At 44.8% G+C, this 72,089-nt stretch overlaps 1 protein-coding gene across 1 annotated transcript; it reads right to left on the bottom strand.

The window, feature by feature from the left end:
- Nucleotides 1–17,327: 17,327 nt before the first annotated feature.
- LOC142488083 (uncharacterized) lies at nucleotides 17,328–49,358 on the bottom strand. Its single transcript, XM_075588458.1, has 7 exons — nucleotides 49,295–49,358; nucleotides 23,331–23,500; nucleotides 22,784–22,846; nucleotides 20,342–20,513; nucleotides 18,869–18,946; nucleotides 17,382–18,104; nucleotides 17,328–17,335 (listed from the first exon to the last, which is right to left on the bottom strand). The coding sequence occupies exons 1-7, from the start codon at nucleotides 49,356–49,358 to the stop codon at nucleotides 17,328–17,330; spliced, it is 1,278 nt and encodes a 425-aa protein (XP_075444573.1).
- Nucleotides 49,359–72,089: the final 22,731 nt, after the last annotated feature.

A 72,089-nucleotide genomic window follows, 5' to 3' on the forward strand; every position in this document is an offset into this window, starting at 1 on the left:
CAAACCCCTAGACACACCAGGATGGGTGAGTACATATATATCATAGCGAAACATTGGTCAAGATATACAATATGGCATTGACACTACTCTCGCACAATGTTAAAGGCTTTAATAGCCAGATTAAAAGACGGATAGCCTTTTCTGACTATAAGAGGAAAAAGGCAGACATATTGTTATTACAAGAAACGCACTTTAGCAGCACAAACACACCCAAATTCCTAGATAAGGGTTTTTCCCATTTCTACACATCCTCAGCCCCAGTGAAGAAACGAGGAGTAGCCATCCTTTTCAACAATAACACACCATTTGTGGCCCAGTCAGTTAAAAAAGATAGAGACGGTAGATTCCTCATACTAGTAGGAACAATATACGAACAATGGATTACAGTGGCCACCATTTATGCCCCATGCATACAAGATGCAACGTTCTTCAGTAAATTCTTCCAAACCCTGCAGTCGATAGCAAAGGGATGCGTTATACTGGCGGGAGACTTCAACACGACATTGCATCCGGGCCTAGATAGATCAGGAGGAGGGGGGTCAGATAATAAGAAAACAAGGGCATCCCTGCTCCAGGGTTGCAAAAACAACCACTTGGCAGATATATGGCGGGAGATGCACCCATTGGACAGGGATTACACGTTCTTCTCCCACCCACACCACACATACAGCAGAATCGATTACTTCCTTATTTCATGTCGAATGGTTCCGATGGTCTCCCATACGGCGATCCATGATATTTCATGGTCGGACCATGCACCAATCGAGCTAAGGTGCAAAGATATCCGGCTCAGCCGGCCGGGGGCGAACTGGAAACTAAACGAGGCAATCCTTAAGATACCCGAAACCTGCGGGATGATCGGGAACGAAATAGAGCAGTTCTTCCGTATCAACACGGGCTCTGTTGAATCTCACGCGGTACTGTGGGAGGCTCACAAAGCTACACTACGTGGTGTCATTATTAGCATCACAGCCAAGCGGAAAAGGGAAAGAGAGGCCAAGATCACTGCTCTACAATCCAAACTACACACCCTAACATCCAAACACAAACATAACCCTGATATACAATTACTGCAGGCAATCAAAGACACCAAGATAGAATTGAATATGCTATTAACCTCCAAAGCCGATAATTCATTGAGTTGGTCCAAGAGGAAGTTTTATGAAAAAGCCAATCGACCGGATACGATGCTAGCCCGAGCACTACAAAACAGGCAATCTAAGTTTAACATCCAAGCTATACGCTTAAAATCTGATATTATTACGGCCAACCCACAGAAAATAGTAGAAGAATTTGGAGAATTCTATGGATCCCTATATGATGGGAAAAAAGTGGCACATAATCAATATACGAGCACAGCCTTAAGAGATTTCTTAGCTAACTCGAACCTGGGTAGATTGACAGAGTGCGACCGACAGGCCCTGGGAGCTGACTTCACATTGGAAGAGGTATCCCAGGCTATTAAAGAACTTAAGCCTTCAAAGGCACCTGGACCAGATGGCTTCTCAGGGCTCTACTACAAGAAATATGTGAAATATTTAGCCCCAAGGTTGCTCCACATGTTTAATGCAATCTTAGCAGGAGCTCCCATCCCCGAGGATATGCTGCGAGCGTCCATATCACTAATACATAAACCTGGCAAAGACCCGCTGGACTGCAAAAGTTACAGGCCGATCTCCCTAATTAACACAGATATTAAGTTGTATGCTAAATTACTGGCCAATAGATTGTGTCTTATCCTACCCAGACTTATACACCCAGATCAGGTCGGGTTTATCGCAGGGAGACAAGCAGCGGACAACACCCGACGTATTATTGATCTGATAGAATTGGCAAACAAAAATAACACCCAAAGCATGTTGTTAAGTCTGGACGCTGAAAAAGCATTCGATAGGATAGACTGGCCATACTTACAAAAAACGCTCGCAGCATTTGGCTTCGGGGATCAGATGAGTAGGGCGATTATGTCGTTATACTCAAACCCGACAGCTAGGGTGATACATCAGGGCTTCCCTTCACCTTCATTTCAAATCAAAAGTGGCACTCGTCAAGGATGCCCGTTATCTCCCCTTCTATTCGCCCTCTGTATCGAACCGCTAGCTGCTAGAATACGAGCTAACCCGGATATCGCAGGGTTAAACGCTTACTCGCAATCACACAAAGCGGCCCTGTATGCAGACGATATCCTATTAATCATAACAAAACCCCTTACCACATTACCCAACCTATTTGACCTCTTGAGCAGATTTTCAAAGATATCTGGCTTTAAAATTAACCAATCCAAATCGGAAGCACTCAATATTAACCTCCCTAGTCACACAGAAAAGCTGTTGAGGTTAAACTTCCAGTTCAACTGGCAACAGAAACACATAAAGTACTTAGGAATCCACATCACCAGAGAGGCCAACCTCATCTATAGCGCAAATTATCCCCAACTAATTCGGACTCTTAAAAAAGATCTAAATAGATGGTCCTCCAAGAGGATATCATGGATCGGTAGGATACATAGTGTCAAGATGAACCTACTGCCACGTATCCTATACCTCTTTCAGACACTCCCTGTGCCACTTAAAACAACAGATATACTCTCGCTCCAAACAGAAATCTATAAATTTATCTGGGGTAGGAAAAAATCGAGAGTCAATCGCTCCAATATGAAAAGACCTGTTGCGGCTGGCGGTTTGGCGGTACCCTGTCTATTAACATACTATAAAGCGGCCCAATTAAGCCAAATTGTTCAATGGCACTCTAAGCCCCAATTGAAACGATGGGTAGATTTAGAAAACGCCACTTGCTCCCCAAAGGAGCTTAGTGGCCTGATTTGGTTACCGAAAACAGCGTTTAATCGCAGAGAGATGCCGCTCACCTCAATGACCAACTCTTTATCGATTTGGGAGACGACTAAATTTAAGAATTCCCTGACATCAAAACATTCGATGATGTCCCCCATTTGGAATAACCCAGCGTTCGCACCCGGCATGGTGGGGTCTAGTATCCCGATCTGGAAACAAAAAGGCTATTCACGAATAAAAGACCTGGAAGGAGACAACCAGAAAATCAAGACCTTTGATCAATTAAGATTAGAAAAAGAAATACCTCACTCTGAATTCTTTAAATACCTCCAGGCCAGAGCATTTTACAACAAATACGCCCCATACCCCCCTTTGACAAAATTCGAAAAGCTCTGTCGGGCTAACTCTGACACAAAAGGACTTATATCGACAATATACGGGGAGGTAATCGGTTCTGCTGACCCTGAAAAACAAATCCCCACATATAGGACTAAGTGGGAAACAGACCTAGGGGAAACCCTAGAGGAGGAGGAATGGAGCGCTATCTACTTGGCCTCCGCCAAAAGCTCCATATGTACCACCCTAAAGGAGAACGCATATAAGGGCCTCATGAGGTGGTACCTCACCCCACTGAATTTATCTAAATACATACAGGGATCCTCCCCACTATGCCCCAAGCAGTGTGGCGGATCAGCAGATTTGTTACACATGCTGTGGTCTTGCCCAAAAATACTCCCGATTTGGGACGAAATCAGAAATTGGATCCAGAGGGTTTTTGACCTCACAATTCCCCCTGACCCGTGGCTGTTCTTGCTAAACAGACCGCTGCCGGGCCTATCAAAAGCAAATTCCAAGCTAATAGCACATTTTGCACTCGCAACGAGATGCGAGATCGCAGCACTGTGGAAACGCCCTGATATACCAAACATCCCAAAGATTCGAAATCGCATTTGGTTCATCTGCCAGATGGATAAGTTAACCAGTTTAGTTAACGACACTGGCGACAATTTTCTAAAAGTCTGGACGCCTTGGCTGGCACAGACAGATATCCCGGGGATTGAGAGTACCACAATTTGGCATTAATATTACCAGATGCGTTCTCCTCTGGGGGAGTCAACATAGACAAACGAACACGCAACTAACGAAGAGGGACTAGACTCCCAATATGACCTCAAGATCAACCCGAGGACTAGATCTCCGTCCCTTCCCCCCCTTTCCCCCCACAACTTCCCCCCTTCCCACACCCTCTCTCCCCCCCCTCCCCCCCCCCCCCCCCCCCCGATTTTTTTTTTTTTTTTTTTTTTTTTTTTTATTATTTACGTATTTTATTTTATATATGTATATACATATTTCCATTGTAATTTAATCCTGGTTATTATTTTTATTATTGCTCTTACTATATGATTTATTCATACATCATGTGGCCGAGTAGGGACCGAAAAACCACATGATTACACCATCTACACCAATAAGCCTGAATGATCTACATTGTTTTATGTACATCCAATGTACACAAGTTGCCATTTTAAACCCATATTCTGTACTGTACATTTTGTATGCCTTTTCCAATAAAACTCAAGTTATAAAAAAAAAAAAAAAGTGACAAAAACCCTCCACAGTAAAACATATAGCAAATGGAAATATTACTGTATGCTCATTTGTATGTCTTAGATGGGTGTGCCACCCTGCCTTTCACCATTATCACCCAGCACACAGCACACAGCAGTTTCACTGCAGCAAGGGATTCTGGGAAATGACATGCAAATGAGCACACAGTGCCACCTTTTGCTTCAAAACCATTTACCATGGTCCCTTATAAGCTTAAGCTTGCTGCATTTCACAGCTTTGAGCACAGCCTGGGTTAAGATGCATAGCCAGTAAACCCACCCAGACAGAAATAGCTGTTTCGACCTTAATGGGTCTCCTCAGTGTGGGGTTCATTATACTGGCTTTGCAAAGTGAAGCAGGGATAGGTTTCCTAGGTTGAGAGCAAATTAATCAAGGAACTCCTCAAGTTATTAAATATCCAAAAGTCTACAACTACTCCCTTCACCCCGAGGGGCATGCTCTCTTTGAAAGATTCAATAGAACATTGTTGGATATGTTAGGCACCTTAAAGGGCTCTCAAAAAGGAGAGTGGAGCAAGCACGTTGAGGCAATGGTGCACGCAAACAATTGCACTCTGCATGAATCAACGGGGTATACGCCCTATTTTATTATGTTCCGCAGAGAAGCTCGACTTCCTGTAGACATCCGCCTCAGGGTATCTACCGGTACCCAATGTGGCTCACTACCACTATGTGAAGGGACTGCAAGATAGTTTGTACCAAGCGTATCAGTTAGCAGAAAGGGCTACAGCCCAGTTAAATGCCAACAACAAGCGGAGAAATTACCATAAAGTCCGCTATCGGGAGCTTCGGCCTGGAGACGCTGTTCTCTTACATAATTTAGGGATTCCCAGAAAGCACAAGCTTGCCGATCAATGGAGGCAAGGGCACTTTGAAGTAGAGTCCCAGATGCCAGGCCTCCCTGTGTATCGCATACGTGACACCGCAGGCAGGGTAAAGGTTTGGCATCGAAACCATTTGTTGCCCATACCACAAGTGGGCGACGGAAGCTCAGAACCAGAGACCAGTAAATAACTCTGATCCTAACGAACCTACAGACACTCTCAGTCCCATGACCGAGAGAATCCAGAACCTATGGAAGATACCTCTGTTGACCAAACCAGAGACTGGTGGGCACCTCCCAAAGGAGCACCAGGTAATGGGCCTGAGCCTCGAGTACCCTCACCCGCGGCTTCAACAAGTAATCCCTTCAATCCCAACAGTAACAGATTTGTGCCCAATAGAGACTTTGTGCAGTTCAATCCACTACTCACTGGAGAAACGGGGCCTCAAGTCCCTGAGCATCTCTCGAACGATGAAGCTACTGAGACCGAGACTCGTCGGAGTCAAAGAGTGAGGTGCGCTCCCACTAGAGTGGCTTATGATCAATTAGGGGCACCCCACTATGAGTCTCAGCCGCCGGCTAAAGCTAAGCTGGCCTCCGTCACTAATATGTTTACTGAACTGTATCATATTGTTCAAAGTTGATTGTGATAAGTTGTTCATATTATGCCCTGCATTTTTATTGTGTAACTTATGCAGTGTGACGCTGTCCTCCAAGCGGGGACATTGATATTTTCACCAGGGGGAGGATTAAGTAAGCTCCCCTCAGGTCCCCCGGTTTTGTGCCTCTCCCCTCCTTACCTCCATTGCTGTAGGGGTTAGTGTGGGTGGCGACAGGTTCACCAGAGGCTCAGACGGCCTTCTCTGCAGGGTGCTGCAATCTTACGCAAGGTTGCGCAGGCGCGGGGAGCGCCAACAGTCCCTCTGGCGAAATGAGGGTTGCGCATGCGCAGTGTACCATGCGCACGTGGCATCCCATAGGCATAGGCTCTGCGGGAACTACAAGCCCCATAGTACATAGGGGCAGGATTATCACATGATGCCAGGGAGCCAATCGCGCGGCTAGGTCTCCTGCAGTAGAAGATACTATTTTGCACGCTGGAAGAGGAAGTGTCAGTCGGTGTTGGGACAGGATAGGGGTAGGAGGTATTTGAGCAGGGATCTGTGACCCTCTGCTCAAGGCCAGATTTACCCTAGGCCCCAGATAGGCCCCGACTCAACCATTTCGTTTGTGGCTGCTTCAGGGACAGGCCCTTAGGTAGGGGCCCTGCCCCATTAGCTGTTAAGTAGATCAGGGACACAGCTACAAGCTGCGCAGATCTGATAAGTTTGATCTGGGATCAGATCATCTCTGCTGATAAAGACTGTCATCACGGTGGGACACTCCAGTGGGACACCACCCCACGTGGAGGCGGACTCGTCGCGGTGGCTATCGTTGGATCGGCGGATCCTTTGTTCGTTCAATTGGCGCGCTTGGGTGCTGGAGCACCCTGCAGGTACCTTACAGAAAGTGCACCAACTATTAATACACTCAAATTAGTGGGCCGTGCCATCACACCCATTGGGTTTGGGCGGGTGACATTGTGGGACTGGGATTCTAAGGACACAGTGTGGGTTACACGGTGGTGGGATACAGCCATGTGAGGCGTGTGGGTAGTTGTACCTTTATTCATATAGAGATATTACCATTATAGAGTATAAAATATGTTACAGTAAAGGCCTTTCTATTTTACATTGTGTGTGTTCAATGTTTGGGTCCTGTGAGGGGCTCTGAGGTGGAGGCACTGCACCAAGGTTGTAAGTATATCGCCCCAGGCTCCCTGTGGCGGAGGCTTAGGCCCCTGTGAGCCAACAGGGCAGTACCAGTAGCCATCTTGTTTAGGGGGAAAAAGAGATATATATATATTTATATATATATATATATATATATATATATATATATATATATATATAAACAAAAACAAAAAGTAGCACTAACAGTGTGTGAATTAAGTGCGTTCTATAAGAGTAAATAATGTCAAAATTGTGATGTAAATGTGAAAAAGTGAAAAAATGAAAAAATAATAAAATATATATAACCACAACTAGTACAAACCAAAAGGAAAAAAATAATAATAATTAAACCTTAAGTGTTCAGTGTCCAATAAAAAGGTATAGAACAAACTGTAAGTCCAAGATGGATGCAAAAATGAAATCAAAGTCTAGATATAAATGTTCCAGTCACAGTGTGGAGTAGGCAAGCTTCTGTAATGATCTAGCCAGATCATGGAAATCTAAGAAAAAAGAGAAGAAGAAGCGCCAGCTCCATACACTACCGACACACTTTATCCTAGCAGGGCTAGTTCCGCAAGCCGGGGGATGCCCCGGCTTGCTAGCCCCACTCCCTCGGCGTGCCGCGCGTCACCGATGCGCGGTCACGCGTCATCGGGTGTCAGCGCCCCCTGCACGCACGTCCAGGGCTCCCCGAGGGAGCCCTGGTGTCCCGCGATCGCGGGACGGCGGCAGGGGGTTCCGGGGGACCCGGCGGACCCGGCAGCGGTAGGGAGAGCGCCCCGATCGGAGGGCGCTCTTCCGCTGCTTTGGCGCGCGCCCGGCACCCTCCGGCGCGTGCCAGGTTACTGCTGCGGCCGAGAACGGGCAAATGCTCCAATAAACTCGGCCGCAGCAGTAGCATAATACTGTATAAAAATTCAAATTGAATAAAAAACAACAAGAGAGGCTGCCAGGACATGCACTCACTTCAATGTGTAAAAAACAATCATGTGAGCCTTCAGGATCAGGGAGGAAAACTGCAGCCAGAATATATTGCAAATGGTGTGCAATGGAGTGGGTATAGGAGCTGATACTTATCCAATTGAGAGGAATGGGAGTTGTCTCCACAGCAGTGTTGATGGAGGCAGCCTGGAGGCAACCAGCACTCACATGAAGCTGTGATATCCAGTCCAGATGTAACTAGGAATAATGCCTTCACTCTGTGCCTCATGTATAGCAGCACAAACCGTCAGTGCTGCACAATTTCCCTCTCTCTCTCAGTGAAAACCGGCAGCATTCAACTCCAACCCTCACACAGCTGCTACAGATTCTTCCACATGAGTTCCTGATCAGACGATGACGTCAGTGTGTCATGCGTCACGACATCCCAAGCGTTTCATCACGTGAGTGACTTCTTCAAGGGATGATTGGCTGCTAGCTTCCCTGTCTCTTTATAGCTGTCTAATGATATTCTGGCTGTGACAGAGGAGCTGCAGCCAATCATGTCGTGAGTATGCTAAACCAATATAATGTACAATAAAAAACTTTAACCATGCACATAGTAAACAATAAATGGCTGAACATAGGATCATCTACAGTGTCAGATACAAATGTGATAACATACTGAGCCTACACAGAATTATAAATGACCTAATAAATAATAAATGAAATAAATGTGTTTTTAAAGATAAAATAGATGTAAGATGCAATTAGTGACCTGTAAAATAAAAAGGAGATGTTTGGGATTGAATTTACTATACATCCAGAATAAACAAACATTCCTGTTAGCAATATATAAACTAGTCTATGCAGCCTACAACATCTTCAGCTAAAAATTAGTAATAAATGTGATGCTACAATCCTGATAAGACAAAATCAGATATGTATATGTAGTCAAGAGTAAAAATTATATGGATTCATATGGGTAAAAATTATATAATAAAAATAATAATAGATAAAACAATGTATTAAATAAAAATTGTAATAATGTGTATTTATAAGTAAATGATGCAAATGTAGGAAAACCAATTATAAGAGATATAGGGCCTCATGCAGTAAGCGTTGATAAGGGAATTATCACCATTTTATAGCCAAAATTGGGTTTGAGATTCAGTAAGCGCCGATAAGTGCTTGATATCGCCAGGTTTCGGAGCCGATTATTTTGTTATGGCCAGTCGGCTGCCGATAAGCCTGTTTTCGCCACTGATCGCCACTTTTTTAAATCGGCTGGATTCAACAAAAAAAATCAGCTTATCGGGGCTGATCGGCACTACGAAATTGAGATGTTATGGCCGATTTCTCCCGCCAACTAAAGTTGGCAGTTTGGACGGGAGAACGATCGCTAAGGCTGCCGGAACGGCACTTAGAAAAAAAAAATCTTCTGTACATCAATGGAGTCAATGGAGCGGGGACGTATAACAGTATAGTACTGTTTACGTTTCATTGCTCACAATACAAAGGGGATTTGCATTACAGTGTGGGGGGCATTCCCTGCATTGTGTCACAGCTGACGTGTATTATTTGCATAACATTATACTTTTACATGTTTTCAGCATTTGCGTGTCACATTACTCATCATGTGATGATGTGTCAAGGGAAAATACTATACTCAACTCTTAAAGGAGAACCTCACATCATATCACACATTTTACTGAATTGAGCGACAATTGTTTACATGATGTCACACATGTCACACATGTCACACATACACAGTATATTCATGTTCCTTTACATTACACAATGCTTGTAATGTGTCACGCATCTTTAAACGTTCATGTACATCTAAATTCTCATGTTTACATCTACGTTTGGTCCTCCCTATTTTCATGACGTCACTTATTGGACGCGCAATCACATTGCATGTTTACATTATAACCGTTGCATTACAAGCACTTCAACCTAACTTATACACACATGTACAGTAATTCATCATTGGGACACCTTGTAAACTCATTCTATAACAACTATCCTCATTACAGAAATGTATGCATATGCACACGACTATTCATTGTTGGCAACATGTCACAATAACATGGCTAATTACACATGTTACACAAAACTTTTCCCACATCAATCTCAGCCTTTTTGTCTCATTACATGACTGACTCTTGCGTTCACAAGTTTTACATGCATTGCACATGCAACTATTTATTTGCAAGCAATGTTTGTACAAAGCTTCACCTCACATCATTGGCAAATATCATCATTCCCTGCAGAATACACACAACAACTGCACACAGCTTGCCACACAAGTACTTTATTATGTTAATGTAAAACCTTGCATTTTACTATGTCACCTGACATCATCACATACCTATTTAAAGGACGCCCATTACCTGCTCATTCACAGCTACTCATTTCAAAATGTTGAGATTGTTTAGGAGACGGAGGAACATTCTTTTCTATGACATGCTTGATGATGAAGAGAATGACTTAGGGCAAGGGAGGGACACACCGAGGGACAGTGACAGGGACAGTGACGCGGATACGACAGGGACAGGGAGAGGGACAGGCCGAGGGACAGGGAGAGGGACAGGAGATCAGAGGAGAAGACAGAGGAGACAAGTTGTGCCTCGTCCGCGTCTGTACAGGGAGAGAACCCTGTTAGATGGGATGAGTGAGGAGGAGATTGTAAGTCGCTATCGTTTGAGTTCAGCAGCAATCTTATCTCTTTATCAGGAGATAAGGGGAGATTTAGATTTTTTCACAGCCAGAGGTCGTGCAGTCCCTGGGCTTGTTAAAATGCTGTGCTCATTACATTATCTTGCTTCCGCGTCATACCAGACAACTGTGGGCATAGTGGGCGGGGTCTCGCAATCTACATTCTCGCGGGCCTTGACTCAGTTTCTCTATGCACTCAATAGACGCGCTAGGAATTATATTCATTTTCCTACAGAGGCGACAGAGTGGCTGGAAGTCAGGACTGGCTTTTATAATATAGCAGGGATACCATGTGTGCTGGGTGCAATCGATTGCACACATGTTGCTTTGATTGCACCTAGTCAGAGTGAGCATGTGTACCGCAATCGTAAGCACTACCATTCACTCAATGTACAGGTGGTATGTGATGCGACGATGAGGATAATGCATGTGGTACCCAAATTCCCTGGTACCAGTCACGATTCCTCTATCCTGAGGAACTCTTCAGTATTCCATGCGTTCGAAGAGGGACATTTTGAACATGGTTGGCTGCTGGGTGAGTACACATTTACATGTTATAACACAAAACACATTTTTATTTAGGAATGTTGGCATTGTACAATTTGATCACTAATGTCAGCTTATGTGTGCTCCATTCATTATAGGTGACTCAGGATACGGAATTAGGCCGTGGCTCTTGACTCCGGTGCTAAACCCTCAAACTGAAGCAGAGGAGAGGTACAATGCAGCCCATATATCTACAAGATCTGTTATAGAGAGGACATTTGGCCTACTCAAGACCAGATTTAGGTGTCTGGACAGAACTGGTGGGGCTCTTCAATACAAGCCTCAAAAAGTGTCTGATATTATCCTTGCCTGTTGCATTTTGCACAATGTTGCACTCAGGCACAATGTACAAGCAGACCTAGCTGAGCCTTTGGTAGACGAGCATCCCACCCATGTAGCTGCTGAAAATGAACAAACAGCCAGTGGTGGCCAGACACGCCAGAATCTCATCAATTCATTTTTTTCTTGTAAGTAAAAACAGATATGTTCCAAGTTCTACTTTTATACTTACATTATGTTATCTTAACAATAATGTTTTTTTATATAACCTTCTGTTAGGACACAGATGAATATGGGTTGCACACCTTTCTTCTCTCTGCTGTGTGCACAAAGGGATGTGGCACCGCTATGTTATTGTTGCACAGGTTATATAATCCCTCTTCAATTGTACTTTAGTTGTGTGTATGTGAATACAACTGGGGTAACAAAGCACTAATATTTTAGCATTGTGTTGTTCCTTATGCTAACACAATACACATATTATGCCCATACTCATTCATGCTTCTAGTATGCTTACATACAATGTTATTGGTGCAGTGTAACATGTACATCCATATGATGTGTACACCACGCACATTTACATTTTGAATGTGATTAAATATACATGGTGTTGCACATTTAACACCAAATACACACTTTGCTGTGTTGTTTACGGTACTGAAGATGGCATGTCAATGTTTGCAATTTATATATTGTTCCTTTGCATTATAGGTATATCTCCAGTATGACTGATCATGGTATGTATATTTGCTGACATGTCTCATAAGATGTGCCTACCTCAATCTTCCTATAATTATTTGAAGTAAAAACACAACATATTGGTTTAAACACAAATGTAACATACATGTACTTTCTGTATCATGTATATGCATTTAGCTACTCTTGAGCTTTCATGTGCATTGTATTAGAAAATGATTACTCACATTTTATCACATTTTATGTATGTTTCCTTATAAATTCCATTCATGTAATATAGAGGTGTTTGGAGAAAAGGGGATAACTGTACTTATTTGTTTACTTACGGGAGCTCATTCATCACGGATGAAATTGACTGATCATAACACTCCATGCATGAATGCCTGTAATCACAACAATGCGTACTACATCTTATATTTAGCAATGTAGGTGTTTTTTAATGCTAGGAATTAATAGTCAACATGAATTAAAAATTTGTGACATGTGTATGTATAAGTCACACGTGTGTGGATGTGTCCTACATGTACCAAGTGTAAAACTGTGAACAGAAAACACTATTTTGTTGCAAATGTTACTGTCATTTAGCATTTCTAATTTACCTATATGACAATGTTGGTAATATTTTTGCAATATAATTCACGTCACTTCATCATTATCATGATGATAATTATCAAGTATTCTCACAATTGTAACGTCAATCACGTGCACATTAGCATAGACACACTTTTTAAGACAACTGTTTGTGTCTGTATCAATTTGTGTAGGATCCATGTATAACACCGACAAATGATAACACCAGCTTTATTATGGTAGCTTATATCATCATATTGACTATATGATGTATTTTTAGAAAGTTTAATAAACACAGTAAGCTATAGTTAGTTAGGTTAATGAAATATACACAGAAACGTACTTCATTACATGATGTTGATGTCATATTCAGAACATCATGCATTGTAGGGGACCACAACATCTGGCCAATAACATTAATTGCTACAGTCCCAAACCATTTTATCAACATACCCATGTAACAAGAGATTTTTAACAAGAAAGGGCTAGTTGGTTGTAAGTGTCCTTTACATTGGGAGAAGGAGTGGCTCAGTGAGTAAAGACACACACTGGCACTGAGAGTTTGAAGCAGGGGAGTCTGGTTCAATTCCCGGTGTCGGCTCCTTGTGATCTTGGCCAAGTCACTTTATCTCCCTGTGCCTCAGGCGGCCAAAAATAAATTGTAAGTTCCACGGGCCAGGGACCTGAGCCTGAAAAATGTGTCTGTAAAGCGCTGTGTACAACTAGCAGCGCTATACATGAACATGCTCATATTATAATTATTCTTATTATTCTTATTATTATTGTTACATAGTTTCGACAGTCATACGTTCCATTACACAATAGAATACACAAATGTGTTAGCAGAGTGGGAATGGTTGTTATATATAAAACACACCATGCCATAAAATGATAGTAGTCATTAAAGAACACTCAATAAAAATTCATGAGGCACTATTTTGCAACATCATTATGTTAATTAAGTGCTTATGCAATATAGGCATAAGTGTATAACATTTTTAATTGTTTGTTAATAAGCGCTGCAAGCAATATAAAATTAGTTCCATATGTAGTATAGTAGTCGGTGGCTCCTCCTCACAATCATCTCATATAAAGGTAGACTCTTCTGAAATCATACATTGATCCGATTGTATCTTCCCCGACATCTCTGAAATACAGCAAACACATGATGGTCAAAGATGGCACCTTACTATATATGTATCCGTGACAACGCGTTACACAGCTCTATATGATTGTGTACATACACACGTCACTCACTTATATGTTAGAAGTACAAGTGTACATCAGTATGTAATGTTTCTTTAAATTTGTAGCAGGCATAACTATGTATATGATGTGAACGTTGCCTGTATACTGAAAAATGTGCGCGCACATCTTAGTGTGCGCACGCACTTCAGGCTTGGCTGCACTAACTGTTTGCGCATGCGCAAAACAAAGCGTACGTTGTGCGTTCAATACAGCTTGAAAATATGATTAAACATACAATCTTTATTTCAAATACAATGAATACGAAACTACATTCGTTCTAAACGAGTACATCTGTATTCTTTTTAAACAGACGTGTTTGGACAGAAAGGACGGCCGATAACACAATGCGCAAATGCAATACGTGTGACGTCATGTTAAACCAGCGTGAAACGCACGCTAACACTCCTCCCACTCAATTAACATTCGGCTAACGCCCAGTGTACGCCCCCACTGTATGACACACTGCAGTTACCGTTACTATAACAAAACATGACAGCCAATAGGCTTTGAGGCGCGCATGTCGCTTGGGGGCGGGACTTACATCCGTAATCCTTTTTAAGGACGCCTTGGGCCATGACAAGGGTCCCACGTCATACGTGGTGGACCCGCTTTTAAATGTTGTAGATGTAGCATGATAACAAAACAGGTATGTGTTAGAGTTATGGTAAAATGTTGCTAATATGTTTAAAGTGATAGGAAAGTACGTATATTTATTCCGTAAGCAATGTGTACTAGTCTTTCAGGTTCTACTATATTGTATTCGGAAACAATTTGTTTGTGATCGCTACATGTTATGCAGTCTGCTATGTTACGCTGTATCCACGCATTGAAAGGGAAAATGGTGGTTAGAAAAAGAAAAAAAAATGTAAACGCAGAGTCAACGCATAACGATTGTTATATTTACCATTCTTCTAGAATTAACTCTTCGTCTGCCTGCAACTGGTCGCTCCAGAAATGCAAGGCATTTTAATCCACGCTTGACCCAAACGCTGAATCCAGTATGACACACATCTCCTCCATGAAGCGCTCATAGGAATCGCCACTGCTTTCTTCAAACAATTGGTCGGGAGGTATGTTCATTTCTTCGGGTACCCATTCCAATGCATTTTCAGCTGAAAGGCTTGGTACAGAATCATAGTAGTTATGTTCTTGTACAATGTGGGTTTCAGGAATGGAGGGTGCAGATATTGCAGCAGCTATCGATTCACACGGAACAGTAGTAGCGGATCCATTGCTATTGGCATTAGGAATAAATATGCCTTTAACCACAATATATGTGCCTTCTTTCACGGTGAAATGTTTTTCTTTGGCAATCTTCCAGAAACCATAGTTGTGTTCTAGCTTATCCTGCACACGTTCAAAAAAGTCATTTGTTGATAAAGTGAATCTTATTGATAAATTAAAATTGCGCGCATGCCGACGGTTTTGGTAATAAGGATATTTTGCTCGAATCAAATCATAGATTTGGCGTGTGCTTGCTTGATATTCGCAAGTTGATAAAATAGCTTCTGATATCATGTATTTATAACCTAAATTCGGATTCATAATTGTCACCAATTCATCAGCCATTGCAGAGTAGCACAAAAGATGTGTGCAGGTATCTGTTCTTTGCTCATCAAAATGAAACTGCTCAGTGGCTAACAAATTGCTGTGTTTCCTTTTCAAGGTCAACAAAAGTATAAACTGTAACTCCTTATTTCAAACGCCAATTGGATTTCTAGTTATAATTGCTTGAACATTTGTGGTTTGTGATAGCCGCATGTGGGACAAACATGTATCCTTTTTTTATCTCGTTTTTGAAAACATTAGTACACTTTTCATTCAGTAACATTGAGTTTTCTTCCAAAATAACAAAGAGCACTGTGTGAAAATACTGCTTAGACAGCCATATCAGTAAATACACACACCTGCAAAATGAAATGTTTTTTTCCCACATACATTTCTGTGTGTATTTGAAAGTCTGGTTAAGTCCCTGTCTGCATGAGTTTAAATACGTGTGTATCTATATATATATATAAATATATCTATCTCATAAATATATATATATATATATATATATATATAAAGTGTATATTGTACTATATGTATATTGTGTGTATGTGTATGTGTATGTGTATGTGTATGTGTATGTGTATATGTATATATATATATAATATATAAAAAAATAATATATATTTTTTTTTTTTATATATATATATTATATATATATATATATATAAAAAAGTAATTTTTTTTTTTTTTTTAAATATTGCTGGAGTACACACAACATATTGATGGCAGTAAGTAGGCCTTGTATGAAACCTATTTAAATGGTGATAAACATGAGTGAATTAAGTAATAAACATTTGTTTGCGCCCAATAATGTTAGAGGCTCACACTTAGTATAGTTGTCAAACATTAGGCCTGTATTATTAAAATACTGTGTTTTCACAAGGAAGCATGAAGTGTATGTTTTTTGTAAATACATCTATACCAGTTTAGATAGCACTATATATACACACACACACACACACACACACACACACACTGTGTGTGTGTGTGTGTGCATATATCAATACATACTACATATATATTAGTATCAATTCAGAGATGTTCTTGAAACAAGAACACATAAATGATTAAAGGACAACATTACAATGGGCAGCAAAGGTAAGTAATATTTAACACAAAATCCTGCTGTACACGTACAAGAAAGATGTTTGCAGTTAAATAGGTGCTTTTATAATTGCATGAAAATAATATGCACATGCAATGATTACATCAATTAACACACCCAAATGCAATGTTTTGCTGCAAAGTCAATAGCAGCTTCTCTAAACTTAGCAACTGGCTCCTGGTGGACCATTACTGAACAGACGATTAAAACATAAATATTTATAACACTATTCATTAATTAGCAGTGTAAACATTTCCAAAACTTCACGTGTACAAGAACATACTTGAAAGTTTGGAAACAACACAGTCTTCAGCATACATACAATAGTAATTAGATAATCTGAAGTCAACAAAACAAGGCCAAAGACATATTTTCTGAATTATAACATTTATTTTTTTTGTTCCTTTTGCGAGCGAGTAACAGGCCTGCTTGTTGTCTCTTGAATTTTCCTTTTTATTTTGCCACCAACTTTAGGCACAACAGAGCCACATTGAGTGGCCTCTGGCACTTCACGGGCAGGGCTTGTGGCCAGTGACTCACCTACAGGGCTTTTGGGCAGTGACTGTTCACCTACGGGGCTTGTGGCCAGTGACTCACCTACAGGGCTTGTGGCCAGTGACTCACCTACAGGGCTTTTGGGCAGTGATTCACCTACAGGGCTTTTGGGCAGTGATTCACCTACAGGGCTTTTGGGCAGTGATTCACCTACAGGGCTTTTGGCCAGTGACTCACCTACAGGGCTTTTGGGTAGTGACTGTTCACGGACAGGGCTTGTGCCCACTGACACATGTGAGCTAGTTGGTAGACACTGCACAAGTGATGGTTGGTCTGTTTCATGTGTGTCTTTTGTTGTTTTTGACCAAAAACTGGTCAGTAGTAACTGCTTGTGTTTTGTTTTTGTGGGCTCCTTTGTAGGTGTCTGCTGCTGAATTTGTACAGATGGCAGCGGTAGTATGTCATCAGGAACCTGCACAGCAATGTCTGCTACTTGACCGGTAACATTTGGGCCTGGTGAATGAATATCAGATGAATGTGGTGAAAACTGACCTGCATGAACAGATCCTGGCTGGGAGGTGTTGAATTGTGGTACATTAGTCATTCTCCAGTAATTAGCTTGTGTTTGCTGAACAACTAATGCTTCGAATGAGGTGTTGATTTTTTGCAACTGTTTCGGCACTTCAATGAAGACTCTGTGGAGATGTGCCAATTGTGAAACTGTTTCTTCCTGCAGTGCAATCATCCTTTCCAGCACTGTCATGAAGTCAGAATGGCGACGATTTTCTGCTTCCACAATTTTTCCCTCAGAAGCTACAATTGCATCGTATGTCGTATTTGCTGGACGATTTGGCGGTAAAACAGTTTCAATTGGAACGTCTTCATGGTCACTTGCTTCTATTTGTGTGTCTATGGCGGTGGCGTCATCATCATCATCATCATAATCCTCTTCATCATGTTCTACAAATAAATGTACACATTATTAAATGTCATGTTAATCTCTGCTGTGTTACTACTGCACCGACACACTTTATTCGAGTAAATACCCGGTATGTACCTGGCAGATACCTGGAATGCGCCACTCCTAACCTCTGACAAGCCCCGTTGCATTTGCCTTCCCAGCCTGGGTTCATGCCTGGCTGATGGGCGGCTGATCTGTTAAATGATAATGATTAGGATTTAATAGGCTGCAATGCTTCGCGTGTCTACCAGATGGCATAAATTCATGAATTGTAATGCAGTTTATATATATATACTGTGCAGTATTGCAGCCAGCGGGAATAAAATGCTTCAATCCCTGCTTGGAAAATAACTCAATGTACTCGGGCAGAAAACAGTCACAAACCTCAATACACCCGGGTATACCCGAATTCGTGGGACTAGCCAAGCTCGAATAAAGTGTGTCGCCAGTGTATGTAATTGTACTGTGTCATAAGTAACAACTAACATGTTTCCATACGTTTTATAACCTCACATTAAAAACTACCTTGACTTAAGAATAATGTTTGGACTCAGTATGAAATATGAGTGAATGAAAACTTGCTGTAAACTCACAACTCCTACATGATAGTTAACATCACTAACACAATACAAGTTGCCTTACACTTCATTTTCACATACACTAAGTAATCCTATTTAAAGAAGATGTGCAAAACAAATAATGAACATGACAACATAACATATAGAAGAGCACATATTATATGGCCACCAACTGATACACTCACCTTCTAGGTGTGTTGAGCTGGCTGACCCAGGTGAAGACACTTGTTCAGTCTCAGGTGACACATGTCCTTCAGGGGCAACTATATATAACAATAACATAAGTTTTACATTTACATGTGTAAATATTGAACAAACAGTTATTGTATGTTCTGTATTTATGAGTACCTAACAGCATCATTTCCTTAACCCAAAATGTGTGTGTGAAAGTGAACATAAATAGTTGTAATAACAATGTACATGCCTGTGTACTTAGAAGTTTTGAGTTCCCTAACATACAACATACTATGGTTCTGCAGTAATGCGTGAGGATAAATAGATAAAATTTGTACATAAAAATCATATGTTGTGTAGTGATATCAGTATCATAATGTACATAACTATCATGAGATGACCATTCACAATGGTTATCATGAAGGTGGTCATATTGCAAAAAGTGTTGTTTTTGGTAGAGGATATGTGTGGTACATTAATATAAGATGTGGCACACATGAATGTGGCTGTGACTAAACAAGACAACACATGTAGTGTGTGATAATGTGTCGTTGATAGTAGTTCAACTATAGATATGAGTGAACTAATGTGTGACGTACGGTTTGATAAGTAATGAGTTGTTGGGGCATTTAGTAGCTAAAGTGAAGCTTTCAAATGAGTGTGATTAACTTCAGTTGTGCTAGTCAGGTTGTAAGAACGGTATTCCCTTCCCCAAAAAGCCTAATCAGCCACACCTTTCAATTACTTGAAACAGGTGAAAATGGTGTGAACTAAGTTGCCTCTAAAATGAGGCTGTAATTAGTGTGTGTGCTGAACCCCACCCCCTCTGTTGAAGTGTATGCTGTGATGAGATATTAATTGCAGCTGCTTTAACACAATGGTAGATGAGCTAAATAGTCGTGTGCAGTTTTTAAGTTATGAAAACAATGACATAAAATATGATACGTGTGCCTCATTATGCTGTCTGTATATGACTTAAAGCAAAAATGGACCTTTTCATAAACAACTATAGATGTGTTAGTGCAAGTGATGTTTGTAGGCCGTTGCATGCAATATATTTGATGCATGCTTAAAATAGGCAGTAATGTCATGTTTGTCGGAGTAAAATAAATAAAATACACAATAATATTCTACATATTTCTGTTCTGTACCTGTAGCTAGTAATAATTTCTGATTAACATGTGTTACACATGTGTACTACCCTGTTGTTCCCCATCTTCGCCCACCATCAATTGCTTCCACTGCAGCAATGCATTTTGGGAATTCACATGTAAATGAGCACGCAATGGCACGTGCTATATTAGTTACTGCTTTTAGTAGGACTACAACATATATGTCTATTTTGAGATATATATATATACAGAATCAGACATATACATATATAGATGCAGGTATGCTTATATTGTGAAGACAGTATAAAAAGCAGTGTAACTATGCAAAATAACTGTAAGCAACGACACGCCTAGTACAGTAATATTTCTCACCTGGTGGAAATTGTGAGGGGTAAATTCCTATATCACGGTCACCAGGTAAGCCTTCCACGACGACGGGAAGTAATTTTGCCCGAAGCAGCTCCTCCAATGGACTTAATATGAGACGTTGTGGTGTGGGCCCACCTCCAGTGCCAGTAGCATGCACGCGTTGGTGTTGTATTTTCTTTTTCAATTTGGACCTAATATCATCAAATCTCTTGTGACAACTCCGCTTGTCCCTCACATGATTCCCACACGCATTGACACCAATGACTATTGTGTCCCACATCTCTTTTCTGCTTGCTGAACTTGTCCGCCCTTGAAAAACATAAAATATATGAGGTAAATTAATAATAATATAAGCACCAGTTTCCTACACTGCTAGCTGTTCCAAGAGATAGCAAACATGCTGTTTTATGTGTAATATGTGAAGCACATGAGCATTCACTACTAAACCTATACATGTAAGCAAGCTTGCATTCATATTGTATGCAGTTATGGCAAATTGACCGCCTGTGTTTAGTTGTCCTTGTAAGGCATGATAAAAAGCTGTGTTTCCAGACTAATTAACATAGAAAGATATTGTGAACCCATATTTGCATATGAACAAAACTCAGATGACCTAGGATCACATGTATTTGAATAATAAATGTAAAGGTACACTTACCTAGTAAATGTCCATAGATACTGTCATAGTGCTCCAGAATGCCAGTGACAAGAGCTGTATTTTCCTGGTCATTGAAGCGAGGATTACGTGGCTTCTCCACACGTTTCTTCCGAGCAGGGTTAGGGTCAGAGCTTGGCTGGTGCTGACTGGACTCTCCTTCTTCCAATGGAAGAGCCTCCAAAAGCTGCCCACCAGCAAGCACGCCACCACCATCCACCCCATCAGCAACTGCGCCACCAGCAGCACTCCCAGCACCAGCACTCCCACTCCTAGCACCAGCACTCACACTCCTAGCACCAGCACTCACACTCCTAGCAACAGCACTCACACTCCTAGCACCAGCACTCCCAGCACCAGCACTCCCACTCCCAGCACCAGCACTCCCACTCCCAGCAACAGCAGTCCCACTCCCAGCAACAGCACTCCCACTCCCAGCACCAGCACTCCCACTCCCAGCAACAGCACTCCCACTCCCAGCAACACCACTCGCAGCACCAGCACTCCCACTCCCTGCAACACCACTCTCACTCTCAGCAACATCACTCCCCTGAACAGTACGTTCACTCCGACGCGTACTCGCACGAGTAGCACTCCCACTCCCACCAGCATCACTCTTCCCACGCTTTGCGGGCATACTTCCAGCACTCACAAAAAACAGACAAGAAATGTACAGCCAATCACATGAAACACTTCCACATATAAAACAAGACAAAGATGTAAACAAAACAACAATGGACAAAGCTCACCCAATACACAACAAGTCTCTCAGTCAATATGCAAATGTTCAAACAGCCAGCTCTGTGCGTCTCTCTCTCTCTCACTCCCAACAACACAGAGAATGAATAGCAGTACACGTTGCCTTTAAATATGGCGCGCAATCCAAAACATGCTTGTTTCGCCTGATTCAGCAAGATTTGTGATTGGGCAACCTATCAGCACCCCGCCACGCACGCCGATACACCTGTGTGTGATCGGCTAATCATCGTGAGAGTGGGCGGATTTGTTTTCGGGTTGATTTTGAATGTATTCGGCACTTACTGCATACGGAGAGGAAAAAACGCCAATAACATGACTAATCGGTAAGATTGCCGATTTCACATAATCGACGCTTACTGCATGAGGCCCATAGAGTGATGTACTATATGGATACTGTCGTGGCCGAGTTTATTCTTACCTTTGCCCGGTCTCGGCCGAGACAGATACCGGGCGCGCGCCGGAGCCTCGGAGGATCGGTCCTCCGATCGGGCTTCCCCCTCCCCTCTCCGGGTCCGCCGGGTCCCCCGGAGCCCCCCACCGCCATCCCCCACATTACAGCAACCCAGGGCTCCCTCGGGGAGCCCTGGGCAAGCGCGCCATGCGCGCACGCTCCCAATGAAGCGTGACCGCGCATCGATGATGCGCGGCACACCGAGGGAAACAAACAACGAAACCGGAACACCACGCGGCTTGCGGCTCCAGCCAACGGAGGATTAAGTGTGCCGCCACTGTATATCTTTAATGAAGATGATAGCAAACTGAAATATATGATCAGAGCAGTTGAGACACCCTGATCACACAGGACTGGAAATCTAGATTTCAAGAATACTAGTATCAATGCATTCATTTAATCCTTGAGGTACCAACGTACCTAACTGGTAGATCCAGTGGGATTCACGAATGCATAGGCTCTTAATTCTGTCTCCTCCCAGTTTGGAGCTGGAGATATTCTATCCCTATGATCTTAAGACATGCAGGGCCCTTAGAGTGTACACTAGAAAAGTGACGTGGGACACTAGGATTTAAATTACCTTTAATAATGGCTCGTCTGTGTTCCAAAAATCTAAGACAGAGGGATCGTTTGGTACGTCCAACTATTGGAAATTGCAAGAACAAGATAAGACATAAACCACATGGGTGGTTTGGCAGTGAATGGAACTTTTAATGGGATAAACAGACCCATTGGAGGACGACTGAAAGGATGGTGACACAGTGAGGTGTCCACATGTGATAAACCTGGATCTGCCGCATTTGAAGCTACCAACATGATTACTCCCCGGGTCATGGATAGGAACTAATTCCCGTAATTTACTGGGGGCCAGTTTGTTTTTGATGTTGGTAGCTTTTCGGAAGATAACAGGTACCCTAGGTGTCAATAGTTTGTTTAAGTGTGGGTCACACATGACTATGTTCCAATGTTTATTGAGCACCTCAGTGATTTGTCTAGTTTATCCCCTTAATTTTGTAATAAATTTAACAATGTGCTGAAAACTGACTATTCTTCCTTGTGCATGTGTCTTTATTTAATGATCTAGTTTTTAATTTGTTCAGGAGGAGAGTTCTATCCATATTCCTCACCTTATTATAGGAATCCTGGATGGTATCTGCGACATACCCTTTAGAGATGAACTGGGATATCAGTCGATGTGACTGATCATCAAACGCAGACAGAGTAGAACAATTACGTATGAGTCTATTAAATTGACTCAGAGGGATGTTTTGTATCCATTTTGGATGATGGTTACTGCCTGCGTGAAGATATCCATTTACAGCAACGTCCTTAAAATATCCATGCAGCACATATCCAAGTGGCACATTATAAGTGGCAGGACTACTGCAGCACAACTGAAGTTTAAATGGAAGGACCCCTACCCTAACAAAAATCATCTTCTCTCCTCAGGTAATATCCCATATCTGAATCCTGTCTGCTTCAACTCTTTGCTGTGTGTATGTCAGTATATGCAACTGGAACAATCTTAGGTAATATCCCATATCTGAATCCTGTCTGCTTCAACTCTTTGCTGTGTGTACTGTATGTCAGTATATGCAACTGAAACAATCTTAGGTAATATCCCATATCTGAATCCTGTCTGCTTCAACTCTTTGCTGTGTGTATGTCAGTATATGCAACTGAAACAATCTTAGGTAATATCCCATATCTGAATCCTGTCTGCTTCAACTGTTAATTGAATTAAGCATTGACACCTAGGCAGGTAACACTCTGTGTAGAAAAGCATCTGTTTGAATGTGCCTCAGATGTGCTAATTAAGCAGACAGAACCACACTGTCAGGTGACTTTTTAGGCCCATATAAACTGTGTCAGAACAGCTAGTCTACGTGCAGCACATATCCAAGTGGCACATTATAAGTGGCAGGACTACTGAACAACTCAAGTTAAAAAGGAAGTTCAAAAGAAGTGAAGAAGAAGTGAACACCCCAACTGGCTCTGATTCCTGCATTTGAACTAATCTGGAAAGGAGGATATCATCTATACCAGACTGCATCATTACTGCTGTGATTCTGCCTTTACCATTTATATTTGCTGTGACTTCACTTCTTCTCAAATTATGCACTTCTTTTTACCAGCCTCAGTATGTCTCTAACTCTATTCATATATCTCCATCTCTCCTTTCTTCACCACTTCTCAGTTCACATGAACTCCTTTCTTACCTGCGTCCTCTGACACCACACAACTATATCCCCTGCACTAAAAAACACCCCTACAAATCCTCCTCACACATCCTCTTTCTATCCATGCTTCTCCTCCTTGCTTCTGGGGATATCTCTCCCAATCCTGGTCCCTGTCTTATTTCTACTTGCTCTCGTCCTCGCCTCCCACATGCAACTTCTACTCCTTCTGGTGTCAACCCCTCCAACCTCATACCCATCCCCTGCCACCCTCCCTCCTCTCTCCCTTTCTCCTTTGCCCTTTGGAATGCTCGCTCCCTCTCTAACAAGTTCCTCTCTGTACATGACTTCTTTCTCTCTCACTTCCTGATTCTCTTTGCTATAACTGAGACCTGGCTCACTCAGTCTGACTCTGCTCTGGAAGCTGCCCTCTCCTATGGTGGCCTTTCCTTCTCCCACACTCCGCGCCCTGATGGCAGGGGTGGAGGCATGGGGCTCCTGCTCTCCTCTCTCTGCTGTTACCGAACCCTTCCTATTCCCCCCTCTCTTGCTTTTCCCTCCTTTGAGGCTCACACTGTCCAGATCTTCTCTCCTCTCCCTGCCCATGTGGCGGTCATCTATCGCCCAACTATCTCTACTCATCCCCCTTCTGCCTTTCTCTCTCACTTTGATTCCTGGCTCTCTTTCTTTCTCTCCTCAGACTCCCCTGTTCTTCTCCTTGGGGACTTCAATTGCCACATTGATGACCCCTCTCTCTCTTGGGCTTCCCGCTTTCTTTCTCTAACCTCTTCTTTTGGCCTTCAACAGTGGACTGCAGCCAGCACCCACAAGGATGGCCACTACTTAGACCTGGTTTTCACTAAAAACTTCTCTCTCTCTGATTTCTCCATTTCCCCTTTTCCTCTCTCTGACCATAACCTCATCTCATTCTCTCTATCTCGCTTCTCCCCTTCTCCACCTCCATCTACCCCCCGGTTCTGCAGAAACCTGCGCTCTATTCACTTACCTGACTTTGAGTCTACTGTAAGCTCCTCCCTCTCCTCTCTCAGCTCTGCTACAGACCCTGACAACCTGGTCAGGAACTACAACTCTGTCTTGTCCTCGTCTCTTGATCTACATGCCCCGCTTTCTCTCTGCCGCACTCGCCCTTCTAACCCTAGACCCTGGCTAAATTCCCACTCGCGCATGCTGCGTTCCTCCACTCATTCCTCTGAACGCCTCTGGAGGAAGTCTCACACTCTCGCAGACTTCCTTCACTACAAATTTATGCTATCCTGTTTCAACTCTGCCCTCTCGCAAGCTAAACAAGCCTACTTTTCTGCACTAATCAACATGCACAAGTCTAACCCACGCCGACTGTTCTCTGTCTTTGATACTCTACTCAAACCACCCTCAGCTGCCTCTCCTTCCTCCATCTCCGCTCAGGACTTTGCTGACTATTTAAAGGAAAAGGTGGAATCCATACGGCAGAACATCCCCTCTGTTTCTTCCTCCCATCCTACACCTCTTCCTAACTCTCCTCCTGCCTTCCTTGACTCTTTTTCCACTGTCTCAGAGGAGGATGTGTCGCTGTTGATCGCCTCTTCTTCCTCTACTACTTGCACTCTTGATCCCATTCCCTTCCATCTTCTAAAACCTCTAGCTCCTACTATAATCCCTACGCTCACACACATTTTTAACTCCTCCCTCTGCTCTAGAACCTTTCCATCCTCCTTCAAACATGCAACAGTCATACCATTACTCATATACAGCAAGCTTGACCCTACCTGTCTTTCTACCTATCGACCTGTCTCTCTCCTGCCTTTTGCCTCAAAACTCCTTGAACATCTTGTATTCTCTCGCTTGCTCCATTTTCTCAACACCTCTTCTCTCCTAGACCCTTTACAATCTGGCTTCCGCACTGCTCACTCCACCGAAACAGCCCTCACTAAAATAACTGACGACCTCCATACTGCCAAAGACAGAGGTCATTACACTCTGCTCATATTACTCGACCTCTCTGCAGCATTTGACACCGTGGACCACCCTCTTCTCCTCCACATTCTCCATACTCTAGGTATTCGGATAAAGATCTATCCTGGATCTCATCCTACCTCTCCCATCGTACTTTTAGTGTCTCTTCTGCTAACACCTCCTCCTCCTCTATTGATCTCTCTGTGGAGGTACCCCAGGGCTCTGTCCTGGGACCTCTTCTCTTTTCTCTGTACACACTCTCTCTAGGTGACCTAATAACATCTTTTGGGTTTAATTATCACCTCTATGCCGACAAAACACAAATATACTTTTCAACACCCGACCTTACACCTGCTGTACAAACCAAAGTTTCTGAATGTCTCTCTGCTATATCATCCTGGATGGCCCTCTGACGCCTTAAACTCAACATGGCTAAAAAAGAGCTCCTCATACTTCTTCCCAAACCTGGCCCTACTACCTCCTTCCACATTACTGTTGGAACTTCAATCATTCACCCAGTAGCCCAAGCACGCTGCCTAGGGGTCACACTCGACTCCTCTCTCACATTCGCCCCTTACATTTAAAACATTTCTAAAACTTGTCGCTTTTTCCTCCGCAATATAACAAAGATACGCCCTTTCCTCTGTTGCTCGACTGCTAAAACTCTGACTCAGGCCCTCATTCTCTCCCATCTTGATTACTGTAACCTCCTGCTGTCCGGCCTTCCTGCCTCTCACCTGTATCCCCTACAATCTATCCTAAATGCTGCTGCCAGAATCTCTCTACTCTTTACTAGATCTGTCTCAGCATCTCCCCTCATGAAATCTCTCTCCTGGCTTCCGATAAAATCCCGCATCTCACACTCCATTCTTCTCCTCACTTTTAAAGCTTTACATTCTTCTGCCCCTCCTTACATCTCATCCCTAATTTCTCGTTATGCACCATCCAGACTCTTGCGTTCTTCTCAAGGATGTCTTCTTTCTACCCCCTTTGTATCTAAAGCCCTCTCCCGCCTTAAACCTTTTTCACTGACTGACCCACACCTCTGGAATGCCCTTCCCCTCAGTACCCGACTAGCACCCTCTCTATCCACCTTTAAGACCCACCTTAATACACATTTGCTTAAAGAAGCATATGAATAGCACTGTGGATATTCTGAACACGATACATAAAGCTTGGCCCCCTGCAGACGCACTTAACAGAACTCCCTCCTACTGTCTCTGTACATTCTACCTACCTACCAATTAGACTGTAAGCTCCTCGGGGCAGGGACTCCTCTTCTGAAATGTTAATTTTATGTCTAAAGCACTTATTCCCATGATCTGTTATTTATATTATCTGATATTTATTTGATTACCACATGTATTACTACTGTGAAGCGCTATGTACATTAATGGCGCTATATAAATAAAGACATACAATAAAATACAATTCAAAATAGACTTTAGTCTGAATGATATTATTTTCGTCGACCGATAGTAACAGGTCTAGAATTAAAATTTCACTAGGGTGACTCTGCCAGGTGAATTTTAATCCAAGATCATTATCTTTGAAAACGTCCATTGCCTGTGTGAGACTAGCCTCATCTCCATCCCAGACGATCAAGAGATCATATATGTAGCGGCCATAGAATACCAGATGTGCCCCAAGCCACGCATTAGTCCAGATGTACTTGGATTCCCAGAACCCCATAAAGAGGTTCGCATAGCTGGGGGCAAATCTGGTACCCATGGCCGTACCACAGGTTTGGAGATAAAAGGTATCCTCAAACAGGAAATAGTTGTTATTCAATATAAATTGAATAAGAGTTAGAACAAACCGGAACTGATCAGGTAGAAGAGTTGTATCAGCTGTTAGAAAGTGCTCAATAGCCCCAAGACCTTTTCATGCTCTATACAGCAGCTCTATATAGAAGCAACTGTACAATGAATGGGTGAAGGGTGGGTATCGGGGCAGGGTGGCTTAACCCCTTAATTACCTTTGTGGTTATAACCGATAAGGTGATTAAGGGGTTAAATGATATCAGAATGTATTTGCTATGTATTTTTTTGGCAACGGAGGACAGAGGGCCCTTGCAGACGGAGGGGATTCATATTGCTGAGGTTAGTAGAGCTGTATTTATTTTATTATGCTATTTAATGTGTTTAATAATGGACACATAATCTATTATCCATATCTGGATAATAGTTATTTTGCCCATTACTATACTGTATGTGTGTTTGGTGGGGGGTGGAGGGGAAGTATTTATTTCTTTAAATGTATAGGACAGGTTTATTTTTTTGACATATAGGGTTGGTTCCTTAGGTCTGCGGGGACCTCTGGAGACCACCTGAGGACTCCCCGGACAACCACGGGTATAATGCTGCGGACCCACGGGGGACCCGCAAACACATAAGGACCACCCGAGGGTCCTTAGACCCCCCATGGGAACCACCCGAAGACCCACAGACACCTATGGGGCTGACTCGGGACCCCCAGACACCCGTGGGAACACCCGTGTAGACCCCATTTGGGGCCCACAGTGACCCGCGGAGACCATCTGGAGGCCCACGGCACCTGACGGGGACCACCCGTAGGCCACCAGACCCTGTAGGCACCCCTCTCTGGGCCACTGTAGGGCCCGAGGACACCCGCCAGGACCACCGGGGACTCCCGTGGGCCTGGGGTATTAACCCTGTAAGTCAAAGAATAAATCATGTTGAATGGGGGGGGGGCACCGGGGTTCGGTGTGTTATGTATAGTTTATTAAATACAGTAATGTTTTTTGTGGGGCTGTGTATTATTTTGATTGTGGGTAGTGGTGGTGGGGGAAGGGGTTATTGTCTCCGTGTATTGGGTAGGTCTCCCGGGTAGGTAGTTGTTGAGGGTGGTTAGGCCTCACGGGTGCAGGTAGGGGGGATATTTAGGCATCCCGAGTGGGTGGTGGGTAAGGGTGGGTTAACCCCTTAATGACTGTCGCGGTTAATGACCGCTAAGGTGATTAAGGGGTTAGGGGACATTAGATTGGCTCTTTTTATTCTTGTGTATGTTTTTCAGAAGCAGGAAAGTCAATCCGCGCTCATGCTTCCTAGAAGGGATCTTGAAGTAGATCAACTCTCCCCTCTTGCTGCTACTGTGATGTGGAGGCACCCCTCCTCCACTGGTAACTTCCGTAGGAAGACTCCGACGTCAGAAGATATTGAAAAAAAACACAGAAGCGCACCAAGGGTTAAGGAAGATGTATTAAACAATTGGTATAATAAAAAGTAGAAACTTACACATCATAATAAAAATGTCCAGTAGCGGTCAGTGCATGCATGGTGGATCCAGGGGGATGGCTAGGCGCAGGAGGTATTGCCTGATGTTTGCAGTTCAGTCCCGCGCGCTGGGGCTGGCTTGCCCAGCAAGGCTCAGATCTTTCTTCCGGGTTGCGGCTGTCGCAGGACCCGTATGGAGCTGCCCTCCGATCGCCTGTATACTTCACGTCCCACTCGAGCAGGTAAAACCAGCTCAAAGCTTCGTAAGAAGCTGGGACTGGTACAACCAAACGTCTGGACACCAACAAGTACTGTATAAACTCTGCAACGCGTTTCACACTATTCAGTGCTTCATCAGGCATATAGAGACACCTATGGGGGGGCCTTTTATGCAGACACTCCGATCCAATTACCCAATTAATTAGTTAAATTAAATAACTAGATGTAAGCAAGCTGGAAGTGTATGTAAACACTTACCTAAGGAAATGGGATGATTACTGGTGTGTGTATAAATCCACAACACAAAGGTACCGTATATAAATCAATTGAGAGGAGTGTTAAAATCCCATACTGCTGAAGGCTGTCCCTGTAGGTGTTAAAAACATGCTTAATCATACATAAATAGTATCACTAAGCCACAATTAATACCATAGTTATCACCTGAGATCTGACTCCAAAAGACTATTCATGGTCCCAAGGCTCAACAAAGTATCCGGACGTTCCTCCTTCTCCTTCCGTGCACCCCAAAACTGGAACAACCTACCAGAGACTCTCATATCCACCACCAGCTTAAGTTCTTTCAAATCTAAGGGTGTCTCACACTTTAATCTGGTCTGTAACTGTTTCATACGCTCATAATATATATTTTCTTTAACTGTGCACGTAATGCCTTGTATATAATGTATACCTTGTTCATTTATGTAACTGTACTTGTAACCATGTATTATTTGTTTTACTCTGTGCCCAGGACATACTTGAAAACGAGAGGTAACTCTCAATGTATTACTTCCTGGTAAAATATTTTATAAATAAATAAAATAAATAGTTAACATAAAAGGTAAAAAATAAAAAATATAAAAAATAGGGGATTGAATATGGGAAAACGAAGAATAAGTGGAGTGGTGAAATCCCAGGGAAGAAGGGAAAGGGGGGGATAGGGGGCAGAAAGGGCGGGGGGGTAAACAGGGGGGGGAGCAGGGGGGGAGAGGGGGGAAACAGAAAGGGATAGGAGAAAGGAGGAGGGGTAAGGGAAAAAAGGTGGGGAGAGGAGGGAGGTGGGTGAGGGGGGGGTGAAAGAGAAGGGGAGGGGGAAGATAGGGGGGAGAAAGAGAGAGAGGGGGGGGATGAGAGAGAGGGGGAGGAGAGGGGAAAGAATATAAGAAAGGAAGAGGGGGGGAGAGAATAGAGGAAGGGGTGGGGGTGGGGGGGGAGAGAAATAGGGGGGGGAGGGATAAGAAGAAATAAAAAGGAAAACCCAGAAGTGAGAGGGAAAAGGGGGGGAAGGAGGGGAGGGGAATTAGGAGGGGGAGGAGGGAAGGGAGAATGGGCGGGGAAAAGAAACCTTTATTTGGGGGAGGGAAGAACCTTGAGGAAATAATACAAAGAATGACGCAACCAAAATCCCAATTATCTTAAAAAAGGTGTCAGTTCAACATAGTCATTAAGACCCCCTGGGTGTTTCGACTGTAGTGTAAAGATCCCAAACTGCTCTCTTTTGGCACTTTGTAGGTCCTTATCTCCTGCCCTCACGTCACCCATAATAATCTCAATCCCCATATATTGTACACCCACTGTACTACAATTGTGTACATCTTTAAAATGAGCTAATAAGTGAGTAAGAGGTTTGGAGGTTGCTTCTAATTTAGGGATATTGGAAATGTTGCGTAAGTGCTCCATAATGCATATTTTTAAATTACGCTTGGTTCTGCCCACGTATTGCAGTCCACAGCTGCATTGCAGAATGTACACTACATACGTGGACAGACAATCAACGTAGTTGGAGATTTTGTATTCAAGCCCTGTGACAAATGATTTAAAAGTTTTGTTAGTTAACATTTTTGGGCAGATCTTGCATTTGGTGCATCTATAATTATCAATCAATATGTTTTTCAGAACCCAAGGGCATGGGCGGTGATGAAGATGAGGATGGCCTTCTTTCTGGGTGCCGGACAAGGGTGAGTGAAAAATGTATTTATTTTATTGTGATTAATGTATTTTTAATGGGCAAATGCATTATTATCCATATGTGGATAATAGTAATTTTGCCCATTACTGTATTGTATGTGTTAGGGATTGGGGTGGGGAGGGAGGGTGATGTGTGTTGTATATTGCAATGTTTATTGGGGCAATTGTCCCCAATAAACATGCCTTAGCGCCTTAGCTAAACACCCCTTCATTGCCTTAGCGCATAGCCGCTAAGGTAATGAAGCTGCTTTAATGTATTTTTATAAATAGTGTGCGGGTGCAGGGGGTCTCCTGAGCTGAACCGCATTGATTTGTGGCTCAGGGACCCCCTGCTTCCGAGTTACATGCCCCGGTATGGGGCATTGGATGCCAGTGTCGCCGCCATCTTTATAGAGCCCACGTCGCGTCTTGGACACTATAAAGATGATGGCAACACTGGCATCCCATGCCCCATACCGGGGCCTGTAACTCAGGAAGCAGGGGGTCCCTGAGCCAGAAATCAATGTGATTCAGCTCAGGGGACCCCCTGCTCCCGCACAATATTAATACAATTTACATGAAAGCAGCTTCATTATCATAGCAGCTGTCCGCTACGAATGATTTATTTATATAAAAATGAATTAATGTTTACTGGTATTGGTGTTTTGATAATAGTGTACATGTGCAGGGGGTATCCTGAGCTGAACCGCATTGGTTTCAGCCTCAGAGACCCCTACTTCAGGAGATACAGGCCCCGTTATGGGGTGCCGGTATCCCCTGAACTTGTAAAGCTCCCGCGTCACTTGACCGGGACCTTTAAATTCTGCAGGGGATAACGGCACTCCATAAAGGGGCCTGTATCTCCTGATGTAGGGAGTCCCCGAGGCTGAAACCAATGCGGTTCATATTATATTTGTGCAGCACGATCGCCTGTAAGAGCCGTGCAATGACTCTCCATGCAGTTCTTACAGGCTACTTTATTTATATCAGTTATCGTGCTATATAACTTTAAGCGCGATAGCAGGGGGGAAAAAAGGTGCTTGCGCGATATGGCACTTTTTGGCAAGGCAGGCCGAAAACGCGCCGAGCAGCCTTAGTGAATAGCGCATTTGGCTTCACCCTTTTGCGCCCGAGCAACTTTTTCCCATTTCAGCGCAAATAATCGGAGCTTAGTGAATCACCCACATTGTGTGTACGCGGGGTTACCTGAATAAACTCCATTTATTCCACCACTGTGTTTTGCCTAGTTAATGATCCCGGTATAAAAGTGTTAAAAGTCCTGGTCTCCCGTGACAGTTACGTTATGCATGCTGCACATAAAAGGGTGCTATGGACCTTCTTTTCATGACATTTATTTTTAAATAAAGGGTCTGTTCATTAAACTTTGCTAAGGCATTTATACTGGATGATGGCTATTTTTGCCCTGAATTGTATCTCAACATATTTATTAAGCAGTTATTACATCATTAAAACCATGTTAAAATAAATCTTTGCATGTGATGAGTTTCCTTTTCAATTTTTGGCAACATGCAAAGTTTGTATGAAAATAAAGCAAACTTGCGAAGTTACATATTTCATGTCTATTCATTAAGCTGCAAAATTGCATATTGCTGGGAGAAAGAGAGGAAGAGAAAAACCCACATAAATTGAGAGCGACAAAGGGGCAGATTCACTAATGATTCACTAATGCACCTGGTCCAGTGTTAATCAATGGCAGTTTACACCAGATTCGGTGCGATACCCTATATCGGAAATTAGAGAATCCTGGCAAAAGAGACACCAATTTAGATATTGCCCTCTTTGCTTATAAACCTCAAAATAGATTAATCTGCAGCATACTTCACATGGTGGGATACAGTAAAGTACACCTGGGAAACTAAATCTAAATTTCTTTCTGGATACAGTACTTTTTATATGCACATCAAAAGTCTCTGCCAAATCTGACTAACGATCAGATGTATAATACTTGTTTAACAAGTTCATGAACCGTGCTACATCTGGCCATGACACAGCCAATAAAATGTATATTTTTCCCTAGATGTACTGTAATATATTTATACATAGCCCCTTATTGAGTGTAAAATCCTGAATGATTCTCTCACTTATAAACACAAACATATTATATTAAGTAACAAAATTACCAAATCTCTCTCTACAGTACCTCACAGAATGACAGTAAGAGCACTTAAGAGCACATGCAAATGTCCCCAAGCATGCCTTACCCAATAATTACACAGCACACATTATTATTAGTAGATCCTGTTAAGTTTCTGCCTACTTTCTACACAGTTTTAAGATCACAATCAGGATCAAATAAGTGCACGACTAGCAAACCTACATACAGGAATCTGTTTTAGCTTTAGAGTTTCACCAGTATGAGGGTGTTTGTGGGCAGTGCATTGTGAAGCCAATTATGGTTACGTAACTAGTTGAAAAAAGATAAGGCAAACAAAAAAATGATTAAAACCCCTCCACAAAGATAAAGCACATGCTGTATATATATATATATATATATATATATATATATATATATATATATATATATATGTAACGGGTATTCCACCCCACCCAATCTCATATGTAGTGTGGGTGAGTAGAATATGTAGTGTTACCGGTGTGGTGCGTATACCTGCAGGCTCACAGGAGGTCTGAGCCTCCGCTAATGAGAGCCTGGGGTGAATCCTCTGGAACGGATCTTCTTCAGCGCCTCCACCTATGTAGGATTCTAGGGAAGTGTAGAATGACCCTACATAGGAACCCAATAAGAAACTACACACACATTGATTATAATAACTAAGGCTTTACTACGAACATAGAGAATATCATAATCATTACCTCATAACCTGTGTCCCTCTCACGAGGAGACACTACCCGTGACGTCTCGCAGGACGTTTCCCCCACACTAGGTGATCCCACCCAGTGTCCAGTGAAACCCCCACACCCAGAAACCTCCACACCCAATGTCCCGTACTCCTACGGAGATCGTGGGTGACTGCGCAGTCACTAAAACCTCTAGGCCTGTTGGTGCACTTATATATTGAGATACCTTCCGAGCACTCCGATGCTCGGGACTGCAACTCTCTTCTCAAAGGGTCAGACGTCCGTCTGATCCTTTCCAGGTACTTCTGCCGGTGGACCCCAACGAGGGTCCCACCGCTCCACGGGAACTGCAACCGGATCACGGCAACACCAACCGCATGGGAACAGCAACCGCCGCTATCCCTTCCTATCACTAACTACTCCTAGAGTGACAGCAACCCTAACCTAGGGCTTGTCCCTGATGAACCGTAACCTGGGATGGCTTGGGGAAAACTCCTAGGGCCTGTGGAACAATAACCTGCCCCCCTTCCCCTAGCTACCCAGTCCTATCTGTAACTAACAACTAGCTATTAACTAGCTACTCCTAAAGCACCTGCAGCTGACACACCGCTCACACTGTCAGCCTGCAGGGATCCACACAAGCTTCCTACACACTGCACGCACTGCGCCCAGCACATGCAGCAACAACACACGCAGACAACACAGCAACCTGGAACCCGCAGCAAACACACTGCACACACTGTGCCTATTTGCCAGTGCGCACAGCACTACCCGCTGTGGCACTGCCAAACCTGCACCTTACATACACTAAGGGCGACCTCCCTATCTAGGGCCGTCCCTTATCAGTTACCCACTAACCTGGTGGGGAGTTGGGGCCTACCTGGAGGGTGAGGGTACCTATCTGGATGCAGGAGCTGCACTCACTCCCTGCATCCTTCCTTCCCCTTCTGCTCCGCTGCTCCAACTGACGTGACTCATGCAAAAGCCCGGGAAATGTATCTCTTTCCTGCAGGGCAGTCCTACAGCCCTATTGGCTCCTATCAAGCACCTGGTGCCTGCCTCGCTATGCCTCATGGGAATTGTAGTCCCGAGGCCCCTACAATAACATTGGGGCCGCGTGCGCTCCTCCCCTCTGCCTACACTAACTCCTAATGGCCGCCTCAAGCTCTCCCTATGCTTCCCTACTCTCGCGCGACCTCCTAAGAGCTGCCTTAGCTCCCTACCCCTATCTGCGCATGCGTGACCTATCTGAGGCTCTCCTGCCCTCGCGCGATCACTGCGCATGCGCGACTTGAAGCGCAATGGTGGCGCCCTGCTCTGCGGCCGCCGGGACCTTAGAGACGCGATCGCGGCCTTAGCAACGGCACGATCGCGTCCCCGGCAACCGGCCGCAGGCAGGAGAAGCCGCGCTGCTCCCTGCTCCAGCCCCCACCCTTGGAAGCAGCCGTCGGGTTGTTCAGTACCCGCGATCGAGCTGCGCCAGGGGAGGGGGGTCTCCAGGAGCTGCTGGGGACCAGGGTTACACTCTCCCCCTGGTGAAACACCCAACGCCCTCGCTTGGGGAACGACATAGCATGGTACACAGTTATACAATGAAAAGGCAGTGCATATGTACAACTTATCAATGGTGACTTTAAACCCCAGGTTACAATGCATTTCACACCCATTAATACCCGAGACTAGCTGAGACCGTTTGTGGGGTGCCCCTACCAGATCAGATGGGGTACCTCACTTTTGCGTCCGTGAGCCTCCCCCAGAAAAATTTCTTGGAGAGCACACTCTAAGGCGACAGTTTCTGGCTCTTCGCTACTTCCTCCCCCTGGTGGAAGGAGTAGCCCAGTGTCTCTGAAGCAGACCTTTACCCGGTCATCCGCGGCAGGGATGCGGTAGACCAGGAGGCCAGGACCTTTCCCGCGGTCCACCACCTGGCGAATGGCACGCTCCGTTTTGGGCGTAAAGGAGGCCAGTCTCCCTGGATCTTCCTTTACACAGTCCTTGTCCCTACAGACTTGTGAGGCTTCCACTGAGAAGCGAGCACTGGGAAATGTCTCGGTTTCACCTGGCAGGGGGGAAAAAGTAGACACCTTACCCCTGCGGTGATTCACGGGGGCCAACAGGTCCTCGGGGACGCTGTCAGTTCCCACCTTGGTGGTATCGGGACCTGCCCCCAACTCTTCTGGGACAGTCCGCTCACTGACTCGAACTTCGGGAGCGTTGGGTCCCAGTCCTGGGACCACTTGTGTCGGAGCGCACGGGCTCACACTCCACTCAGGAACCGTAGCTTTGGCCTTCTTCACGGCCACCTCCATCGGAGTCTGTGGGGAACAAGGGGGTTCCTTACCACTCGGCTGGCTGACGATGGGCTTCCCTTCTTCCGGAAGGATCGGCGGTAGACACTGGTCCACTCTCTCCTCTGGACAGCTACCTTCTAGTGAGGACACCTCCGCCAGGACGCGATGCAGAGGGGAGCCCTTCGCCCGGGCGACCAGACTTAAGGAGCCATCGTGCTCCGCGGTCACCTGAAGGCTCACCCCCGACACCCCTGGGGCAGTCGACTCACCCTCGTCGTCGGTAGGTACTGGTCCCAAGCCTAGGACCGATGGTACCTCTGTATTAGATCGGACTGACCATTGTAGGGCACACGGGCCCACAGCAGGGTCCGCAACATCGGAAGACACCTCTTCCAGGGTACACGGACCCACAGCAGACTCTGTATCCTCTGCATCACCGCTGGGGTGGTTCGCCGGTAGGCGCATCGCCACCGATGGGACTTCCACCTCTTCCCCGGAAGATATCATGACAGTATCCTCCGCAAGGTAGTCACCAGATTCTCCTGAAATGCAGCCAGTGGTTGTGGGTACGAAGCTGGCGTGCTCCGGTACCTCCACTGCAGTCGCGCTCTTCTCCGCCAAGGGTTCACTTAGCTCCTTAGCTGGCTCTGTAGGCTGGGGTACAATAGGCATCAAGAAAATTGCACCGCAACAATCACATTGAGGTTCCCACGCCAGTGCTCCCCTAGAACAGTCACAGGTGGGGCTAAAGCACTGTGTACACGGCTCCCCATCTACCTCGGTGATCCTGAAGTCTAGTGGCACTTGGGATATGTCGGCTCCCCCGTCATAGGTTTCTTGCAAGCAGGGGCACAGTAGCATAAGGAGATCTATTCCTGGCGCTCGCCAGGGCACATACACATTAGGGTGTATCCCCTGACAGTCTATCTCATCCTCATCATAGAACAGAGAGTCTATCTCATCCTCATCCTTAGAGATCAGAGTGTCTATCACAGCGTCCACGTATGGTTGAAGATAACCGTGCTTGCTCCCCCTGGTGGAATCTAAAGGAAGGGCACTTTTTACAAGGGATTGGTTTTCGCTCTGCACTGAGTCACTCTCATCACAGGGGAGGGGCTCTGATTTTCGCGCCAAACCCGGACAGAATGTTGCGACATCTTTCTGTGCAGGCTTGCAGTCAGCAGCACGTGCGCTCTCCTGATTTGGCGGGAGACGCCATTTTGCTGGGTCGGCATAGACTAGGGGGTACCCTTCTGAGGGGCCCCCGGGCATGAACAGCGCGGACGGTGCCTCTGCCAGGCATATATCCTCAGTGTGAGTTACAACAAACAAAATGGTTTTCCATGTGGACGTGGGATCTTGTTCCTCCTCTAAGACACATGCCCACGGCCACCCAGGAATTTTACACATACCCTCCCGGACCTTCATTGCGGGTATACTAGCGGGTATGCCTCCTACCGCCACTACCTGGCCAGGCTCCATATACTGCCTCAACGCCCAGGCAAGGACCTCGTCTCCGGACTTCGCAAACATGGCGACAAAAATATGAACGGGACAATTTAGAAAAAATGGACAGGGCACCCCAGGTGTCTCTCCGCAGCGCCTCCAAATGTAACGGGTATTCCACCCCACCCAATCTCATATGTAGTGTGGGTGAGTAGAATATGTAGTGTTACCGGTGTGGTGCGTATACCTGCAGGCTCACAGGAGGTCTGAGCCTCCGCTAATGAGAGCCTGGGGTGAATCCTCTGGAACGGATCTTCTTCAGCGCCTCCACCTATGTAGGATTCTAGGGAAGTGTAGAATGACCCTACATAGGAACCCAATAAGAAACTACACACACAGTGATTATAATAACTAAGGCTTTACTACGAACATAGAGAATATCATAATCATTACCTCATAACCTGTGTCCCTCTCACGAGGAGACACTACCCGTGACGTCTCGCAGGACGTTTCCCCCACACTAGGTGATCCCACCCAGTGTCCAGTGAAACCCCCACACCCAATGTCCCGTACTCCTACGGAGATCGTGGGTGACTGCGCAGTCACTAAAACCTCTAGGCCTGTTGGTGCACTTATATATTGAGATACCTTCCGAGCACTCCGATGCTCGGGACTGCAACTCTCTTCTCAAAGGGTCAGACGTCCGTCTGATCCTTTCCAGGTACTTCTGCCGGTGGATCCCAACGAGGGTCCCACCGCTCCACGGGAACTGCAACCGGATCACGGCAACACCAACCGCATGGGAACAGCAACCGCCGCTATCCCTTCCTATCACTAACTACTCCTAGAGTGACAGCAACCCTAACCTAGGGCTTGTCCCTGATGAACCGTAACCTGGGATGGCTTGGGGAAAACTCCTAGGGCCTGTGGAACAATAACCTGCCCCCCTTCCCCTAGCTACCCAGTCCTATCTGTAACTAACAACTAGCTATTAACTAGCTACTCCTAAAGCACCTGCAGCTGACACACCGCTCACACTGTCAGCCTGCAGGGATCCACACAAGCTTCCTACACACTGCACGCACTGCGCCCAGCACATGCAGCGACAACACACGCAGACAACACAGCAACCTGGAACCCACAGCAAACACACTGCACACACTGTGCCTATTTGCCAGTGCGCACAGCACTACCCGCTGTGGCACTGCCAAACCTGCACCTTACATACACTAAGGGCGACCTCCCTATCTAGGGCCGTCCCTTATCAGTTACCCACTAACCTGGTGGGGAGTTGGGGCCTACCTGGAGGGTGAGGGTACCTATCTGGATGCAGGAGCTGCACTCACTCCCTGCATCCTTCCTTCCCCTTCTGCTCCGCTGCTCCAACTGACGTGACTCATGCAAAAGCCCGGGAAATGTATCTCTTTCCTCCAGGGCAGTCCTACAGCCCTATTGGCTCCTATCAAGCACCTGGTGCCTGCCTCGCTATGCCTCATGGGAATTGTAGTCCCGAGGCCCCTACAATAACATTGGGGCCGCGTGCGCTCCTCCCCTCTGCCTACACTAACTCCTAATGGCCGCCTCAAGCTCTCCCTATGCTTCCCTACTCTCGCGCGACCTCCTAAGAGCTGCCTTAGCTCCCTACCCCTATCTGCGCATGCGCGACCTATCTGAGGCTCTCCTGCCCTCGCGCGATCACTGCGCATGCGCGACTTGAAGCGCAATGGCGGCGCCCTGCTCTGCGGCCGCCGGGACCTTAGAGACGCGATCGCGGCCTTAGCAACGGCCCGATCGCGTCCCCGGCAACCGGCCGCAGGCAGGAGAAGCCGCGCTGCTCCCTGCTCCAGCCCCCACCCTTGGAAGCAGCCGTCGGGTTGTTCAGTACCCGCGATCGAGCTGCGCCAGGGGAGGGGGGTCTCCAGGAGCTGCTGGGGACCAGGGTTACATATATATATATATATATATATATATATATATATATATATATATATATGCTTTTACAGTGGCGGATGACCTGAGTCTAAATTGGCTAGATCCGCGATTTTCAGATTATCCCGGTTATGTGCGTTTTTTTGTCGTGATATTAGCATTTTATTCTCGCTGTCTGCAATACTGTCTGCAATACTGCACTGCCATGTAAAAACTCAGGGGGGTGTTTGCGAGCTGTTGTCTTGGAAGTCTAATACCTTCGCGGTTCAACCTACGTCAGTACACAGTCTGTGTGCGCGCGTAGTAATTCTAAATTTGCGTTTTTAAAGTATACATGCATTTGCAGTGCTGTTCTGCAGTACAGTATGTCTCATTTGAAAATTGTTGAAACGCATAGGCGTGTACTGTACTGTAACAGTGTCACATTTCGACATATACAGTGCTCTCCCCTCGCTCGGGATAATTAACTGCACTGCAGGGTATTTCAACTTCTTATCTTCTGTGCAATGCAGTACATCTCTCCCACACCATTCCTTTGAACGTGTGTCTGGTTTCAATCACATTCCTGCTTGACAGCAGGAATTTACTGCACATGCGCCTGCAACTTCGCCCACCACTGCTTGCTTGAGTAAGTGAAAAAAAATTTTTTTATTGTAAGTTTTTTATTTTTATTTTCTCCACAAGCCTGCAAAAACTATCTTACTGTATTACGATATTCAATCTGTGCTGTACAGTAGCTTTTGTCTGCGGCCCTGTGCGTTTGACTGCACATGGTTGATTTGTGTGCTTTTTACGTGCTATATTTGGTGGTGTATTATTATGATGAACTGCCTTTTGAAATTAAAGTACGTCTTTATCTTTGAACTTCATGCGGCTGTCTTTAATTTTTGGAATCTTGCCATTGTGTTTTTAATCCGTCCATAGCCGAGCTTCAAAGCCTCACTGCGCCTGCGTGTAATCCTTGTTCAGATGGGAGCTATTTAGCTGCTTAGCTGCTTACTGCGCATGAGTCAACCAACCCCCCCTCTCCACAGAGTCATTCAACAGACACCTCCACAGAGTCATTCATTTTTTGAAGTTAGTCATTGTGTTTTTAATCCGTCCCTAGCCGAGCGTCAATCGCCTCACTGCGCCTGCGTGTACTCTAAGCCTCTTTGAGATGGGAGCTAGCTGCTTACTGCGCATGAGTCACCCAACCAACCCCTCTCCACAGAGTCTTTAATTTTCTGAATCTTGCCACTGTGTTCTTAATCCGTCCATAGCCGAGCTTCAAAGCATCACTGCGCCTGCGTGTGTTCCTTTTTCAGATGGGAGCTATTTAGCTGCTTAGCTGCTTACTGCGCATGAGTCACCCAACCCCTCCCTCTCCACAGAGTCGTTAATTTTCTGAATCTTGCCATTGTGTTCTTAATCCGTCCATAGCCGAGCTACAGTACAAAGTGTAATTCTTTTTGAGACGGGAGCTTTGAGGCTTTGTTTACGGTAACATTTTGGAAAATCCCTACTCGAATTTGATTTGCACAGAGCATCACCTTGATATAATAATAATAATAATAATAATAATAATAATAATAATAATAATAATAATAATAATAGCATGTTTCTGTATAGCGCTGTTAGTTACAGTATACGTAGCACTTTCCAGAGATATTTTGCAGGCACAGGTCCCTCCCTGTCCCGTGGATCTCACAATCTACTGTATGTTTTTGGTGCCTGAGGCACATGGAGGTAAAGTGACTTGCTTTTTATGTACTGTATTTGGGGGTTGTATTTGGGGGTTTATTGATCAAATTATTATGATGAACTGCCTTTTGAAATTACTGTACTCTACTCTACAGTATGTAATTTCTTTGAACTGCAGCACAACTAATCCTTCATCCCTCCCCCACGCACACACAAACTCTTTTCGACAGACACCTCCACAGAGTCATTCATTTTCTGAAGTTAGTCATTGTGTTTTTAATCCGTCCCTAGCCAAGCGTCAATCGCCTCACTGCGCCTGCATGTACTGTAAGCCTCTTTGAGATGGGAGCTAGCTGATTACTGCACATGACTCACCCAACCCCCCCCCCCCAACCCTTTGAGGCTTTGTTTATGGTAACGCTTTGGAAAATCCCTTCTCGAATTTGAAATGTAAATCTGATTTGCACAGCATTGTGAGAATTGAGAATAAAAATAACCATTAACTGATTCATGTTGTTTTGTCATTCATTCTTATACTGTACGGGTGGGTGGGGGTGGGGTGGGTGGTTGTTGTTAATGATTATGATTACCAGGAATGTGAATAAATATTTATTTTATTTTATCAGGAACAAAAAAATACAAATATAAAAATAATCATGAATAATACATAATGCAGTCTTTATTAAGTTCTTCTGGCAGATTGAAATTGGATAAACATTTAGAAAACATTTGTAAAACATGGAGAAACATGAATTATGCACATTTATAAGAATATTATTTAATAATATATATACACTGTAATGTATAATATATATATATACTGTATATATATATATACAGTATACTGTACATAGTAATATTATTTTTTCCGTCGTTATCTTGTTCCTCATTCCGTGTACAGTACAGTAGTTCATTGAGAGAGGAGAGGTTTTTTGTACCTCAATACTGCTGTTTACATACTGTACATTTGACTGTACAAACAGATTAGACTGGACACAACACCCCACCTCCCCCCAGGCCACCCTTTTTTCCTGAAACGACAAGAAAACAAAAAATTACAGCAGTTACTGTATGTGCGTACTGTATTATGGCATTGTGTGATATGTAGTACTACTGGCTGATGCTGCTTTCTCTGAAAAGAAAAAAAATGACCAGTTAGTAGGCAGTTACTGTACTACTGTCAAACTAGTCTACTGTATACTGGAACTACTGTATACTCTGACTACTGTTAAATACTACTGTATGTAACCTGATGGCTGATGCTGCTCTCTCTGTAAAGAAAAACCTGTAACTACTGTACTGTATACTCTGATTATTGGGAAAGAAAACACCTTTGCCATACTTACCTGTATCATACTGTACTTACAATACTACTGCACAGTACTACTTTCCTGATGCTTGCCCATTACGCGCGATCACAATGGGCAACACAGTCGCAATGTGGTCTATATATTTATTGCAGCGTTCCACGGTGAGTACATCATTCCAAAAACTCAATATGCCTTTCAACAACTCGTCCTTTTTGGAGGGTTTCACAACTTTCTGGATATGGTCCTTCAGCTGATGCCAGACCATTTCGATCGGATTGAAGTCTGGCGATCTGTCATTGGAAAAAAAGGACAATTAGTTTAAGAGATACAGTACACAGTAAAACAGTGGGGACAAAAATGAGACACGGTCTACTGCACTTACTCCACTGGCGTCTTCACCCAGTTGATACCGCGCTCAAGTATATGTGCTGTTGACTCGGTGTGCTTCGGATCGTTGTCCTGGTAGAAGCGGTGACCATTGGGAAACTCGCGTGTGATATATTACACTATCTCAGGGACAATGTTGTCTTGGAAGAAAGCTTTATTCATTATTCCTATAGCAAGAAAAGAAAAGTGCTCAAAAAACTGCACAATAGTAGAGTAAAGTGCATACAGTAAGGCTACACTAGTAAAGTACAGTGCATAAGGCTACATTATATTTGATATATTTTACCTTCAAAGATGACAATGCATCCTGGTCCACATCTAGAGATGGCACCCCACACATGCAGCTTCACGGGGTGTTTTGGCCGTGGCTTCAAAGATATGCGGCCTTTTTTGTGGAATGCATAGCTTGCAAATCTCTCCAGCGACACAGTAGACTCATCTGTGAAGATGCAATCCTGGAAAGTCTCCCCACTGTCGATCCATGCCTGGGCCTGGACCACTCTTTTGATTTTGTTTGCGTCCCGTATCATGGGGTACGCTCTGTAATGACAAGGAATAAATAATTTTAACGGTACAGTACAGTTTCCTAAACAACACTTTTACCTCTGTACTGTCCAGTACTAATGACAAAAGAAACAGCGCAGAAAACCTCATAGTGTAGTATGTAAAAAATTATATTGTGATAAAACAGGTGAGTATTGCACGTACATCAGTTTAAAATTTACTAGCAGTACATGTATATGGACATGTTTCCAATCAGCAACAGATGGTGGGTAACGGTCACCGGATGGAGTCTCTGCTCCTCTCACGTCTCCCGTGAGTACTCTCTGCACCGCTCAACTCGCTTTGATGGAAGGCAGCAGCCTCACGGCGTGGACACAACAACCAGATGGACTTCAGCTGTCCCACGGCGTACTCACGGCAGCTGTTGCGGGGAAGCAGGCTCTCTCTCCCTGGCTTTCAGGCATCTATCTGCATGCACGACATCCACTTTGAGCGCGCATCAATGACGTCATCAAGTGGCGCCAGTAGCTCTACAGTCTCGGCTGGCCAGAGAAGTAGCGGGTGTAACGGAGATGAAACCGAATGGCAAATGGGGTAAAATCACACAGCGGGTAGTGCTAGAAATGCGCCCTCTTAATCCAACGCGTTTCGTACAAGGAGTGTACTTCGTCAGGGATCACTCCTTGTACGAAACGCGTGGGACAGCTGAAGTCCATCTGGTTGCTGTGTCCACGCCTTGTACGCCTTCCATCAAAGCGAGTTGAGCGGTGCAGAGAGTACTCAATGGAGATGTGAGAGGAGAAGAGACTCCATCCGGTGACCGTTACCCACCATCTGTTTCTGATTGGTAACATGTCCATATACATGTACTGCTAGTAAATTTTAAACTGATGTACGTGCAATACTCACCTGTTTTATCACAATTTAATTTTTTACATACTACACTATGAGGTTTTTTTGCGCTGTTTCTTTTGTCGTTATCTCTCTAGTTTTGGTCTGTGGAGCCATTCCACGAATTCAGCAGCATATCCTCACACTTAAAGTATCAGGTTTACCTTATATTTATTATAATTATATATCACTGAATATTCACTATTAAGCACATATTCACGATTATTAGAGCGCAGTTCACCCTTTGTTACTGTCCAGTACTAACCTCACACGTCCATATTTCCATCCAATGCTGCGTCTCATCTTTTTTATGCTGGTCTCGGATACAGTCAGATTGTGCTTTTCCTGCAGAGTGTATTTGACCCTTAATGCACTCTTCTCATCATTCTCCTCACTTATATTGTCCACCAGAAGAGTTGTCTCCCTACAATGTAAAGAAAATATATTGTTTTATTAATATGCAGCAATATAAAAATTATATATAAATATACAAAATATATATACTGTTGTAATATAAATATAAATATACAAAATATATATACTGTGCTGATATAAATATAAATATACAAAATATATATACTGTTGTAATCTAAATATAAATATACAAAATATATATACTGTACTGTACTCATATAAATATAAATATACAAAATATATATACTGTTGTAATATAAATCAACAGAAATAACAAAAATATTAGATTTAAATTAAAATTATTTTTTTTTTAAGTTGTATAAATATACTTACGCGTTAGTTACCCATGGTGCCCTTTTGCGGTCACTGTTTTTTCCGTGTGCATGATAGCTCACGGTGGTTGCTGGCACAATGATGCCAGAAGTAGCTAACCAGCGTTGGATAGCAGCAATTCAGTGTCCACTCTTGTACATGTCCTTAATTCGCATGCTGAGCTCCTTGGAAATCTTTTTAACAGGCATTGCTGCGAGTAGAAAGAAATACAAACACAAGAATGTATATTCGATGTTTAGTCGATGTGTATTCAATGTGCAGTGAATCCACAAAATGGATGGTGTATTTATACGGTAATGACTCACATTAGAGTACGTCCACTTTCAACACCTGTATCTGGTCGCCATGCATAAAAGGTTACACACTTTGCATAGCCCACCACTCGATGATCTTTATCTGATCTTGCCCTTGTCCAGATACTGCATTGTGCCACCTGCTTCCATGGAGCAACCCCGATTCTACAGACGCAGGAACCCACTCGCCTCTGCCATGCCTGTCAAGCATAAAAAGCGAAAGGCAGTTGCCGTTTCCACGCTAAGGCAAAAGCGACAGGCTAAGGCCAATAAAGAAAACCTTCTGCTGACCCCAAAGGCTAAGGGTTTTCATAGACGTCAGCCTTATTATGTCAAGAAGATATACGGTGATGTAATCTTGATGCAAAACGATTGGCAACCAACCCATCGAACCCGCAGACCACTTCCTCACATACGCTTCGACGACTCTGCCGTCACTGTCCCGGAAATCTTCAGCCGTCTTTTCCACCCCTCGTCCTTTACGCTGCCGCCGCCCTCACGGAAACCCACAGGCCATCTTCTCCAGTTCTACCCGACGACGCTGCCTCTGAAATCCATGGGTCACTTTCTCCTTTGCTCTAAGACGACTCTGCTTCTCGCCCGGAAATCCAAAGGTCACTTTCTCCATCCCTCTTCGACGACACTGCCGCATCTCCTCTACCGGACATCCACAGGTCACCTCCTCCACCCTTCTTCGATGTCGCTGCCGCTTCTCTCCATGGAACCCCCATCTCATCCTCCGTTGCCCCCATCCACCCAGATTTCCAGACGCCATGCACAAGAAGCAGCTCGTTAGACTGGATGCTGAATGGGATAACTGTGGATCTCTCCGGGAACTCTATTGTTCTAGCAAAGATAGATTTGCTTCTGGAGACCATGCTAAATGTGGAGCAACGGATGGAGAAGATAGAGGCTGACATAGCGGGCATACATTATTTGCTCGGTGTTAATGCCCCTGTTTACCCGACGCTGGAGCAGGGGGGTGACATGGATGTGATGAATGGGACCTTCAACCCCCTTCCATCACCAAGCGCACCCCCTCCACCAGAAGATGTAGTTTACATGTATGCCGTTGAGGAGGACATGACAACCCCGTCAAGACCATGCCAGGAGACAACACAGTGACCAAGACCAGAGGAAAGCTTCCTCCCAGACAACCTACCATCGCCTGTCGCCTCAAGCACACTCGCTCCCAAAAGTCTTACATTCGCTCGCATCGATACGGTGCCCGACATCACCCTGTGCGATCTGACACCGGCGCTCAGGGAGAAGTATAGGGTGAAGAGTGCTGGTGCACCCCACAAGTATGCCTTGTTACTTTTTAAGCACCATGTTCCCTACTCGTTGTACTGCTACTGGGCCTTCAAAGTGAACTACGAAGGAAATTGCGTTAAAAAGGTGCTTCCTGCCAATTTAAGACGGAACATTCTGGATGAAATGCGGCGCTTTTATCCAATTACAGATCCTTTAATGAAAGGCGTTCGAGACTGCATTAATGGCGTTTTGTGCCATGCAAGGAATCGGCCATGGATGGACAATGTGGAGGACTTTCTGTAAGACCATACTGTTGTGCTGAACTGTATTGTACTCTACATGTTTTGACCTGCTGTACTTAAATAAAGGAGATGTTGTTGTGTGTTTTTTTACTTGTATTTATACAGAAATGTTTTCACTTGCTGTACACACACACACAGGACCTGCACAATTCCAGTCCCTGAGGGCCGCAAACAGGCACGGTTTTCAAGGTTGTCCTGAAAACCTGCCCTGTTTGCTGCCCTCGAGGACTGTAGCGATGCAGGTCTGACTGACAGTTTTGCACACCATCCCACTGTACTGTATATGTTTCTTTAATAAAGGAGATGTTTCGTTTGTATACTGTATTTTATGAATAAAGTTTTTTTTTGTAATCACAGGTAAAACCATACTGTTGTACTGAACTGTACTCTACATGTTTTGACCTGCTGTACTTAAATAAAGGAGATGTTGTTGTGTGTTTTTTTACTTGTATTTATACAGAAATGTTTTAACTTGCTGTCCACACACACAGGACCTGCACAATTCCAGTCCCTGGGGGCCGCAAACAGGCATGGTTTTCAAAGGTTACCCTGAAAACTCGCCCTGTTTGCTGCCCTCAAGGACTGTACTGGTGCAGACTGTTTTGCACACCATCCCACTGTACAGTATATGTTTTGACTTGCAGTTCTTTAATAAAGGAGATGTTGCGTTTTGCTTATTTTATGAATAAAGAATTTGTTTTTAAAACATGTGACTGTAAACCATACTGACTGACATAAATGTTTTTACTTTCTATACATAAATGTTTTCACAACTGTAGCAGTGAACCATACACCTGTTGATGTTTTGAATTGCTGTGCACTTAAAATGTTTCTACATTGTACAGTATTTGTAAATAAATGTTTTTGTACTTAATCCACCAATAAAAGAACATGTCAATTTGTTTTACATTGTTCCATTTGCTCCTTTGCTACTGTAACAAAATACAGTGTTTCTAGAATGTCGAGGCATACTGCACTGTATACTGTAGGCATGCTCAGTATAAGAGTATTAAAAAAAATTGAAGACACAAACTGTACTGTACTGTATGTACTGGCACTGTATACTGTAGAAGACACATAATGTATGTGATACATGTAGAATAAATGCATAGTTTTTCGGGTTTATTACACAGTATACTGTACTGTATATAAAAAAGTATTGTACAGTATACTGTACGGCCGGAAAACATCAGCATACTGTTTTAGGTACAGTATTACAGTATTCTATCCTAATCAATAACTACGGCCGCTAAACTGTAGACTCCGGTACGTGGTTTTTTAAATCCGATTCAGCAGGAATTCTTACACAAAGCGATATTATCCATCGAAATACCTCCATTAGCCATTTTCTTTTCTGAGGAAAAACAAAAAGAAAGGTTTTACTGTAATGGTCAGCCCCCTAAAGAAGTTCACAGCCAGTCCCACCAATAATTTTCTCGGGGGGCGTCTCCTGTTCACATGCACATGCGCCTACCGTCGATGTAATGACAAACATACTGTATGCATTTCAAGAAGGTTCCAATGCGCATGCGCCTAGCGTTCCACCAATACAGTAGTTCAGTATCTGCAGTACAGTACTGTAGAAGCCGCTCAGCCAATAATATTGCTTACAGGAGAATCGCTTGACTTTTGAATCGCACCGATATCGATACTGTATTGTCAAAATAAAAAAAAACACAGAAAATAATACGGCAACAATACTTACCATAGAATTTTCCATTCAGCTGGCGCCGGTGCCAGTCCCCTGCCAGTCCAGCGTTCTTGATCATCCACGTCGATAGTTTGCAGCGGGACTAGTCCACCTTTAGTCAGCTGATGAGGCTGGAAATTGCTTAGGTACATGCAAGCTTGATCGAAACTGCACGCGAAATCCGTCTCAGGCTCAGGGTTGTCACTGACGGTGGGACCGTCATTGGAAGCCGGTGCTGGTGCATTGCTTGGCAGCGACTGTCATTTCTTAGTTGGTTTTAACACGACCCTTTGCCTTTTGCCGTCATCATGATCATAGATATAGGAAAAAGCCGGTGATACACACCAATACCCTCCAACAAATTGTGGCTCAATACGATTAAACAGGGATTGCTACATAACCTTTTCCTTATTGCACGCTTCCACGTATGAGGAGCTGGTGAAAATTTGTAAAAGTCATAGTTTTCGACAAAATACTGATAAATTTGAACAACTGTTGCCATCTTATCCTCTGTTGCATTAATCGTGGCCCATATAAAATACACGTAACTTCTGTCGGGTTTATATAATATATATATATATATATATTTAATGTTCATATCCTTATATTTATTTCATAGAATATATATAGAGACAAATGTGCTTCCCATGTGGGGGAGGAAAGAAAAATGACAAATATTTGTTAAATTGTTTTTCAAACTATATTTCACCCAGTTTGTTTACTACCAAGAAATTGGTTAATAATTTACCTAAGGGATGTTTTAAATGTCTAAAATGTAAATCTTTTAAATACATGCAAACCAAATCTGAATTTTCCTATTCTACTACAGGGAATAACTACAAAATTACATCTTTCATAAATTGCAATACTACATATGTAATTTACCTACTTAAATGCGGTTGCGGAAAACAATACATAGGCCGAACAATTAGGGCTTTGAAAGTTCGTCTACTCGAGCACTTACGCCTAATTATTAAAAAAGATGTTAATCACCCTGTTTCTTTACATTTTACCAATTGTAGTATGGGTAATGTAAACAATTTCTCATATATTGGTATAGAGCATATACCGTGTCCCATTAGAGGTGGCGACAGAAATGGCATTTTAGACAGGAGAGAGCTCTTCTGGATTTTTACCTTAAATACTCGTATCCCAAGTAGTCTCAATTCAGACTGGGACCTTGGGCCTCTCCTGCTCTAATTTAACAAATATTTGTCATTTTTCTTTCCTCCCCCACATGGGAAGCACATTTGTCTCTATATATATTTCTCTTTAGCTTGGAACATTTTCTATGAAATAAATATAAGGATATGAACATTAAATATATATATATATATATGTTCATTTAGTATTAATTTTTAATAAAAAAGGATCTTATTATATATATTCATATTCCTAACCCATTATCAATGGCTTTTTGTCAAATGTGTTGTTGGGATTGTCTCTCATTTTGTTAAAGACCATTATTATGGTGTTCTGTTTGTTTCGTTTTTCTGATGCATTAAACTTGTTTATTATGGGAACGCACCTCTGTGTTTTTTCAAGCTAACAGTGGAACCAGTGCTTCGTTTTTTTTTTCTCCTTGTTTGCATATTGATCTACATGAACGGAGGCACGGTATACCCCAGGACGAGTGGACCTTAAGGCTCCTCAACCACGTGAATTTCAATATACAATGTGAGTCCATTCCACTCTCCTTTTCCCATAAGTGGCTGCAAGGATTATTGTTTATATACCCCATGTCAATGCCATGATGTTGTTTTGATGCTGGACCCCGGCAGGTGTATATTGTCCGTACCTCAGTGCCTGTGGGACTATATTTCCAGTTACACATCTACTAGGCCTGTGGGAGTATTGTATCCTAGCCTCATTTATTACTTTCTTTGGAGGGGTACGCCACCCAAAACCTCAGCTGTTATCACAATATTTGCTGCCTTTTGTTTTAGAGCACCATACAACCTCGTCTGTTTGTTATTAGCTATATGGACTGCCATTAACCAATATTCCACTCAGTGTTTATCCTCCTTATTTTTGTCTCCTCGCTCCATCTGTTCCACAGACTTATGTATGTCACTTGCTTATTGCTGCTGATTATTTTTTACTGCGTATTGATTGCTTTTTAATCACACCGGTTTAGCATTGGTCTCTAAGACTACACTAGTTATTATATAATTAAACCCACACAGTATTTTACACACAGAACTGGTGCTTCTTTTTTGTTTTATTTTTTGTTTAATTCATTGGTCAGGCTCGACCATATAGAAGCTTTGCCTAGTCCGTATAGACTGTTCCTATGCTAACACCAGCATTTCATCTATACACTATTTATCCATTTACTAGAACACTTATTGTACTTTTATTTCTTTTTTAAATTAACACTTATGGTATAATATATTGCACATTAATCACTCACTAGCGCTACTATTTGTTTTTGTGTTTATATATATATATAGTGCTCCAATACTCAGAAAATACAAGTAGCTGCATGTCCCATAAATAATCAATAAAAATATGATACTGTTCACATGAAATCAGCAGACAGCACTCAGGTAAAGCAATTAAATAGATATGTATTATAGAAATCAAGGCACAAAATTCCAACGTTTCTGCCCCACAAACGGGATCTTCCCCAGGGTTAATACAATCAATTAAAGCTGGGAAAATATTTAGCAGCATGCTAAAATTAAGCTCTTTACATGTAATGGAGCTACACTTTGGACTATTAGAAAAGTGAAGCACTAAGACCATCTCAGAGGTGACGGCACAAAAAAGGGCAAAAGGATTTATAACTCTGCATTTTTAATTGCTGAGGCAGAGTAAAAAAGGAAATACCCCCATTAAACACCTGTTTTTCCTTTAGTAAATCACCTAATGGTGAGCATTACCTAGGGCAGGACATGAAAACAGGGAACAAACAAGGGGAGACCTGCAGAGCGAGAGCTAGGGACCTGTTGTGAGTGGACTAGCGAGCTATACAGCGTGGTGGCAAAGCCTTCCAAGACTAGCAGAGTAACACATACTGGAGGAAGTGGGTAAGATACAGGAGAGTGACTCATCTGTGTAAAGGGGACCCGGGTGAACATGGGGTCCTGAATATCGCGGGTACTGGCAAGATCTTTGATTATAGGATATCTACTTGGTCTAGGGATGGGCTCTCAGGAATGCCATGGGGGCGATATGCGGCTGGAACATCATTGCTGCAGAATGTCTACCATAGGATACAAAGGACCTTTTGGATGCCTTAAAGAGCATCTGTCTAATGAGTTTATTCATTTAGACCTTTTTTTACCTTTCCTATGTCATAAGACATTGCTGTGCCACGTGGAGGAGTTCTTGCACATTTTTTTGCAGAGCCTAAACAGGGAAGAAAACATTATAATTAAATTGAAAAATACCAATCCACAGAAACGCAAGGTAATCTAGGAAATTGCCCTGGTTTTCAGGGATTTTGCCCAGTTTTCCCTTTTTAATCTTGCCCCATGGTGCCATCTAGATGTATAGTCCAACCAGCCTAAAACCTCTCAGCTTGATTTTATTGTTATCTCCCTTCCTTGTATTTATAAGATTGACAAGTCACTTTGTGCCTTAAACAACAAATCTACACTGAAAAGGGAATGACAGTATCTCCTTGTACCTTCCATTATTTTTGTATTTACCATACTGCATTCACTGCTAGTATTATTTTCTTCACATAAATGACTTTAAATATTCAATAGCATTTTCCTGCATTTGGGTCCTTTAACTTTACCTCTGAACTAAATATTTGGCATAATGCTGATAGAAAAGGAAGCCATGCCTACAAAATATCTTGCTCAGTTAGAAATTGCTCAAAAGATTAAGATCACTTATCTGCTTTTCTTGATAACACTAATTCATTGTACAGTACAACATTTTCAGGTTTGTAGCAAATGTGTGTGAAGGCTTTGTACAGAAAGTATAAGAGCTAATACAGAACGAAGAATTATTTTTATAATAGAATATAACACATGTGAGAAATGTATAGTATAACTAATACAGTTGCCATATGTAAGGCAGAACGGCCTTTTTAACTTATTTTTATTTTAAAATAAAAGTTTATATTTCCCCCCCAAAAGCATAGAGTGTAGTCTAGCTTGATAAAACATAGATGTTTTAAATAAATATTAAATTACATCCAGCAATAATTCACCACTCCGTAAGAAAACCTTTCAATCTTGCTTCATGCTTCAATTAGCAATGCATAAGAAAGCTATGCAGTGTGTCACTTTCATTTCTACAGCTGATTCAAATATGATGCAACAATGCTAAATACATTTACACACAACAAAAATGACATCAAGCCTATTGGTATAGAATGTACATCATAATAATAAAAACACTATTCCAGTGGTTCTCAAATAAGGATTGAGAGGCACTGTAGTGAACAGATGTGATGAGAGTACCTGGCGGCCAAAACTGTGATGGGTCAGTCAGATGGAAAAATTAATCCTGTATCAACAGTGCAGACCTATAAAGCAGGAACTGGAATACTGTTGTTTCTTAAAAGCCAGGTGTGAATGCAAAGGTAAATGGGATACATGTGAATGAGGCAATTGCATTTAAAAGCAGTGTTCTTGTACTAAAATAATTTGTAGTTGAGCTACTGTAAATACTGTAGATGCTAAAGTAGGTCACAATTACTGTTCTGCTTCAGAGTATCTTCATTCAGTTCCTGCTGCTAGCAAGTAGCTGTTTTGTTGGCACTCCAATTGAACAAGTTTCATTTGAAGATGCCCTACATGTTGCAATACCATCCAGATATGATTTGGGGGATCTCTCTCCCTCCCCCTCCCCCTCTCCCCCTCCCTCTCTCCCTCTGTCTCTCTCTCATTAAAATGTTAGAGTAGAACTACTAAACTCTTGCTTCCATCCACTTGGAGAACTTCACAATCTCCTGTAATGTGAGCCCCAGAGGGGAGCTCACAAAATGGTACAAACGAAAAGAGTGGAAAAGGCGCACTGAGAAGGAGAATACATTTATAATAAAAAGTCCCACAAGTGGACTAAACAATACAAAATACAGTTACAATATAAAAAGTGAACTTACAACTAACTGAATGGAATATGGTGAGAACCGGGAGATCCAGAAATGTTGCCGTGGGCTAAGTTGATGGAGGTCCGGACCCTTAATGCCATCCGGTACAGTAAAATATGTATCGATGTATGACACATAACATTTTGTAATGAAAGGGTTAAAGCAGAAGTCTAAGCTGCCTTTAAAAAAAAAAAATTCTGAGTACATGTTTAGCGCACAGGAAGCCTAATCCTCCACCACTGGGAGCCTGGGGTGATCACATTCTCTGGATAAGCGCTTTCACCTGGCAGGGATGCTAGCGCAGCAGAATAACCCCACACAGGAACCAATACAATCAATGCAAGGCCCCACAATGCAATACTCACAACACAGTAACACCACCCAAAGTACGGAGGTGCCCTGGGCACCTAACCATCCGGTGTCCACAGAATCAGGCCCATCCAACTGTGTGGAGTAGCGCTACCCCCTGTGTATGGCCATTGGTGCACGTTGATTAAATTCCTGGTATTAGGCCAGATCAGGCCGACTTGGATGGTGGATCTGCAGGACCCCAATGTGGACACACGACGTGGTCAACCGGATCCTGTCTCTCTCCTGTCCAGAGGTGTCTGCCTCGCGAGGGAGCTCCAGCTGGAAGGTGTCCCTTAATGTCTCTTAGTGGGTGGCTGTGGTCTTGTCCCAGACCACAGGCCGGGCACACCGCGTGGCGTCCGTCACCGGTGTACTAATACTACATGGCTATTGGGCAAGTGTCCCTATCTGGGGCCTTCCCTAAAGCACACAAGCTGCAGGGAGTCGAAACCTAGCTTGGGCTAAGGGGCAAACCCAGGCCTAGTCCAGAGGAGCACTGCTCTCTGGACACTACCTCAGTGGTTACTCTCCTCCTTCCGACTGGCGTGCGGTCCTTAGCGCACCAAATGTATCACCCTCAACATGGATACCGGCGCCATATTTGCTGTGCTGCCCCATGTGGTGAGCAGCCCCTGGGGCTGCTGGGACCTGTAGTCCCTTGCGGAGCCTGTGTAATGGCCAATGGACTAACACTAGCCACTACACATCCGTACCTGCTCCATTGAGCATGTGCGAGGAAATAAAATGGCGGCGCCCTTCACTGGCATTCACCGTGGAGCTCCGGCACTCCACTTATAGCCCACAACCTCCCCCATCCAACACAGCGGTAAGAGGGGGAGCTCGGCTACAACTGTATGTGCATTAATACAATCTGCACAATGATAAGTATTTAGCCAAGTTAGTGATTGATCCATTCTCCTGTTATCGATTGGTGATGATTCGCTCGGCAGTTCACTAAATGGCTGTCAGGAGAAAAAGGAGGGAGGTTCCCGGCACTCACTGTTGAAAGAAAATGTAAGTACGGATATGACAAAATATAATAATTTATGTATGGTTAGAACAAAAAATGCACAAAGTACAGAACTTGGAAAATGCTATACACAAGGGCAGCACATAGTACTACAGAAGCTCTGAGTGAATGGTGAAGGGGAAACACACAGGGAGAGGGAAACAAGGAACAACCACAAGGGAATTTGGGGGGGGGTCAGTGGTTGTTGGGAAAAGGTAAAACTGGGGAAATAGGGTGGCAACGTTTCAAGGTAATCACGCCTTCTTCAGGCCCATTCCTAAAGCTTAAATAGACCTATGGTACTTCTCTATACCCTGTTTACACAAATAAATCCCAATACTAAATACAGTGCAAACAATCTCCTACTAAGAGAGCTACAAGGTCAAAAAATGAAGGAATACATCAATAGAAATGTAGCACAAAGTTCACAGACAACCCAGGGGGAGATAATGTAAAATATACTGCTCTCGAATAAGCCATGGTTTTGCTCTCCGCACCTCTTGCTGTTGGAATCACAAAAGGGCAGCAGGAGGTGCAGAGAGGAAGACCACGGCTTATCCGAGAGCAGTGTACTTTACTGTACATTATCTCCCTCTGGGCTGTCTGTGAACTTTGCGCTACATGGCTATGGACTTATTCCTTCATTTTTTGGCCTTGTAGCTCTCTTAGTAGGAGCTTGTTTGCATTGTATTTAGAATTGGGATTTATTTGAGTACACATGGTATAGGGAAGTACCAAAGGTCTATTTAACCTTTTGGAATGGGCCTGAGGAAGGTGTCACTACCCCGAAACATTCCCCCTCCCCTATTTCCCTGTTTATCTTCTCCCAATACCCACCCCCAACTCCCCTTGTGGTTGTTACTTGTTGCCCTCTCCCTGTAGTACAATGTGCTGACTTTTTCTCCTGATATTGTTTGGAGGAATAAGGGTCATCCTATTAGCCATCCATGATGTCTCTATTTTTTTACTAAATGTCTGTCAGTGCAGCAGAAGACGACCAAAGCTGCAATTTTCTGTGGGGAATCTTACTATATATTTCTGAAAGCGTCATATGTGTCCTTGTCTGTATGTGTCTCCCTGTGTCCCTAGCGGCAATCCCATTGGACCTTGGGCCAGGCCAATGAGATTGCTCCCTTGGCCCGCCCGCCCCCGCACACCTCTCATTGGCCTGAGGCGGAGTGACGGACCGAAGGAGACACGGAGACACACACACACACACACTGTCCCCCCGTCCCCCCCATCACATGCGCTGCCCTGCACCGGCTCCCGGATGGAGGGGAAGCGCGGCCCTCCTGCCACCAAATTCAGGCTCCTCCCCCTCACTCTCAACCGGCTCCCGGAAAGACGGAGGGGAAGCGAGGCGCTACCTCACCGCCGCACCCTTACCTATCCGCAACATCCCCAACATGTGCGCCGCCACCCTGCACCGGCTCCCGGACGGAGGGTAAGCGCGGCCCTCCTACCCCAGCCGCCAACGCTCCCTTACCTCCCCGGCACTCCCTTAACCCCCCGCTGCAACTCCCCGGCCGCTAACTCCCCGGCCGCTAACTCAGCGGTGCTACCTCCCCACCGCTAATTCCCCGGTGCTACCTCCCCGGCCGCTGGGGGGCCAAGCAACCTCCTCGGATCTGCGGCAGTCCCACTCTCCACCACATCTCACTCCGTGTGTGTGTGTGTGTGTGTGTGTGTGTGTGTGTGTGTGTGTGTGTGTGTGTGTGTGTGTGTGTGTGTGTGTGTGTGTGTGTGTGTGTGTGTGTGTGTGTGTGTGTGTGTGTGTGTGTGTGTGTGTGTGTGGAGAGGGACATTTTACTCCTGCCAACAATGTGCCTCACTTTCATCACAAACCCTGACTGACGCAGGCACACAAACCCTGACTGACGCACGCACACAAACCCTGACTGACGCACGCACACACCCTGACTGACGCACGCACACACCCTGACTGACGCACGCACACACCCTGACTGACGCACGCACACACCCTGACTGACGCACGCACACACCCTGACTGACGCACGCACACACCCTGACTGACGCACGCACACACCCTGACTGACGCACGCACACACCTTGACTGATGCACACACACACCTTGACTGACGCACGTACACACCCTGACTGACGCACGCACACACCCTGACTGACGCACAAACACAAACCCTGACAGCCGCACGCACACACAACCTGACTGACGCACAAACACAAACCCTGACAGCCGCACGCGCACACACCCTGACTGACGCACGCACACACACACTGACTGACGCACGCACGCACACACACAAACACGTACTGACGCATGCAAACAACCCCTCACAGCCGCACGCACACAACCCCTCACAGCCGCACGCACACAACCCCTCACAGCCGCACGCACACAACCCCTCACAGCCGCACGCACACAACCCCTGACAGCCACACGCACACACACACTGGTTCACGCGCACACACACACACACACTGACGCGCACACACACACACTGACTGACGCACACACACACACACAGACTGACGCACACACACACACACACACAGACTGATGCACACACACACACAGACTGATGCACACACACACACACAGACTGACGCACACACACACACACAGACTGACGCACACACACACACACACACACACAGACTGACGCGCACACTCACACACACACACACTGATTGGCGCACACACACACTGACACACACACACACTGACACACACACACGCTGACACACACACACACTGACACACACACACTGACACACACACACTGACTGACGCACACACACACACACACACTGACTGACGCACACACTGACTGACACACACACTGACTGAAACATACACTGACTGACACACACACTGACTGACACACACACTGACTGACGCGTACGCGCACACACCCCCACACCCACGCACGCACACACACACAGTGACTGACTGAATGACGCACGCACACACACACACACACTGACTGACTTCCACACGCACACTGACTGACGCGCACGCACACACTGACTGACTGAGGCACACACACACGCACACACTGACTGTGTGTGTGCGTCAGTCAGTCTGTGTGTGTGTTTGTGTTTCTGCGTCAGACTCACTGACGCGCGCGCACACACACACACAGTGACTGACGCACACACAATGACTGACGCACACACACTGCATGAAGCTGTAAAGCTCCCAGTGTGTGTGTGTGTGTGTGTGTGTGTGTGTGTGTGTGTGTGTGTGTGTGTGTGTGGACATTTTACTCCTGCCAACAATTTGTGCCTCACTTTCATCCCTACCCCTGCTCTTCACCCCCCCCCCCTACCCATGCCCTTCACCCCCCTACCCCTGCCCTTCACCCCCCCTACCCCTGCCCTTCACCCCCCCTACCCCTGCCCTTCACCCCCTCTAACTCTGCCCTTCACCCCCCCACCCCTGCCCTTCACCCCCCCCTACCCCTGCTCTTCACCCCCCCTACCCCTGCCATTCACCCCCCCTACCCCTGCCCTTCACTCCCCCTACCCCTGCCCTTCCCCCCCCTACCCCTGCCATTCACCCCCCCCACCCCTGCCCTTCACCCCCCCTACCCTTCCCTTCACACCCTTATCCCTGCCCTTCCCCCCCTATCCCTGCCCTTCACCCCCCTACCCCTGCCCTTTGACTGACACACGCACACAAACCCTGACAGCCGCACGCACACACCCTGACTGACGCACGCACACACACTGACTGACGCATGCACACACTGACAGACGCACGCACACACACACACACACACTGACTGACGCACGCACGCACGCACACACACACGTACTGACGCACGCACACAGCCCCTCACAGCTGCACACACACAACCCCTCACAGCCGCACACACACAACCCCTGACAGCCAAACGCACACACGCACTGATGCACGCGCACACACACACACACACTGACGTGCACACACACACAATGACTGACGCACACACACACCCAGACACAGACTGACGCGCACACATACACACACACACTGACTGGCGCACACACACACTGACACACACACACGCTGACACACACTCACTGACTGACTGACTGACTGACGCGTGCGCACACACACACACACACACACACACACACACACACACACACACACACACACACACACACACACACACTGACTGACACACACACTGACTGACACACACACTGACTGACACACACACACACACACACACTGACACACACACACACACACACACACACACACACACACACACACACACACACACACACACACACTGACTGACACACACACTGACTGACACACACACTGACTGACACACACACTGACTGACACACACACTGACTGACACACACACTGACTGACACACACACTGACTGACGCACGCGCGCGCACACACCCCCACACCCACGCACGCACACACAGTGACTGACTGAATGACGCACGCACACACACACACACTGACTGACTGCCTGCCGCACGCACACTGACTGACGCGCACACTGACTGACTGAGGCACACACAAACGCACGTTGTGTGTGTGCATCAGTCAGTCTGTGTGTGTGTGTGTGTTTGTGTTTCGCGCGCACACACACACACAGTGACTGACAGACGCACACACAATGACTGACGCATACACACTGCATGAAGCTGTAAAGGGGGACAAACAGAGCTGTAAATGAGGGAGGTGGACAAACTGTATTGATGTGAATGGGGGACAAACAGAGAGAGGGGGAAGGGGAGAGGAGAGAGAGAGGAGCGGGAACATTACATCCCGGGCAACGCCGGGTCTCTCAGCTAGTATCATATAACCAGGCAGTCATTAGATACAATTGGTGCACTGCTAGAGAGAGGGCAGGGCTCACAAAGGGGTGTGCCAGAGACAGTTTCAGAAGAGGAAAGGGATGTGACTTTGTAAATGTTTCTATGGAAACAAAAAAGGCTTGTTACATTATATTACATTACAAATGTCATTCTTAGTTGTTTTGTTTTTTTAAATGCTACTTGTATTTTTGCATTGAACAGAACTGATTTGTTTAAAAAAAAAATAAACATAAATATGATATTGCTTGGTCTGCAGCTGCACCCTATACTCATTATATTGCTTTTAGGCTATTTGGAGAAAATGCATTGCTCCTCAGCGTTTAGAAGTGAGTAAGGGCAGTTTTCAGCCAGCGCTAAACATGGTTAAGTTTTTAGCATAACGTTAACAGCAACGGAGGTCTGAGGATCTCTGTTGGTACTGTAGGTAAAAGTGCTCATTACCATATAATTTGCATATGAAGAAGCCCAAAGTCCATTCAAATGTAAGGTTCCTTTATTTTTAAGAAAAATGGCTTAACATAGCATTGAGTATCTTTGGGAATATGCATTATGGATATGGTTAAGTTAAATTGAGACAACATAACCGTAAAAATTAGTGACCTTCTGAGAATCTAGCCCTATGTAACTATGGGATAAATGTGCCCCATAGTATTAAAAAAACATTAACACTTCACCTTTAATCCACTTTTAATTACACAGGTATGCCCAATGTCCACTGGTCTTGCACAGCTGTAGGGTGCAGTGTGTCGATATTTTATGTCTAATTGTTATTCCCATTTTGGACAGAGGGCAACTGTACCATAGTTGCTTTCAATGCACCAGCCTCATTATTGGTAAACTTTGAATGTATCCACAAACTACAAACTTGTGAAGAATGAAATGTATTTACAAGTAGACCAAAATAAATATGTGGGACATAACATGTTTCTTGCAAGAAGGTCACTACTTTACTCATGTTAATTAGCACTTCTGTTATGTACAATACAAAATGAAATTAGATTTCCATGGGGACTCTACTATGTTGGCAATAACAAACAATTTACAAAGCATATGGAAATATGTAGCATTATGGTAGCTTACTATTGCTGAACCTAAAATCACCTTAAAGTGAAACATTTGACATGAACACGTGCCCATAGACCACATTTCATGGCACACAATAGGTAGTGATATACACTACTGTAACTTGAGCACTAACTTGAGCATTCCTTAAGAAGGGAGCTTTATATTCTACATCATTCCTGGAGACCTGACTGGAGCATAAAGACAATATCAGAATGCGTTGACATACTTTATCCCAGTGGCCTACAGCACTTGTAAGACAAATGCCCTACAGGTACATCAGAAGAACTACTTCATTCATTTCTTCACAATTTTGTTCAGACTCCCAGGGTATTAATTGTTTTGTGGATAAAACACACCAACATTGTTCCTGCCCTGCTACAATGACCCTGACTATTGTTGGAGACTTGTTGTGTTCTGGTACTTATTATTCATATACACATGGTACAACTATACAATATGTAGTTATTATAAATATCAATGTGAATACAAAATTGTCTGTCTCTATCACTTGACTATATGATCAGGAAATGCATGAAACCACACATTTGAAAGATTTCCTTTTGATTTCCTTACTTTTACTTACTTATTATTAATTAGTATACATCAGAACACCCTATAAAACAACCCTCCCCCTCACAACCCTCACCCTCCCTCCAAAACCTCATGCATATTCTAAAGTAAAAGATCATCTATTGTGCATTGTGGAAATTAAAACACTTTTAACAATGTTTAATATCTTGTAAACAATTACTTGAATAACTATTGTGTTTGTGTGAGGAAGGGGAAGGAAGCTCCAGTATGTGTGACCAAATAATCAGTATTCATTAGAGAACTCAGTGTTAATAACAGCAGCAGGCTTCTATACCTAAAAATGTTGACAGTATGGGGCTGGTGCAAACAAAGAAATATACAAAAGAGTTCTAAGTACCATTAGTGTACATTAACATCTCACACAGTCTCACACCCACAAAATAAACATCTCTTTCCCTTGCTCTGCCCTTTTCTTATCAAAATACACAAAAAACAGTGGTAGTTGAAAAATAAATCTTTATTAAGTACAATATAGTGTTGTGCAGTTACTTTAACTACAGATGCAGCGGCTGTTATTTGAAGGAATATCTGGGTACATCCCGCGTTGCATCGCGTGGTGGACCTGAGATGGTCAGTTTAAGACTAATGGCCCGCTGGAGTAACACAGCAAGGGTCCCTGCTGTGTGAAATCTACCGGGTCTGCCTTTCTGTAATAGACGTGCAGTAAGAGGCTAAATCAGTCACTCTAACTGCGCACCTCTCACAGGCGATCAAGGGGTTTATTAAAATTCCAACATTACAGTAATGTAGCTGGGGTCTCCGGAGCTATACTGCATTGATTTCAGGTCCGGGTCCCCCTACTTCCCGACATACAGGCCCCGGTATGGGGTGCTGGTATCCCCATGTTAAAATCCTGTGGGTCACGTGACCGTGGGATCTAAACAAAGCAGAGGGGATACTGGCGCCCCATACCGGGGCCTGTATCTCGGAAAGTAGGGGGTCCCCGAGGCTGAAATAAAATTTGTTCAGCTCATTGAGACCCCCTGCTCACACACACAAAAAAATAAAAATAAAAATGTAAGCAGCTTCATTACCTTAGCGGCTATGCAATGTCCGCTAAGGCAATGTAGGGGTTAAGGCACAGTAATGTAGCAGATTACATTACAATATGTACTGTACTACCTACCCACTAATACACAACCCACCCACCCTCTGTGTCCCCCCATAAAACCATGATTTATTATTTTACATACAGGATTAATACCCCAGGCCGATGGGGGTCCCCGGGTGTCTGCAGGCCCCACAGTGCACCAGAGTGCCTTAACTCATTGTTATTTTATTAATTAATTGGTTTGGTTACTGGTTTAATTAATTCCTTGTTTTAATTGCTTTTATTAATTGCATTTGCTGGCTAGTATTTTTATTTAGTGAATTGTGGTTTTTTTGGAGTTTTGTAATGTTTTATTATTGTGTGTCTTGGGCATTAATGTATTTTGATTAGGGTGCCCATTGTGTGCTATAGCGACTTATCATGCCCATATTACTATATGGTTTGAGGCACTACAATAACAATCAATGGGTAAAGGGTGGGTATAGTGGGTCCAGGGTGGCTGGTTAGGCCTCCCGAGTGGGTATTGGGGCAGGGTGGGTTAACCCCTTAATTATTGTTGCGGTTATTAACCGCTAAGGTGATTAAGAGGCTAGGGGCCATTAGATTGTATTTGCTATGTATTTTTCTGGCAACAGAGGACAGGGACCTGGCAGTAAGCCGACAAGGATGCCCATCATTATGCAGGAGTAAGTAGAACATGTATTTATTTACTTGATTTATGAATGCTGACTAATGTTGTGTTTAATAATGGGCAGATAATCTATTATACATGAGAAAAGCTTAACTATATTGTGGTTTGGTAAAAGGACTTGACATGACATGATGCTAGTGCGGGGATAGCAATGTACTGTAGAATAACGAGACAAGCATTGTGTATACTGTGGAGATTTTAATTCTGAAACGCCTACATTTGATAACGTCTTCAGCAAAAAAGGTCACTTTACAATAGATGATTGTAGTAGCTACACTTTTTATCTAGGTTTTAAACACCTGCAAATTGACTACATAAAACGCACTGGTTGCCCTGTGCAAAGGGATTAACTTTTGCCATCTGGCGGTAACATGCAGAACAGCACATGGTTGCCCTGCACACAAAGAAATCACATTCACAGTAATCATGGAAAATCAACAACAGTAAACATGCGTGTGATTGGCAGCCTTCAAGGAAGATTAACGAGTGAATGCCGCGTGGAACACAGCAGACTTTACGAAAACGGCAGCGAGAAATGTTCGAATAAAAGCTGCTGAATCTGGAAGTCCACTACTTTATGTGGTAAACGTTTTGTAATTTTAATCAACATCCGATTTCTAAAATACCATATTGTATGTTTGTAATTTTAAGGAACAAGGCCAGCTACAGATTTGCCTGAAAGGCCACTCCTTTTGAGTTTTTTTAATTTTGTGGATTAAGAGATTAAGGTAAAACACAATTTTGTATATTGTGGGCTATGAATATAACTCAACAGTGTATTCTTGCTGTGTACTGTACAGTAGGTGATTCTCAATATGGCTGAATTCAGTGATATTGTGATTATCTTTACAGAAAATATGTTTAACCATACTATTTTCTTATCAGATAACTGGGCCAACAAAAATGTTTTTTTTTTTTTTTTTAAATTAAAAGCATTTAGAACTCCTTGTTTTCTCTGTCTATATGAAGATTTCCTTTTGCCCTGATTCTATACTGTGTTATATACCCAAATTAACATCTGATTTCTTTTTATTAATAACATTTTACAGCACTCTTCCTGCAGGTTTCAGAAAGAGTGGACCACAGATTTTTGTTTGATTTAATAGAAAACTTTTAATGTAACAAGTTAACAAAAAGTTGAAACCTGTTGATTAAAGTGTCGAAACATTTCTGATATCTTTAAAAGAATAAAAAGTATTTATCAGGCTCAACCCAATTCTCCCACGGCTCATTCATATAGATCAAGTAGGATTTGTGTCAGGTAGACAGGCCTCTGACAAAACCTGCAAAATTGTGGATATAATAGACCATGTGCGCCTCACAGGAACCAGAGCGATGATCCTTAGTCTTGACGCAGAAAAAGCGTTTGACAGAATCAAATGGTCCTTCCTAGATCAAACTATGCTGAAATTTGGATTCAGTGGCCCCTTCCTGCAGGGGAATTAGAGCCCTCTACCAAAACCCAACAGCACATGTAAAAATTTCAGGGGGCTTCTCGGACCCCATTAAGATCAGAAATGGAACCAGACAGGGTTGCCCCCTTTCCCCTCTGTTATTCGCCCTAACAGTTGAACCATTAGCGGCCACAATTAGGGAAGATCAGAGCATTAAAGATATTAGAATTGGCGAAACAGAATACAAAATCTCTTTATTTGCTGATGATGTGATCCTGACCCGCGGGACCCCCACGTCTCCCTCCCCAATCTCCAAAGAGTGCTATCCCAATTCGGCACTGTATCTGACTACAAGGTCAATATGGACAAGTCAGAAGCTCTAAACGTATCCCTATGAGACCAGGAATGGAGACTCCTACAAGCTAACTATAAATATCGATGGAGCACTACCCATATTAAATACCTAGGAGTCAGAATCTCAAGCACCTATAGCTCCCTATACCAATCCAACTACCCCCCCCTTGTTTGACCAAATCAAAAAAGACCTGGAGAAATGGAAAAAGCTCCAAATTTCCTGGTTTGGAAGAATTACATCAATAAAAATGAATGTCCTGCCGAGACTTCTTTATTTCTTCCAAACACTTCCTGTCCCCATCCCAATTGCAGCCCTGAAACATATCCAGGCCCTTATGTTCCAATTCATTTGGAATGATAAATGGCCAAGAGTACCAAGGTCTGTGATGTTGTCCCCCAAGACAAGAGGAGGTGTGGGGGTCCCCGATGTGATCAGATACTATTCGGCGGCCCAGTTGAAGCAGGCTGTGGTTTGGAACTATGACCCGGCCTCCACCTGCTGGCTAGCGATCGAATCACATCATGCTGCACCTGCCCCCCTCCAGGCCCATCTCTGGTCTCCTGTGGGAAGGGAGGGAGGACCACGGCGATTCGCTCTGGGGGCAATGAGATGCACATGGGATGTCTGGCTCAAGAACAAAGGGAAATATGGCCTGCTAGCTACCCCATCCCAACTTACCCCCATCTTTGGAAACCCACACTTCCCGCCTGGGTGCTCCAAAAAACAATTCGACCAATTCCAAGGTCTAGGAATAAGACTGATTGCCGATCTGCTGAAAAACGGGAAGATCCTCTCCTTCCAAGAACTCCATGACAAACATAAACACCAAGGTCTCCATCTGTTCAAATTTTTGCAAATTAGGCACTTCCTTCTATCCCTAGCCCCAAACGCTAAATTCCCCCCATTAACCAGGTTTGAATCCCTTTGCAGCAAGGGCTCCTACCAGAGAGGTCTGATCTCAGAGATCTATAGGGGGATGGAGTCGGCAACCAGCCCCCCAATCCACAAGTATATGCAAAAATGGTCAGAGGACCTCATTGTGCAGATAGATATGGACGAGTGGGAGGATATCTGGGAGTTGGCCACAAAGACCTCAATCTGTACAGGGACAAAAGAGAACATATATAAAATACTATTCCAGTGGTACCTGACCCCGGCTAGGCTGAGCCAAATCTTCCCCGGCACTCCTGACCTGTGCTGGAGGGGATGTGGTCAAAAGGGGGACATGGCCCACATTTGGTGGTCATGTCCGGAGATTCAGAGGTACTGGACAAAGATCCAGAAGCTTGTACAAGAAACTACGGGGCTTCTTTTCCACCTGGACCCCTGGACCTTCGTGCCGAGCAAACCTAAAGATGACCTGCCCCACCCCCTGAGTAGACTAGTATCAGCTATCCTAACAGCAGCCAGATGCTCAATAGCCGCGGCGTGGAAACACACCAAAGCCCCAGCGAGAAACACGGTGTTGAGAAGAACAGACGAGGTCATGGCCATGGATAAACTTACAGCAATGCTCAATAAAAAAATGTCACAGTTTCGGAATACCTGGGACCCCTGGAGCGGCCCGCTAGGACTAGGCCTGCATTAGGCCATCCTCGTACTGATAGAAAGGGAGGAAGAAAACAGAGTTCCCCCATCCTCCCCCCCCCCAGTATGTATTCCCCTCCCTCCCCCGCTTAGACCTTCCCCCCCCCACCACCAACTGAAAAATACCCATTTTGGGACAACATGTTGTTTAACTCAGCTGAAAAATCTTGTCATGTGCCTTTGACATTGTCGTTATCATATGGATGTATGTTGTTCTCAATAAAAAAAAAGTGATACAAAAAAAAAAAATTTATGTGGTCAATTTTCTACACTTTATTTTAAATGCACACTGATACTGTATCGTTAGCCTCCCTGACACTTTTGGGGTTAATGACCACTTACAGTAGATCATTATGCACCATTTACATGCTGAAAAAGTGATATGTGCCGGATGGGAGAGTAGGGCTGAGGTTAACACCTCATGGGTAATACTGAATAAACTGAAAATAACTGCAACAATCAATTTTACACCAAACATTGAAACATTTGGGTTCATACAGTAAAAGTAAACATTAGTTTTTGTTTTGTACAGGACACCTTTACGGTTAGCCTGAGTCTCCCCTGGGTGGCATGGCACCTTGGTTGGGGAACACTGATGTAGTCTAATAGTAGCAATATATTGAAACATATATTGCACTATCTGCTCCCAAATGCAAGCTATATCAGTTCCAAAAAATGATAGAAATATTTGAGTAATAACATTACTGAAGGTTTGGAAGACAAAAGACTATGCTTAATATTGCTCTCTCATTTTACCCCTTGCACTCACAACTAAATGCTTACTCATCATTGATAGCAGCACAAGTTAACTCAAGGTTAACACGAAGAAACCCATATATCTGCACTCAAAGAAATTAAACAGCTGTAGTAGCCTGGGATGTCAATTGTCCCACTAGGTGGAGTATAATTACTCCTGCCTAATGACACACCACAGTGAGTAAAAGCTCTCAAACTCAAAATAAAGTCATTTTATTAATGTAACCTCAACGACTTAAAATGAATACATAACAACAATTAAATAAAATCCCATAGGGGGTGGTTCATGAAAAACCCAGATTGGGAAATAGCAAATATGAAGTCACCTGTTAGATAGTACTCTATTAATACACCAGGTAATATAGTATAATGTCACTGGTTGGTACTATCAAATAGGATACAGATAGAATAATCAATGGCTAAACATATGTGACTCACATCAATCCCACTCAGGAAGACGCAGAGCGCAGTGTGTGATAAGAGCTCTATGTGCATATAACCTGTATAAGTTTAAGGTGAGTAAACACACTAGATACTGTATGATACATAATACAATTGTCATATACCAATCATCAGCTTTGTACACATGATATATTAACACAGTAATGCCCAGTGAGGCTGTTGATGCTGAATGTGAAGTAACCACACAGTTAATTACCCATGTAGCGGTCATGTAAAATGGCTACATTCATCTCTCCTGCTGACAGTAAGGCCTGGTAAGTTGTGGGCATGCCAGCAGTAATTATGGAGGTTTGCCCTCACACCCTGGTGGGGTGCCCTGTGTATGGATGGGAGTGGTCACATGCTCTGACTCCATGGTTAGTGATGTCAGAGGTGTGTCAGCTTCCAGAGTGTACATAAGGCACAGCACTGTTTCTAAAAGTAGTTCTAGTACAAGTTCAGCTAAGAAGAGGAGGAGTTCAAGTTCTAGTCCTAGCCTGAGTTACTGAGAGTTCTGGTTATGTTACAGTAACTGAAAAGGAGACTGTGTCCAGGGACCTGGCACAGGGCAGAGATACCTGCGGGGATAGGGAATCCCTATCTAAGGAGAAATACACCTTTTAAAGGGAGGCACTGACTGGACATGAGTGGCTAGATATCTACTGCGAGGGGCAGCTAGCCCACTCAGGCAATAAAGATGTTCTCAATCACAAACCCTCTCGTGTACATGTGTGGAGTGAATGTACAGAGAGGAGCACCACGGAGGAGTTCATCAACAGGACCATCCCCATGCGGACGCAGGGACCCTGATGAGGTGGAGGCGCTGCACTGGAACTAGGTGAGACTCAGCACACTACCTCAGCTGCCTGTCTGGACGGGTCCTCCCCACACACCATCATGCGGGAGACTCAGGAGTCCTGTTGCCAACAGGTGCACCACCAGACACTACCACACTGTAATGGGGGCCGGTTGGACCACGGGGGCCAATGTGAGATTGGGTGGGTCAGGCCGGTTCAGATATACCGTTACATTTGGAGGCGAGCTGCTGAGATCAGATCTGTCATCAGGACAGGCTCTAGCTGGGCACACTGGGAGGCAGGGAGAGGGTCTGCTGCCACTCTCTGCTGCGTAGGGACGGACCTAGGGGTGGTCAGGGGGCTGACGGGATATTGTCAGTTCGCAGGGACGACCTAGGGGCCTGAAATGAGTGAGGGGTCTGGAGCCGGGCTATAGCTGACCGAGTCACTTTGAGGCAGTGCTAGTTGGTAGGATGCCAGAAGGGATAGCCTGTTAACATGGTCAGGAATCCTGGAGAGGGTCTGCGCTAGGCTGACCAAGAGAGGTAGACACCCCAAGTACTGCATGGCAGAGCCAGAGTACTCTAGCCCATTCCAGACACTTACCATAGGGAGCACAGACTGGGAGGAAGGAGTCACAGCAGACACTGAGAGAGTGAGCCTAGCCTGAGGTAGTGCAACATGAGTCCAGCCTAGATCAGGTACATATGTGGTGGTGCATCTGAGCAATCTTTATTGTACTGGTGTGGAGGCTGCCCCGCAGAGCGGAGCCCCATGTACGATAACTGTTACGAGAGAATGGAGGATCCACGTGGTGCGGAGAACACAAAATGGCGACCAGAGGCTGATGTGGAAGGCACCCGTGGCGTGCGCCCCACTGAAGAGCAAACTGTCGCTGAGTTGTCTTTAACCAATCTGCTCTGGAGTGGAGCGAAGGCCGTGGCTGCCCCGTTTTTGTCCTGTCTGGGACACCGAGGGGCCACCCTTGAAGAGGAAATTGTGATAATTGGGGGAGAACCCCGCGAGGAGAGCAACCAAACTGACTTTTTGGGCTTGAAAGCCAACCAAAATGGCGGTTCCCGCTTGCTAGGGAAACCGCATGGGCCAGTCGCAGAGAAAATGGCTGATACAGAACTTGCAAAGATCTGGCCGGGAATGGCGCGAACAGCAGAGCCCCGCCCTGATGGGGGGCATGGCGCGAAAGCTATGGCTGCGCCTGCATGGACAGTGAATGACTCGGCCCCTGTACTGAGTCAACCGCTTAGTCTATGGGACCCTCCCCTGATTTCCACCAGGGGGAGTGACTTTCAATTATGGCCTGTGGGAATGCACCCACTGGGCCCAGGGACTGATATCCAGACGGCGCCACTACAAGAAGTAGTTCCGGCCGCGGAAGTAACGTGCAAAAAGGAGGGATATTTTGCACGAAAGCAGCAGCTAGGAGAAGGCGGGAACTAGCCGCCGCCCAAGAATCCCACTCTGATGAGGAAATTGGCGCGGAAACGCAGACCGCGCCCACCAGGACTGAGAAAGGCGCGGCCTTAATTAAGGGGCATGATATTCCCCTGTGGGATCCGCCCATAATTGCAACCCCTGGGGGCGGGTTCCAGCTATGTCAGCGGAAGGAGGAGCCGAAGCAGGAAGTGGCTGGCCCAGAAGCTTCTACTGGTCAGTTGTGAGGAACCACTGACCTGGAGAGACCCATACTGAAAGTGGTCCCCACTAAAAGAATGGCCTGCCCTTCCGCTGTGGGAACTATGGTCTCCACACAGCCCTACTCGGTACCCGGCGGGGTACTGGTGGTCAGGGTGGCTAACACAGAGACGGTGGTCGGGCTCTGCCTACAATGCGGGCTGCCCGGAGGCACTGTCAATACGGTGGCACGTTGCCCACATTGCGGGACATTATATTTGTGGCCCATGCCGACATTTATACCTATCCAACCTGCTGACCCCCCGGGGGACACGGTTAAACGCTCCGCCGAGTCCCCTGGCGCACTGTGGATAAACCGTGCGAGACCCGGAGAAAGGGGACTGGAGTCGACCAAGTCGGCTGGGTCAGTATCGACCGAGGCGGTCGGGTCGCTCCCTGACCGCGCAGAGAAAAGACTTTCGCCACGCTCGGTGACCCCGAGATCCGGGAAGGGAGATTACTCAGAGGACCTCCGTGAACTAGCGGTGGCGAAATCGGGATCCAAGAGGGACCCAGGACGGACGACACCCCGTGGGGTGAGCGGCAGTCTGGAAATCAGGGCGTCCCCCGCAGATCGGCGAGCCGAGAGACGGAGTCCCGCCGTCCCAGGACTGGGCGGCGACGGGAGAGAGACGCCAACGCCACTGCGGACTGGTAAGAGAAGTAGCCCCATCACTTACCTTGTCCCGGCAGACAGCGCAGCGGAGGAAGGGCCGTGCCAGGCCCGAGGCGCACGTGGAGAGACGGCATCACTTCCGGTGAAGACGACGGCGGAGCTTCTGAATGTCGTCATCGAAGAAGAGATACCGAATGGGGATCCGACCCGAGATGGCGGCGTTTCCGGTTCCGGGGAGGACATCACTTCCGGTGGCGACGGCGGAACCGCTGGGAACAAAGCAGCGACGCTTCGGCGATCGGGGGAAGGTCCCCGATCACCTCCAAGGCCCAGAAGTTGGATGGGCGATCCGAGGACTGAGGAGGATGAGATGTCCTCATTGGACCAGTCTACGGACAGCCAGGAACGGGTCGTAACCCCGTGGGGTCCTATCACTCGCCCCTATGCCCCATCCCCTGGCCTAGATAAAGCCCCTGCCCCTGTCACCTGTTCCACAGAATCCCCGCCTAGCCTGGAACTCATGGACATACCTTTGGGGGGGGGAGGAG

This window comes from Ascaphus truei, chromosome 2 (genome assembly GCF_040206685.1).
Source record: "Ascaphus truei isolate aAscTru1 chromosome 2, aAscTru1.hap1, whole genome shotgun sequence".
Classification (NCBI taxonomy): Eukaryota; Metazoa; Chordata; class Amphibia; order Anura; family Ascaphidae; genus Ascaphus; species Ascaphus truei.

What these genes read in the sequence shown, in the direction of transcription:
- LOC142488083 (XM_075588458.1), bottom strand. Translation starts at nt 49,358, where the DNA reads ATGATCAAGAACGCTGGACTGGCAGGGGACTGGCACCGGCGCCAGCTG. An exon ending in CCCCTCACAATTTCCACCAG is followed by an intron (nt 18,947 to 20,341) that starts GTGAGAAATATT and finishes TGTTATATATAG; the next exon opens with TTGCCCCTGAAGGACATGTG. An exon ending in CAGCTCAACACACCTAGAAG is followed by an intron (nt 18,105 to 18,868) that starts GTGAGTGTATCA and finishes ATTTATTTGTAG; the next exon opens with AACATGATGAAGAGGATTAT.